A 72,089-nucleotide genomic window follows, 5' to 3' on the forward strand; every position below is an offset into this window, starting at 1 on the left:
TCTTTATCTTCACAATCGACTCTCCCTTTTGTTTCTCTATTTCGATGGTTGTTTCCTTCTTGCCCTAATCACGTCGTCGCCGCGAATCACACACCGCCAGGCAGTGGAAGAAGATGATGAAGTTTGTCGTTGTCGTATGCGACCCTCCCTCGCTGTCTCTAACTATCTCTGCCCTTTCTTTATTCTTTGCTTCTATGATCTCAGCCTCCTATTCACCCCTCTAAAGCCTTACTTGTAAGTCCACACCACGCTTGTTCTTATCTTGTTATGGAAAATCAAGAAACATTCGAAAAACCTTAGGGTTTCGCTGTGAGGCCTCGTTTCTTCTTATCAGTATCGGATTTCTTCTTGGCTGAGGGGCCAGATTGACGAGACCTGTGAGAATTCTGAGATCGATCATTGCTCCCTGTGTGACTGTGTGAGGATATAGAGATTAATGGTTGCGACAGGGTTTAGCAAACCTCCTTATTTCTTCTTTACCAGGTATAATAAATGTTGGGTCAAGTCTCTAGCTCTGCATTCTCTCTCTCTCTCTCTCTCTCTCTCTCTCTCTCTCTCTCTCTCTCTCTCTCTCTCTCTCTCTCTCTCTCTCTCTCTCTCTCTCTCTCTCTCTCTCTCTCTCTCTCTCTCTCTCTCTCTCTCTCTCTCTCTCTCTCTCTCTCTCTGGAAAACCCTAATCACCCTTCTGGTTTTCTGAACCAGGAAAAAGCGTGGTTTGTGTATTTTTAAACCCGATATAGAGATTTTTGGGTCCGATTTTTAGGGATTACGATAAATCCCCCTAAATCCAACCATTACACTTGTTCATTCATTCCCCATAAATCCCTTCATCTTGATTACGATCTACAAACCCCCTAAATCCCCCAGTTAGAGTATCTACCATGGATTCTCTACGCCGGCCTAATCTCGATCTTAGTAATTCTTCACCCCTTTCATCAATTTACACCAAAACCCCTCAAACACCAACCTCTTCAACTTTTCCCTATAAGTACCGATTATCTTCTTCCAATTTCAATGGTTACCATAGCAAGTGTAAAGTACCAACACCACCTCAAGCATTACCCAAGGCATATTCAAACGAATCAGTTGAATCCAATAAGAAATTGATTGATTCAATTGCTAAAGGTTTGATCGGGATCGCTGTTGCAGTCTCTATTTGTTTAGATTCGCCAGCTCTTGCTGAGTCCTTGACAATAGCATTCCTAGCTTCTCATACTCATGAGGTAGGTGTTTAGTTCGATCATCTTTTTTAGTAGTTTGTTTGGGTTGTGCAGATAAGCTGTTCGATCTATTGCTTATATGGGTTTGGTAAACTTTGATTTCGTAACAGGTGAATGCTGTGCAGCGAACTCTTGTAGAGACTTGGGGTTTGATCAGAGAGACTTTTGTTGATCCAACTTTTAATCATCAAGGTACGATTCATTTCTGTTGTTTTATGTCATTTATGTCAATAAGTTTAACGTAAGTTTATGTGTTTTCTATAGACTGGGACTCGAAATTCCAACACACAATGGTGGAGATGCTTCCACTTAGAACAGTTGATGCCGCATACAGGAAAATTAAAGGAATGCTTTCTACTCTTGGAGTTCGCTTCGCTCGCATTATCAGTCCACAGGTGCAACTTTTCCCATTACTTTTACAAAAATTGTCCCTGTGGTTTCTGAAAGAGTTTTCAGTTTTGGACTAAAATTCATAAACAACGGGGACCATTTTTGTAACTTATTCTTACTCGTAGATTCCAAAAGGGGAAACTTACTCTATTTTCTTTTCGGCAATGATTTGTACAGGAATAACAAAGTTTTAGAATTGGAAGTGATGGAAATGTGCAAGGAGTTGGAGTATTTGTGAATACTGAACCAGAAAACGGTCATCTGATTGGTGATGCCGAGACTTGAACCTGAGACCTCAGTTATGGATTCTTATTTATTTTTTATTTTTAAAAATTTAAAATTTTTTGTTTCAGGTTGTATTGTCCTGTGTTGAGGGTAGCCCAGCTGCTAGAGCCGGAATACATGTAGGGGATGAGTTGATTGAAATAAATGGAGAGAGAGTTAAAGGGATTAGTGGTGAAGCTGCTGCACAAAAGCTCAGAGGTCATGTTGGGACAAGTGTTACAGTCAAAGTGCACAATGTAAGTTTCGTAGGAAGGAATGGAATGGTTGATTCCTTTCCAAAGGATTTTATAGAAATTTGTGCATGTTCACATTTCTGATCTACAGGGAAAAAATTTGGCCATTGACTCTAGTTTTAGAGAGGTGAAACTACCCCGGGAATTCATCAGACTTTCTCCTATATTAAGTGTCATCATTCCTCATTGAACACCAAATGGTCATGTATCCAAAACCGGATATGTAAAGCTATTAGCCTTCTCCCAGGTGCTTATTAATTCTCTAAATCTTAGTCTTACTTTATAAATTCATATCTTAAATCCATCTAACAACAAGATTTTGTAAACAGACTGCTGCTACAGATATGAAACACGCTATTCGTGAATTGAAAAATCAGGGTGTTGAATCTTACATTTTGGATCTCCGAAACAATTAAGTTGCCTAAAGTTGACTTTAGTAAACTTTTGTTTCACTATTTACTAGTATTTACATATATATATATATATATATATATATATATATATATATGTTTATTTATATGGTGGTTTGGTGAAGGTTGGACTTGATGTTGCTTAAATATGGCTGGATGGAGATGAGACTCTAGTGAACACAATAGATCGAGATGGGAACATGCTTCCTATTAACATGATCAATGGTCATTCTCTTACTCATGATCCGTAAGATGTTCTTGTAAGTTTTTTTTTTACATGAAAATCTATATATTCACCTTTTGTTACATCTTTTGCTAGTGCTGACATGGCAGCGAGACAACGGCCACGTCAGAAGAAGTATAAGCTGAGAATTGGCCGTGTTAATGTGTCCCATTCTCATAAACCTGGTAACAGGGAGCACACAATGGCTACAACTCAAGAAACATGTGACATTTGGCGAAAAAGGTGTTGTTTTATCCCCCCCCCCCTTTTTTGATATTTTACATTTGTATAAGCCTAATATGCTTTTGATTTCTGAAATAAATTGATTTGTGCAGGGGAAACAAGGTTTATAAGAGTGGAGATTTATCAGAAGCTGAGGTATGCTATTCAAAGGGTATTAGTTCAATACAACATACAGAGACACCTGGCATTTGTATACAGCCTCTTATTTTCTGTTATAGCAATCATGCAACTATACACATGGCTCTTGGAAGAATGAGGGAAAATGTCTAAACGACTGTAGAATGGCTGCTGCGTTAGATCCCAATTTCATGAAGGTCAATAAGCTCTTATTCAGAGAAATTACTTAATATGAAAGGAGAGAGGCTCTTCTCATGGTATGTGAATGTGATTTTCATAATCTTTGTTAGTTTAATAATTGAAATTGACTGATTTGCCCCTACTTAATACATAGCTGAGGAAGCATAAAGAGGTGGTTCAACTATGTGAGCAAACCCTAGATACATCGGGTACTCAAAATTCTACCAAATTTTAACTAATTTCCCTTTACTTTTGAGTTTTAACCTCTTAATATTATATGATATTTATAAATCAGGGAGGGGAACTTCAATGGTGAAGATACTGTTAGGGTTACCACCATGAACAAGCATGGGAAGCATGATTTGGATATTCCAGTCATTGTCAACCCAAGAAATGATCCTCCATTTATTAATGTCCCTGAGTTCATCATGTTGGAGAATGTGACAGAAGATAATATTCACTTTCCAGGTATATCACAGTTTACAAGAAATAACAACGTACTTTTATGTATTTGCTTATCGTGAAAACATTTTAGTTTTATTTCTTTCTATTACAGTTTACAACACTGCACTTTTCATTTATGCTCTTACAAGATTTGTTGTAAGTCCTTTAATCCCAAGCCACTACACATCAGGACAGTTATTAGCTTTTGTACACAATCGTCTAACTAAATGTACCTTTTAAACTGGGATAGTGCAGGCCTATGCATGAGATCACATTTTCAACAATAGACATACCAAAGCTCATAAGTTAGGTATTAAAAATTCCACCTTTTGCCCTTGGCTTGATGCATATTTACTATTTAGCTTATTATTTTGATTTACACTTGCAGGAAATTAGAAGCGAGGAGCTACATAATGATGTTTCATAGGTGCACCCTGGTTATAAACAGGTATGAATAAGATTTACACTTCCAGTTCACATTCTATCCAATTATGGAAAGGGTATTTGGCCCCATAGTAGTAGCTCGTATTGCAGGAGTAAGCAATTTTTCTTTAATTTATTTTTTCTTTTACTATTTTTTTTAATATAATTATTCATTTTTGATGTAATTATTGATTTTGCATGAGAGTAAAAAAGTTTTATATACGAATCTTGAAAAATTGGATGTTTGTTTGATAAGTGAGGTCTTGAATATGTTTTATGTAGGTTGTGTCTATACCACTACTCACGAGTTATCCATTCATAGCCATGTTGACTGGATTTGCTCTCTCGTTGACTTTAAATTGTGCATCCATTATAAAGAATGTTTTATATGTAAGTTTTTCTGGGACTAAATCTGTCTACTTCATTAATTGCATGCTACTATTAGTTTATTACTTAATATAAGATAATATTTGCACATATTTATGTAAAATTCAAGAAATGTTATCATTATTTTTATCTTGATAATTTGGTTTCTTGTCATCAACAGGTATCCATCATAACGGGGACATTCACGCTGCAAAATAAAGTTGTGGTAATCTTCGCCTCCTCAGTTCTATAGCTTTTTTTGGGGTTAGATTCATAAAGTAACAATGCACTTTCATTGATTTATTTATTTATTACAAGTTTATGGCATCGTAATTTCATTTTTTCTTATTAGAACATTGTACTTTGAAAAATCTACCCAATTGTCTTATTGTATAGCTTGAGTGCATTTGTGGCTTAATCTTAATAATAATGCAGTTTTATATTATCTTATTGTCAAGTTTGTTTAGTAAGCTTAAGAAGAGTAAACATGGTATCCTTATCTCAGTTGCAGTCAAACCACAAGCTTCCGGGGCCAATTCAGTTGCTGAGACATTTTCTGAAGTCAAACACCTTCTTCTTGTGTATAAGTTCATTAGCAAATTCAGTACTTTCTTGTGTATAAGTTCTATTAGAAGACAAACATATTTTTGATCCCTTTGATATCTATTTGTCTACTATTGGAATGATTATATTTATGACATTAACTTTTGTGCAATGTATTATATTTTTTGTATATGGTATTTTATTTTCTATTATGAGACATGAAATGGAGATTTAATTTGAAAATTAGTAAATCTATAAATAATTTTTTTTTAAACAGTTAAAATTATGATACACAAAAATGTGTGTCATCTGCATTTATGACATGGCCTTTCTTGACAGGGGCTTTCTTGATACGCATTGCGTGTCATTAACACGCGCGTCGTAAGGTTACGATACACAAATGTGTGTCATCTTCCTTTATGACAGGGCCTTTCTTAATACGCATTGCATGTCGTAAACGTGTGTCCTAATTGTGCGTCGTAAATGAACGTCGTAAATGCGCGTCGTCTATAGACGACGCGCAAATGTGCATCGTCTCTCTTTATGACAGGGCCTTCCTTGACGCGCATTTGCGCGTCGTCTGAGCCCTTTACGACGCGTAATGAGCGTCGTAAAAGGCTGTTTTTCTAGTAGTGCAGTATAACTTAAAGGACCTTAAGTGGTTAACTCTATAATACCTTGGTTTATACATCAGGGTTATATATAATTAATAACCGATAGGTAGTTGGAGGTGTGCTTTCTACCTTACTTCATGTTCCTTGTTTGGTTGTGGGCTTAGGGTAGATTTACATAACTAACTATCTATTCAATATTAGATTATATATATAGCTAGTATAGACCAAGTGGATATAGATAGAACCCTCCTGGTTACCATTTTTAATAAAAGAGATAAGGGTTTTCTTAAAGAATGTTTTCATCAAATATAAAGGAACTATTGCAATTAACTCTGTGAGTACCAAGTGAATACGCCAAGGTTATATACAACGATGATCTAACAAACAATGGGAGGTGTGTCTTCCGCCTCATTCCCTGTTCCTTGATTGGTTGTGGGTTTAGGGCAGATTCACACAAACAATTGTTTGTTTACTCTGGGTTTTATATAATTTGTACTCACTTAGTACTCATACAAAGGATTGTAGAGTTATTTTACTTATCCTTCATCAAAGCAGGAAATATAGGATTTTCTGGAGGAACAGGCGCACTTTTCTAAACAGAACATACAACTTACTACACCTTTCCTACAACTTACTTACATCACTAAAATCTTATGAACTCACCAACTTAAATGCTGATCCTCTCTTTCAAAATAACTTTTATTCTCAGGAAACTAGTAGACAGGTATACACGTATGGAATTCAGAAGATGGAGCATAATAGCTTCAAGTCTTGTTTTGTTACTTACATATGTATTCTATGTTTTGTGAACACATACTCTGTAAACAATTTCCTTCTCATTAAATGGTCATTTATTACTTTGATTACTATGATGCATGTCTTGTGATACTAAACATGACTTCCTCCGCCCCCGAACGTTTCCGCCGTTCCGGTTTTGGAGTGTGACACTCACAGTCAATCCGCTGCATAACCACGAAAGTCGTCATCTCAATACACTCCCCTCGTTTTCCCGTAATAGTTGTTGATATACTACTTAACAAACTCAAACAAGGCATACCCGAGCCTTTGTTGGTCACAATCCCCACTTATGACTCCTTCCTGACATAGGAATGCAATCCAATGCTCTCATACAAAAAAATACTCTTAGTACCAATATCGCAACTACCTGGTGCCCCAAAGGGTCTTCTTCCAATCTCTGACATCATAAACTCACTCACCCATCCTCTCAAAATGGGAAACAGGAACAATATAATCCTCAACATAGAACTTTGACATCACAGGCCATCGCCTAACCACTCAACTTAGACTGCAATTCTCCACTTTGCATCATCTCCTCCCCTTATTTGAGTCTTGAGATTCTAACTGGCATCTCACCAGTCAAAACCCTTGAGATCTAACTCAGATTTTCCCACCCAGGGCATACTCCATTTAAACTCAACCGACATGGCCCTCTGGCCCCACAATCTCCCATATCTACTCCCAGACTGGACAATCACAATCGGATAACTGATAAAGGCGAAAACACACTCTGCTACGAATCATGGTACCCGAACCATGTTATTTCTCCTCATCCTGCTACTCAGAACCTCTACGATTCTCCCTGCTTCAAGTATAGGTTCTCTTCTTTCAATAGTGCGGGCCCATACTACCTGCCACATCTACCCATACTTTCCACAAGGATCCTCTCATATTTTTTTAAGTAGCTGCTCAACCTCCTCGATCATCCTTCGTGTTACACATGCTCGATCTCAAGCGAATACTCTCCTCTAAACAACATACTCCTCAAAATAGAATTACTCCTCAGGTTCTCACACTTCTCTGCCATCTGCTGCTGAATAACTCCATGTGATGTCAGCCATCTACCTCCTGAATATCATCATATTCAATGCTTCATCTCATTTTCTCTTTAAAAATCTTACTCCTTTATAAAAATCATTTTTTTTGAAAATTTTCTAAAATCCTCAGTTTGAGTTCAGAGATACCCGAGAGCACATCTGAATCCCTCAAACCAAGGCTCTGATACCAACTTGTAACACCGTAACTTTTCATACAATTTTTTCATTTTTAAAACCACATAAATATAATCAACACATATCACAAAATCTTAATATATCAATTATCAAAAACACATATGTTCATAATTATTTAAATAAAATCCAGGATCCTCGAACATAACTCCATCTCGTGTGTACAATCAAGCCGACGCCTTTCCATGATCCTGAGAAGTACCTGAAACACATAACGCAAAACACAGTAAGCATGAAGCTTAGTGAGTTCCCTAAAATACCACATACAACACATTAGCCACTCGAGGCTATAACTCGGTAAGACCCTCCGGTATATATGTCTCAGTGGGACCCTCTAGTCCCATAGCTCGTTGGGCCCTCTGGTCCGGTCTTAATGAGGACACTCCGTTCTCACAGCTCGTTGGACCCTCTAGTCTGGTCTTAGTGAGGACCCTCTGGTCTCACCGCTCGTTGGACCCTCCGGTCCCGCCTCAGTATCACATAATATAGCATACATATATCACACAGACAAATGCACAACTCAAGTAAGCACATAAGATCAACATATACATAGATCACTATAATAGCATAAGTCACAAAGACAGTATGCACGATAAAACATAACACATTATAAACAAATAAGACCCTCCGATCGATAATGTACTAAGACCCTCCGGTCTACAATGTACTAAGACCCTCCAGTCAATAATGTAATTAAGACCCTCCAGTGAATAACACGAATAAGACCCTTTGGTCATACATAAATTACCACATGGGTACGTATAGTGAGAAGACTCGCCTCGGATGGCGGACAGATCCTATAAATGCTGCTGTTGTACTCCATCTTCTAACACTAAGCCAAACCCACAATTAACCCCATTAGAATTTAAGACCAAACCTTCACACATTAGGTCCAAATATGGTCCACCAATCCAGTCCAGAAATAACCCAAGCCCAATGGGCCCACCAAGGCCCAATACCAAATGGGTCCATAAGAGTCCACTAATGGCCCAACTATGGCCCAATTTTCCAAATTGGGCCCAAACCTCATATGGGCCTAACCCTGAAGCCGTTTTAAATATTCTAGTCCACATGATTGTTCTTGGATGGCCCATCAGTAGCCCAGTCACCAAAGCCCAATTAAAGGCCTAACACAAGGACCGAGCAAAATTAGGGTTTTCACATAAAATGACAATTATGGTTAAGTGTTTCTCACTTAACCCATTAAGGACTTAACCCACTAGGCCATTCACACAATGAAGTCAGAAATAATTCACAATATCAATTTAACAATCCAATTGTGGGTCCCGGTAAAATCTAAACTGCCAAACCTAAAATTAGGGTTTTCTAAACCCTAATTAGGGTTTCTAGCCCAATCCTGAAGCATCCCTGTCCAAGATTAAGTGTTTAGGCCCGTTAGGGTTCCACTAGATCGGGCACCACCCACCGCCACCTCGGGCGGCGGTGATCGGTGGCGGCTCTTGGTGGTGGTGGGGGTTTTCGGCCATACAAACACCCATTAAACCTCATAATTTCCGAAAACAACAATTTCACTCAAACACCAACCCGTAAACACACCCACAACCACCTCCCACGGTGGCTGGTGACGGTGGGACACGGCAGAAACGACAGCCACCATGGTTGGTTGCCATGCTAGTGTGCTAAACCTCAGGTCAAAACCCTCACGAACTCCAGCCATATAATACAACCTGAAATGGCCGATTTCAGCCACCCACTTCGTGCTTGATGCTACTGAGATCAAGGGAAAGGCTGACGAAACCAACAGTAGAGGAAACGACCACGTCGCGCACCCAAGGAGGAGTCAAGGAGGTTACTAGGTGCTTCCGACGGAGGAACAACATGAAGACGGGAAGCGACGGGGTAGTTACAACGAAGATTAGCGGTTGCGTCATCACCGGTGGAGGTTAGTGGCGGCCCACTGTTGTCTTCGTGTGCTGCTCTTCGTCATTGGTGATAGCTTCACCGGCGGTTGGCTTCGGTCTTGCCACACACAGCTTCGCCAGTAATTAAAGACGTGGGCGACAGAAGGAGGACTCCCAGTGGTGGCGGCTGCAATGGAATCGTTGGAATTAGGGCTTGTCTCCAAAATGACGGGAGGGAATGGTCATCGGGTTCAAGTCCCATGTTCTCTCAAACTCCAAACCACTTTTGTCATGATTAACCCCTCCGTCCCAAACCTTTTCAACTTTAGTCCAACATTTTTACCCTGTAGCCCCTGGAGCCTTCAAATCCTTTCAAATTAAGTCCATTAATTACCAAACACACCCTGACTTCTGAAACCATTTTCGAATTAAATCCAGAACTTACTCTTTTCACCCCTAAAATCCAAATTATATCAATTGGCTCCCCGACACCATCTCCCCGTTAAATATTATTTACTTTAGGACTATTAATCTTTATCTACTTATTTATTCAATAAGCGGGATGTTATAGTCGGAGTCATTATTTTCATTCTCATTCTTCCCATGGAAGTTTTCATGTGACTCTACATTCGAAATTGGATTCTCCCCCTGAAATGGTGTATCGATTGCGGAGGTTGAAATGAAAGCCTCCCCTTGAACTCGAGCATTTATAGTGTATAGATGAGGTGGAATTCCATAATCCTTTGAAATGGGTGGCTCTTTTCTAAGATCTTTGGCAACATCATCAATGATTTTCTTCAGTTCATCCTCCTTATTATCTCTTGCATTTGATTATGAAGAAATAGCTTTCCGGGCTCATCAAACAAATTCATGACTTCCTCCTAAATATTTGAAATATGAATGGCATTGGATTTGTTGAAGGAAAAATGTCCTCAGATGGACAATCAGCTTTCTGATAATTCTTTAGATAATTATTGTCAAATGTGACATAATATGTTTCCTTAATCTTTTTCGACTTTTTGTTCAGAACCCTATATGCCTTCGAAGTAAGAGAGTATCCCAAAAAGATTCCTTCGTCATCTTTCATATCGAATTTGTTTCGTTGCTCTTTGGAATTGAATATGAAACACCTGGACCTAATGGCATGAAAGAACCTAACGTTAGGTTTTTGTTTATTAAGAATCTCATAAGGTGTGATCAAGAATATTTTACTGATCAGAGAGTGGTTCTGAGTGAAACAAGAAATTCTAATAGCATCAGCCCAGAAGTAAAGTGGAAGATTCTAAAAGGATAACATAGTCCTTGCAGCTTCGCAAAGAGCGTGAGTTCTTCTTTCAACAACAGCATTCTGTTGAGGAGTGTAAGGAGTAGAGAAGTTGTGTGAAACTCCTTTTTCAGTTAATAATTCTTCAAACTCTTAGCTTTTGAATTCAGAACTGTTATTGTTGCGAACTTTCTGAATGAGATTTCGCAATTGAAGCTCTATCTGCTTGATGAAATACTTCAGCTTCGAAGTGACGTCTGATTTCTGTCTAAGAAAGAAAACCCAGATAAATATTGAAAAATCATCAACAATTACCAGAATATACTTATTACCACCAATCCTTTCAATGACAGATGGACCACAAAAATCGATATGTAATAGTTCTAGTAGCTCAATGATTTTGGTGTTGATAATAGTTGAGTGACTCTTCCTACTCTACTACCCTGGCTTACATGATGCACACAAATGTTCATTCTCAAACTTCAGAAAAGGGAGTCCTAAAACAAGATCTCCAAGTCCAAGTTTGATGAAGTCTTTGAAATTCAGATGCGAGAGCCTTCAGTGTCATAGCCAACTTTCATCCAAAGATGCTTTCATAAGAAGGCAAATGGAAGGCTTCCTGGTGATTGGTTTTATGTTCAAAGGAAGCATCTCTCCTTTTTTTGGATTTCAGAAGCATTGCTTTTGTTTTCCTTTCTAAAATCTCAGATCCCTCATCATCGAATGACACTTTCAACCCGGTACGTACAACCAATTGACAAACGCTTGTTAGATTATGTTGCAGGCCTTCCAGATAAGTTACCTTCCGAATAGAGAATTCGTTATTCATAATCATGCCATATCCTTTCATTTCTCATGTGGCATTGTTTCCAAACTTAACTCTGTCACCATTTGTCAGCAATCGGAATTCCCTCAGTTCTTCCCTCCTTCAAAGTCATGTGACGCGAATAACCACTACCGATGTACCATTCAGAGTCGTGTTGTTCATCATGCATTACCTACAAAATTCAAAGAGATTTTGGAACCCAAACCTTCTTGGGTCCTTGTGAGGATTTCTTTAGAATAGGAAAAATATTATTCTTATCAACCCAAAAAGATCTTTTTAACAAAATACTATTCTCTCTATTAAATATTTTAAAAACCTTCATTTTATTTTCACCAAGATTAATTTCAACAAAATGTGCCTTTCTTTGTTTAGATTGTTTGTGTTGCTTAGCCACCTTTTTCAAAAGCTCCTTTGCCTCTCTTTTTAAACTTGCTTCGTATTCCTCGAGACTTATCTCAAGTTCCGAAACAGTTTTACCTTTGCCCTTAACATATTTTGATTTGATGTGAACATATTTTGAAAAATGTGTTTTGGGAGGACAATTAGATTTAGGTTTTTCAATAGGTTTTGAAACTTGAGGTTTGGAAACCTTTGATTTTGAAATAGGAGATTTTGAAAAGGATTTTGATTGTAGTTTTGGAATAGAAGAAGATTTCGTATTTTGAAACAAAGATCTTTCTAAATTAACAAAATTTTGATTGGAATTCTTATTTTTCCAAAAACGCATTCTTCCTTGTAAGTTTTTTCTATATCATGCATTCATCTTCCTTTTCTTAGAAACAATTTCTTCAACAAACAAATGAAAATTAGAGCTCGTTTTCTCTATTTGGATTGGCTTACAGGTTTGTTTAGAAGACGTTTCACTCAGGACTTTTTTAGTGCCACTCGGACCAACTTTATTGAAATAAGCGTTAACACAATTCAATGTTTCTGCAACATATCTCACTTCTGTTTTCCATGAGGTCATTTCGGAAATACCTTTGGTTTCATCTGGATTTTCAATAGGACCTGACCAAAAGAATTCGTCGCACCCTTCTCAATTATCATTACCTACTATGGATGTTAGTTCTGAAGTGTCGTTTTTTTTTTCAGTCCGGTTTTTATGAAAACTTGATTTGGAACAGTTTTTAATTTCGGAAAAACTATGGCTTTTTCTTTTAAAACTTCTGAACCCTGATTTTAAACAACACAAACATATTCAATTGAATTTTTAGAAATCAACTTTTTCTTTTGTTCAGCCTCATTTTGTACAAATGATGAACAATCTATCTCATCCTCTGCAAATATTTCATTCATGTTGCTTTCATCAAATTTACAAACGTTTTCAGTATCAAAAGTATTTTCTGAACTTAATTTCATGCAAAACGAGTCAAAATTTTGCACAGTATTAGATTTAATTTGTTATTTATATTCATCATCCAACATTTTTTAACATATTCTTATGTTCTTTGGACTGAATGTATGCTTCTTTTTTGTCAAGACAAACTTTGCTCGAATCGTAAACATCATTAGAGGAAACAATAGATTCACACTTATAACACTTTGCATCAATTTCATCCTCTTTAAATTCAAGAAATGGTAAAATAATTTTGTGTATATTTTTACCTATTTCACAATCAAGATGCAGTTGAGTAATATTGAAATATAAACGCTTCAAAATGAAACAGAAAATATTCCTTTGTTTTAAAAGTGCTAAATTGTCTCTCTTAAGATAAATGACATCATCCTTTAACCTATTAAGCTCTAATTCCAACTTCTCTATCCGCATCCTTCTCTCTTCACTTTTATTTTTTACCCTACTAATTTGATCACTTAGGTTAGAATTACTTAGACGTGTTCTCTTTAAACTGTTGCTAAAATTAGAGAAAGTGTAACTTAAATCATCTAATTCAGATTCGTAACGTGTAACAAGAATATTAAGAGATTGGAGCATAAAGTGTACCTTATTGATGACCTTCTCACATTCTTTCACCTATTTAGAAATAGGATTTGGAACAAAGCAATTTTCATAGGCCTAGCCGCCATTAGTCGCATAGCCCCTCTGCTCTGAAACCACTTTCTGAACCGTTAGACATCTTCCTTTATACTCTTGCACTTCCGACATTGCCACAAAACACCTACCGTGTGTTGGTTTCCGAACCTCCTCATCTTCTGAATCTGTGGACCATAGTTCGACACGTCCACCTGCGTCACTACCTTCCTGCACAATCAAGGCAAGCTTTTCATTCGTAACAGTCTTCTTCCTAAGCTCCTCTATCTTTTGAAGATAGTAAGCTTCATCCTTCTCTGATTCCTTCTTTTCACTCATCCTTCTCAACATACACTCTTTGGAAAAATGATTCTTGACATAGCAGTAGTAGCAGTCATAGCCTGAATCCCCTAACAACTTCTTTTCTTGCTTATCTTCTTCCTTTTGAGATTTCTTGAAGCTCTCTTCGCTTAACTTTTCTGAACTGAAGTTTCCTTGCCTGTTCCTATTCTTGAATCGACCAAAATTCTTTTTGATAAACTTTATGGGATTAGATACCATTAGAGCGTATTCCTTTTTGGAAAATTCACTATCCGAAAAGTCGGATTCGTAATCTTCTTCAGTTACCCTTTTGCCCTTCGCAACCAAGGCCAATGATCACATGCTAGAGACAAGCTTTACATCCTTCATCACTTCATTTTCGTGGGATCTTAGGATTCCCACAAGCTTTGCCAGAGAGTAGCTCTTGAACTGTTCATGAGCTTTCACTGTAGACACAACCGCTTTCCATCTAGACCTTAAACCATTCATGAACGTAACTTTTTGCTCTATCTTTTCACACCTGAGATTGTGTTTAAGCATCCTGCTTACTAGATGACTAAACTGATTGAATGTTTGATCCAGTTTTTCATTAGACTTTTGAACAAAGGCTCCAAATTCTAAAAGAAGCAACCTTTGCACGGAGTGTTCCAACTTTGCATCGCTTGAATGAAGCTATTTTAACATGTCCCATATCTCCTTTGTTGTCTCACATGCACTCACCAGACGAAAAGTGTTTGGTGGAAGAGAAAACCTTATTATTCTCATCGCCTTGATGTCACTTAACAACTTATCTTTTTCATCTTGAGGAGTACCTTTATGTTCAACAAGAATTGTGTTGTAGTCGACTTGAGTCTTGACAACCTTCCTTGTAGTCGTGTTATAGAGTGCCTATTGTGTCATGGCTTCCCATATTGTGGTGCCATGATCTTCAATGTTGAGCACATAGTCTTCGAATGCAGTGCCCATACTTCATAATCCTGTAGAAAAAGAATTGGGATTCTGGTAGTAGATCTGATACTACTTAAGAGACTGAAAGAGAGATTATGAGGATCTTCATGATTCATCTTCTCAAGTGTTCACAGAAGCGAATATAGAATCAGATGTGTAATAACATGAATCAAGATCTAGGGAAAAACAAAGGATCTAGATATGGAGCCTGCAACTGATTGAAGCAGTTAAGACACCAAAAATGGATCTAAGAGAAACAATAAACCCTAGTTTAAAACCTCGACAGAAGATTAGCGTATGAGATACATAATCTCCTGCTCTGATACCAATTATTGAAACAATAAAAACTTAGATTGATAGATTCTATAAATGATGTGAAAAAATAACACGAAAAATGAAGATCAAATAGTGCTGAATGCATACTATGAATAGCTTTAGAATAGTTCAACGTGATATTTTCTGTAAATTTCAAGTAGGGCAAATACAATCGATAACCATAGAACGATATGTGTATGCACATTAAGTAGTCTAACCCTAGCAACATAAATACATGGATGGATAGGCCCAACCCGTTATAAATGAGACTATTCTAGTACAAAACATTTGACACAACACATTAATAACCCATCAGTCTGGCATGCCAACCAGCCGTCAGCTCATATCTGGAATGCTCCTGGGTTTGTTGGCAACAGCACAAAGTAGTACAACCTCAACCCAACACAATATATCGATATATAACAGTTAAAAACGTAAGCAACAGACAGATAATCATGCAGACAGAAATCATAGGTATTCCTTAAGATCTACCAGTCTAAGCCTATCAATAACTAGCATATAATGTATAACATGTGACATCCCCAAATTTCTCGGCTAGAAAAGACCGATTTAATTTATGTTTTTAAAATAAAATCAGAGTAATCTTTTAAAAGATGTTGCGGAATTTCTCACCAAAACAAAACATGATAAAAATTTATCAAAACATTTCTTAAAGAAATATGTATTTTCATTATATATCAAAACCTCAGGATGTCATGTTCCGATACAGACCAAAAGCATAAACAGTACATCATAAGCCTTACAACAGTTATTTACAACTACTGGCCTAGAATCCAAAAATCCCTCTTCATCATCCAAACTATGCTCTGGGTCCAGTACCTATAATTTAAAAAGTTGAGTGGTTCAGGCTTGGGATCCTGGTGAGCAAATAGGGTTTTCAACCCACAAATAATAATAAATTTATTAATTTCATCGACCAACAATAAATTTATTAATTTCATCAACCAACAATAACCCTGATTACATGTTCCCGTTATCCTCACTTTACCTCCCTAAACACCTATCATAAGGGACCTAGCCTAAGGATCATCATTGGGATGGACTTTACTGCTAAGGGGATTCCTTGACCATTTATGTCCGTAAGGGAACCATTAGGGGGATGGAGTACACGAGCGAACATATAGTTCACCAACACCTACAGGTTACAAGCCTACTAGCATTCCACTGGACTGTCTAGAAAGGTTTGTGGTCGTCAGCTATACTCTGCTAGATAACTAGAACAACAACAACAACAACATCGAGGCCTCTCCTCAGTTTAACACACAACAACTATTTCATCTACCCATGTTATACCCAATATATTTGTAGATAAAAATACATATACAGTTTAAATCATTTTAAAACCTGTATAAAACATTTATTCAACACCCATCACAAATAAACAAACAATAATTATACACATAGCACGTATTTTATAGAAAATACTTCATATCTATGTGTAAGATGAAAGTAATTTCACACTCACTTGATTTAATGATAATCGGGCAGCACTTTGTTTCTTAAAACAATATTCTTCGATGAAACCGAGATGTTTTCTCAAAAACCGGGCTTCACATGGGCAGAGTTTCGTCTCGAAAATCTCTTTTCTCGGGATCATTGGGCTCTCCGGGGCTTACTTATGATGCTAGGATGATATATTAGGATTAGGGGTACTTTTTGCAACAAAAGGGAAAGTAGAGGGTGAAAAAAGCAAAATTTTGTAACATAATACGGCTGGCTTCGGATCCTATTTATAGGATACCGAACCACCTTAGTACGCCGGGGGTACAGCTTAGGTATGCGGGGCGTACTGCTTCACACACTTCTTCGTTGGGCGTAAATTTGTATGTTGGGTGTACGAAGTGGATCAACTCGGACGCGTCAAGGCTATGACAGGTGGCTCTCATGTGAAGGAGTAGGGAGGGTGCCCGACTTCGGAACACTTACATCAGTACGCTGGGCGTACTCCTTCTGTACGTTGGGCGTACTCCCCCGGACCAACCATGAAGTTTGTGCCATAAACTTCCAAAATTTTTAACTTTCACATACGAACTCCGTTTTTGACGTTCTTTATATCCACACGTAGGTATGGCCGTGCTCTACAACTTTCGTTTAGACTCCGTCAGCTAATTTTGAATTTATTTTTAAAGTTATATTTTTAACAGGCTGGGACAGCAAAAGTCCGTTAAAAATTCATAACTTCTTCATCCGATGTTTGTTTTCATCTGTATTTTTACCATTAAACTATAATTGACAAGATCTTCAATTCTTGTTTAGGGTGTTTCGGTTAAAAATCACTCGATCTAAAATTCGAGTTTCGGTCTGCATACTATTATGTCAAATCTTAGAAAATTCATAACTTTCTCATAGGAAGTCAGACTTGGACATTCTTTTTATGCACGCTCTCAATTTAACGAATACTACGACTTTCATTTAGATTGCTAAGGCAAAAAAGCACTATATTGTAAATTCACTTTTTACGCCATACATCGTCGTGTCGGTTCTGTCGCGAAACTTCAACAAGTCATAATTTCTTCGTTATAACTCGGATTTCGGTATTCTTTATATATCCGGAATCCTTGTTTCAACCACTACAACTTTCTTCATAGATATCGGGTTTATCTAACGTTTATTTTCGACGCTTTTTTTATCATTAATTCATTAAATCATAATAATTAAGCAATAAACACATAATAATCAAATAATACATTTTTATTATTTCAAAAATAAGTTATAAAGGTTGACACAGACTATTACATCATCATTAATGCCTAGTCTAGAAAAACGGGCATTACAATTCTTGTTGGTGGGGAAGCTTGAGGCGGTGGAAGACAGACGGTGGTGCTTCAGCACCGGTGAACAACTCTAAACACCAAAAAACCCCCAAATTCGGGGTAAAAATCATTACCACACAACAATAAAAAATGAAATATGAGTAGAAAATACCTTACCTGGGGCTAATCGCCGGTTATGGAAGTTAGAAGATGATTTTCGTCGGAGATGGTGAATGATGAGCGTCGCGGTGTGCAAATGAACGAATATTGCGTTCTTTTAAGGGTAAACCCATATGCCGACGACATGTCGTCGGTATCGTCGGTATAGGGTATATATAAGCAATGACGTTTCGTTTTTTGCTGAAATAAAAAAAAATTAATAACCTGTGCCGACGACTTGTCGTCGGGATAGCCGAATCACGCGGATCACCATATGTCATGCCGACGAATCGTCGTAGGTATAGCATACATAAAACTATGTCGTAATGTATTTCTAGCACATGGAATAAAAATAAATGGAAAATAGATTTTTTGATATCTATCCCGACGACATGTCGTCGGTACAGACTTTCAGAATACCGCGAACAATTTTGTCGTTCCCGCCAGACTTGTAGTGACGACTTGTCGTCGGCACATATATCCTAGTCAAAGAAAATCGGTCAAAGTTTACAAAAATATGGCGACGACATGCATCATCGGGATAGGTGTCGTCGACATAACTTCGTATCCTTGTAGTATCTATATAATTATATGGACGAAAATAATATTGGATTTGACCTAAGTTCGGATGATCATCGATGCGATCTTTTTTATTAAACATACAAGAATAGAATTTTTTTTAAAATTAACCCAATATCATTTCTAGTTATTTCAAAGATAAAACCTCCAACTTAATTTCCCATAAAGCTTAGATCTCATGCATGACTTAAGATCCACACCCAAGTTTGGATTTTTATGAACCCACAACTCCTAATACTCTGAAATATAGAAGATCTAGGCATACGGAGACCTTTTGCTCATAAAGTCTCCACCTTGGGACCAAAAACCCTAAATTTGGTCCAAGAAGCACACCACAATAACAACAAGGAATGTTCTGAGCTTTTTACCTCCAAGTGAAGCTTTCCCCTCTGTAGAACTCGGATCCAAGCTTGCACTCCAACTTCTAGCCTTCCCAAGAATCTCCTCTTCTTCTTTACTAACACCCAAAGGCACTTTTAGGTCCAAAAACACTCACACAAGCTTAGAACGAAGGTTGGCTCTCTTTTAGGGTTTCACTCTCTCAAATGGTGGCTGAGGATAACGCCATAGCCTTCCTTATATAGGGCTCAAATCTAAATTAGGTTTTTGAGTTTGGACCCGCTACACCCAGCGTAGCTCAAGGTACGCCCAGCGTACCGGGTGGAGTCCACGTCCAAAACACGCCCTTGAGTACGCACAACGTACTCCTTAGTACGCCCAGCGTACTCAATTTTCTTTGTTCACTTTCTAAGGGCTAAACAAGACAACTTAGAAAGAAGAAGGGTTTAAGAGATGCACCTAAATTTCGGGATGTTACAGATAAATACTTACCTCTTGTCGAATTTTCGTATAATAACAGTTACCACGCTTCAATCAAAATGCCACTATATGAAGCATTATATGGTCGCAAATGCCGTATGCCATTATGTTGGCGTGAAGTATGACAGAAGATCCTTGAAGGTCCTGAAATGATTCAAGACACCACCGACAAGATTTAAATTATACGAGAAAGAATGAAAGTGGCCCAGGATCGACAAAAGTCCTCTACGGAAAAGAGGAGGCGACCAATAGAATTCCAGGTGGGTGATTTCGTGATGCTGAAGGTATCCCCATGGAAAGGTCTTATGCGATTTGGAAAGAAAGGAAAACTAAGCCCTACATTTGTTGGTCCTTTCAAAATCATCTAGAAATTGGTAAACAAGCATACCGCTTGGAATTGACGAAAGATTTGGCAGGTATTCATGATGTGTTTCATGTGAGCTATCTGCGCAAATTCTTGAGCATCTATGATGAGACAGTTCCATTATCCGAGGTTAAATTGGATAATAAGTTAAGATATGTAGAAGAGCCTGAAGAGATTGTGAATGAAAGAACAACTAATCTACATAATAAAGAAGTAGAATTGGGGCTTGTCAAATGCAAACATCATCAAGGCGCAAACTATACTTGGGAGAATAAGAATGAGATAGGAGCGAAATATTCCCATTTATTTTAATTGATGTCATTTCGGGGACGAAATCCTCAAAAGGAGGAGGTATATGTAACATACACGTTCTGTTATCGTGTATTGTAAATTATAAAAGTGAATAATATTATGAAATATTATGTGAATTTGAATGTTGAGTTCTAACAAATAGTTTTTACTAGAATTGAAGTAAAACTATGCTTAGAATCATTCAGAAAGTATTGGAAGTCTTATGAGATTCCAATCAAATGCCAAATAGTGAAATTTAGCGAAAATATAAAATTTGAAAAAAGAAAATTTTATTATTTGAAGTTGTAAAGAATTTCGTTAGAAAAGTTTAGGTGAAAACCTTATCGAAATCCGAGTTATAACGAAGAAGTTATGACTAATCGAAGATCCACGACAAAACCGACACGACACCGAATGACATAAAAAGTGAGTTTTTGATCTAAATGAAAGTCGTAGTATTCATTAAACCGAGAAGTTCGATAAAAAGAACGCCAAAATCTGACTTCGTATGAGGAAGTTATGATATATCTAAGTTTCATCTTAGTAGTAGACAGCTAAAAACTCGAATTTTAGATCGAGTGGTTTTCAAAAAACATAACCTAAACGAGAATTGAAGGTCTCGTCATTAGTAGTACAATGGTAACAAGTCTGACGAAAACGGACGTCGGATAAAGAAGTTATGAATTTTTAACGGATTTTCCTGTCCCGGTCTGTTAAAAATAATAATATTAAAAATAAATTCAAAATTAGCCGACGAAGTCTAAATAAAAGTTGTAGAATAGATTCCTGCCTACGCGTGCATATAAAGAACGGATCTCGTATGCGAAAGTTATGAATTTTAGAAGGTTTGGGTGCAATTTCCAAGAATTTTCGCAATAAGTATGCCACGTATCCGACAACGGTAAGTCACCCGCGCAGCAGCCGACGCGTGTCGTCGATCCTCACGTATCCGAGCTTCGGTCTAATCAGCTGACGACACATATGGCTTCGGTGGCGAGCTCTCGCACAAGCCGTGTGTCCTTCCGAGCCTCGCTGGCCCCTCACATGCGAAGCCACCCGGAGCCCCTCGCTGCTGTCACGCGTCTGATATCGGCCGACCTTCGCACTATAAATAGTGCCTGCGAACCCTCCCGAGAAAATGTTAGAAAATTGGCAAATTTCACCCCTTAACCTATATTTCTTTCATTCCGACTTTCCCCGAAGCCCCGATATCAATTTTAACACTCGAAATACGTCCCGAAGTTCCCGAGAAGCCCGAAAAATTTATCTTTTCGATTTTGAAGCTCTACATTCGCAAAGCCTGGTTTTCAATAAATCTTTCGGTTTTCAACAAAGAAAGTCATATTTAGACCCAAAGTGCTGCCCAAATTAATATTTTAGCCCCCGATTATTTCACGGTGAGTTCAATATATAGGAACAATTGTATGTTATGTGTTATATGTGCTATGCATTTTCTTGTGTTATCATGATTTTTATATCATTGATCATGTAGAACATGTCTCGTATCACTTCTGGTATTGGCTTTGAGCCTTTGGCTATGTAGAGCATGTCTTGTATTATTTTGGTATCGGATTTATGCCTCTGGCCATGTAGAGCGTGTCTCGTATCACTTCTGGTATTGGTTTTGTGCCTTTGACCATGTAGAGCGTGACTCGTATAACTTCTGGTATTGGCATAGGGCTATGTAGGGCTGAAAGCTTGTATATTCTAGGCAAGTGATAATCCGAAATTATATGTCTTCTGTGCCATTTGGGCTGAAGCTTTATTGGTGTATATCAAGTATTGAAATTGTTATGTCTCAATGATTGTATATCATTGAATCGAATCCTCGGTTGATATGGAAAGTTTGTCACATGTTTCACATATGCCTTTGTTGTTCATTGTTCCTCTTTGCTTCTGCCTTATTGATGTGTATGGCATAACGTTATATTGTATTTATTATTCAACTCACTAAGTGTCACCGCTTACCCCTCTCAATGTTTAACAATTGCAGGAGATAATTAAGCAGTATGGTTGTATAATGTTGGGAGATTTAGAATAGTTTGTAATATTACTTTTGTATTAAAGTTTATGTTTGTATAAAATTACAATATCCTGGATAGTTATGTAAAATATTAAAACTTAGTCGGTTTGTATCCAGTCTTTGTAATCAAATTATCAATGTAAAATATTGTTTTATGAATATGCATGTAGCATGTTTTGGAGTAACAATTGTTTTCAATTATGAAAGTTGGGTCTTTCAATATTGGTATCAGAGCAGTAGTTTAAGTGAACTAAATTCCACAGATTGGTATTTAGACTTAAACTATTAGAAGTTCAATATATGAACGGATTCATTATAAGTATATGGATACAAACCATAGGAAATATTTAGTAAAAGTATTAGGTAATAATAAATCCTAATATTCTAAAATACTATGTTACGCCTAAATTTTAGAAAAATGACTGAACACAAAGGTAGCCATACACCAGAAGCGGGTGGAGGTCCTAACCCGAGGAAGTAAATACTCCAGTATCTCCTCGTGAGGAGCGACTCTTGGGTAAATTTACCGGTGTGATTCGATAGACTCTCGAAGAGCACAAAAAGAATGGTGAAAAAGGAAAAGAGAAAGCCACTGGAGAATCTTCGGGGGAGAAGGCGAGACATCTCTCATTCAAGACTTTCAAGAGTAGTGGTGCTATGGAGTTTTCTTGTGTCCTTAATCCCATAGTTTTTCTCACTTGGATTCCGAACACCGAGAAAGTATTTCGTGTTTCTCATGTGGATAATGAAGACAAGGCCATTTATGCTTCTGCAATGCTCATCGGAGAAGCTTTGTCTGGTGGGAAGCAACTTATGAAGCTCTCAACGAGTATGACCAAGAGAATATATCTTGGGAGATGTTCAAAACTCATTTGCTAGGGAAGTATTTCCCTCTGGACATGAAGAGGAGATTGAAGAAAGAATTCCTCGAGCTTAAACAGGGAGGAATGACTGTGAATGAGTATGAAACTCAATTCAACCAAAAAGCATGGTTTGCTGCGAAGTATATTCCAACTGAAGATGAGAAAATTCAATTTCAGTTATTCTTGTAATAAAAAAAATTAAAAACCTGTGCTGACGACTTGTCATCGGGATAGCCGAATCACACGGATCACCACGTGTCATGTCGACGACTCATCGTCAGTATAGCATACATAAAACTATGTCGTACTGTATTTCTGGCACATGGAATAAAAACAAATGGAAAATAGATTTTTTTGATATCTATCCCGACGACATGTCGTCGGTATAGACTTTCAGAATACCACGAACAATTTTTTCGTTCCCGCCAGACTTGTAGCGACGACTTGTCGTTGGCACATATATCCTAGTCAAAGAAAATCGGTCAAAGTTTACAAAAGATATGGCGACGACATGCGTCGTCGGGATAGGTGTCGTCGGCATAACTCTATATCATTGTAGTATCTATATAATTATATGGACGAAAATAATATTGGATTTGACCTAAGTTCGGATCATCATCGATGCGATCTTTTTTATTTAACATGCAAGAATAGAATTTTTTACATTTCTAGTTATTTCCAAGATAAAAGCCTCCAACATAAGTTTCCATCGAAAACGTGTAGAAATTCCAAGGGATTTCTAAGGAATTTTCATTTAAATGCATATATTCTAGGACTCCTAGTAAATGTTCTTTAGAAAAAACAACTTTTTTTTTTTTTTTGAAACGGCAAACTAACTAATCTATTCCTAAATAACCATCTATGTCTTCACCGAGACTTGAACCCCTGACCTCTCAAATGAGATGGTCCCTTCATACCGCTAGGCCATTGACCCTTTTTTTTTCTCTAAAATTGTAATAAATGTTAGTTTTCAAGCAACTACTAATCTGGAATAATAGAACATATTTAATGGCTGATACAATAGGAAAATATTCAAATTCAATTTATTGGGTCGAGTGTACTAATAAGGTGGCATAAATGTAATTGTCTAGGAACCATTTCTGTAATAACTGAAAGTTGACAAATTGAAACAAAAAGTAGACCTATATCGAATGCTTCAAGAGTTAAAAAAGTTACGGTTTTTCATTTTACTTCCTTCACGCATTAACCAACTTACTAGTGGGCTTTATTTTTTTGTTAGTTATTGATGCATGCTGCTAAACATTGGAAAATAGAGACACAAGAGTTAGGCTTCATTTTTATTCTTCAAATTATCCCAACAGTACGTTGAGGGCATGCTCTTTTAATTTGGCTGGTCTCTACAAAGATACTATCTTACTCCAAGAATTAATTATTTTGGAGTAACTTACAAATTTTATCTTTTTTCAAGTCCAAAAACGAGTACTTTTGTAATTTTTTGCAATTTTGATCCTTATTTCATGGTTTCATGAGTTCAACTTGTGAAAAAAAAAAAACATTTTGCTCTCACCTCACCCATGGGTTTAACCTTTTCTTTAACCAAAAGGGAAGTTATCGATTCATCTTGTCAAGTCTCAACCTTAGACCGCATAAACCCGAACAACTTGATCGATCTTGGTGCGACAAACTGGACAACCCCAATTCTTGCCTTCGACTTCGTCCATACATGACATGCATGCAGCCATGTGTCCTTACGGGATACATACCCCCTCAATCGGTGCATCCAAACATACAACACATGTTGAAGAATCATTATTCGTTTTCTCATTCTCAATTGGAGTGGAATCAATGGATAGGTAGTGAACCAGATCATCATCCATAATGTCTGAAATCGGAGGTGCTGATGGGACTGTATGTCGTGGGTAATTGACTGAATTGCTACTTGTTCCTGCATCATTGTTTTGCCATTGGCTCTTTTCCTTGTTTTGAGGACGTCTAATCTGAAATGTGTAAAATATAAGTGTGCTGACGCAAGCATTCTATATGTATGCTTTCAAGAAAGAATCTACAATGACTAGCCATGGATTTAGTAGATGATTTACCGGCAGGGCCGTTCAGACGGTGGGCAACCCGGGCGACCGTTCAGGGCCCACGATTGCAGGGGGCCCAAAATTTATGAGTTATGTAGTTTATATATAAAAAAAATTATTACCTAAATGATTTTTAGGGCCTAAATTTGGTTGAAACTCAATTTAGCTCAAAATATAAACAATTTAGTTTGCTTTTTATTTCTAAGTGAAAACGTCTATATTAAAGAGTAATGATATTTTTCTAAATCTGTATTATATTTGCAATTGAGGAATCCTTTTTTTTCTTTTCACCCCGGGCCCCATTTATGTTTGGACCGGCCCTGTTTATCGGAGAAATTTCTCTGCATGCGTTACAAAATCGCTTCAATTGTTGGTTTTCATTTTCGTTAACAGGTGCAAGTACGATGTATGATTTTTCTGTAAGTAAAAATGAACTAAAGTTTAGGCAACAAATTAAAAGTGATTTTGTTTTTGTTGTTTTGTTTTTGGAAGTCTAATGTAAATTCAACTCAACAAACTTACGCCAAGTGTCTCATGACTATAAATATAAAAGGAAAACAATTAACATAAAATAATACAAATTCTACAAGTAAATAAGTGTAATCCAAAAGTATCAAGAAATTACTGTTGGAAATAGAAATGATAACTGAAGGATCGGGCTGGTTAAAATTTGGTTCATCAATGTACGCCTTCCCCAGTGGAATAATTAAGTGAGGTTTAGCATTCTGATTAAAGCAAACAATTCAAGAACATGAGTGTATGATAAAAAGCTAACGCTTGTTTGTTTTGTATTTCATGAAAATAAATCCGTCATATATATATACAAGTGTATCTTTTGACTTAACTGAAAAGGACAACGTACCTCTAAGCTAGAATATATAACAAGTTCTAACTTGAAAGGCTTTGTAAGCTTACGTGCTCCACATCGAACTATAACTACCCACCTGCAAATAGAAACCATTAATTAAATATTGTAACTATTTATCAATAGTCCTATATTTAATATTTATTGCTATTAAAATGAAATGCTTACACTTTTCTTGGAGGTGGTTGAGCAAACCCTGGCACAATATAAAGCCCTCGCAGCCAACCAGAGAACAAGCATATGTGGTTCTAAAAGAATTGCATTAAACCCAATATAAGATCATTAATTGATTACAATTTCACATAGAAGAACTTTGTAAGATCCAAATGAATGAAAAATGCGTATGTACCTCAATTGCACGAACAACATTGCTATATCCATTGACTCTTGCAACATCAAGTGCAGTTTCACCATCATCATTCATCAACAAGGCACTAGCTGAAAATTGAGATGATAAATATTTCGTAAGCAATTAATTGGTTACATATAATAGACATGACAAGCTTTCTTGGGAAATTTTTGAGTCCAAAATCCAATTTTGTACGTTTGTTCCAATTTTTTATGTTATGTCATTTACTATTATGGGGCCTAATAAAGTAACCAACAATATAGTAGCAATATAATGATGTCATTGATTAAAAAGCACACACCACCATGTAAAAGCAGTAGCTTAACCATTTGTTCTAGGCCTTTTTTTGCAGCATGATGAAGAGCAGTTCCAGAATGACAACCTGAAGAATTTGTTACGATAAGTGAGAAAAATTACCATGCCCAACTGAGAGGCCAAATAACATATAAACCTTTTTTATCATGCATCAGGGAGCAAACCAAGACACCTGAACGATAGTAGTTCACATTCGCACCTAATTCTAACAAGGTTTTTGCTACATTATAATGGATTGGATTCATGGAAGCCAATATCAGAGGAGTGTATCCTTCCTTGTCCTTCCACTATATTAAAAACAACAGATTTGACACATTAAACCGATAATTTCGTCACTAATAATTGTTAAGGTACAATATCTATAGAAAAATAAAATTAGTCTCAATTTGACGCAAAACCCACATCCATGTAAATTAAAGAGAACTAGATCTGATGGTTTTAATAACAGGATTATGCTTCAATCTTCTAAAGGGGTGCAAGCTAAGTAGATAACTTAATGTGCTGATGAGACAAATGGCCTCCAACATTGAACTCTGAACATATCAGTTCATCAATTCTAACTGCAAACCATGCAAGTCTTCATAATGAATACATTTTTACGCATACGTACCTCAAGGCTAGAACCTATCCTGTGAAAGTCTTTAATGCGTTTAATGTTGCCAATTCTGACTTGTTGATACAAAAGCTGGTCCTTTAATTGCTGTAAAACCCATTTCATTAGAAAATTTATCAAAAAAAATGTAAAAAAAAAAAAAAAAAAAAAAAAAAAAAACCGTTTTGTAGGCTTGATCTATGATCAAGGTTTTATAAAAAACTTTGGTGGCAAATTTATATAGAGTAAACCCTAGAATCTACAATCCTACCTGCGTATCCAAAGATTTGATTTGAAATTATCCCAAATTTTAGTTATTCGAATTTTTGTATATCCCATTTTTTTGGATTCCCTTAGTTATAAAAAAGTTTTCCTACATTTCGGATATCTAAAATCCAAAATATACTTCGTTTATTAACTTTTTTAAAGTTTCATTTATTATTTAGAAAAGGAAATTAAATGAACTTATTGATAGGTTTTCTAGTATTTTATCTAGGTTTATTTTGTTCTAGCAACCTACTTTAAAAAAAATAAAGAAATACTAACCTCTTGATCTTTCTTGTTGATTTTTTTGACTGTGATATTATAATACCCACCAAGCATAGATGGGAGTACCCATATTAGAAATCCCTTTAGTGGAATCACACATAAAACTCCAAAAAGAGCAAAACCAAAAATAACTAGGAGAGAGGCTTGATCGAAAATTCTACGAACCCTAAGAGGGTTAAGAAATTCTATCTTCCTCAAGAGAATAGAAAGGAAAACAAATATTCCAAAAAAAGAATCTATATGGAGGGTTTGATCCCTAGAACCATATTTATAGATCTTAGATCATTATCCAACTTGTATCTCCTATCTAATGAGAGATAGATATATATAGGGTCACACGTTATAGCAATTTACTACAATTGATTATTTATTAAAATAATTTTCATTATTAATAAATATAATCAGTATTTGTATTTAACTCGAGAATTATTATTTTATGAAAATAATATATTTAACAACTAATTGAGACATTACTATTTCTAGGAAATGATAATAAAAGAGAACAAAATTATATATATCCATAAGGTCTGAATATATATATATATATATATATATATATATATATATATATATATATATATATATATATATATTATGTGAAAAGTAATGATGGATTTTCTAGGTTACATTAAAACATATTTACATAGTGAAATTTCCATAAACAACTTATAGGTACATTCAACCTAAAGATCTATGACATTTTCTCATTATAACAACATACTATGAAACTTTCAAACTAACCTACTTGTAATAAAAATTAACAAGGATTAATATACATACCTTTTGTTATAATCGAATATAATAAACCGTGTCTTCAAGTATTCTAAAGCTTCATGGAAAGTGAACATCCAATAGTGTGAATGTGTTTAATGGTTCACACCCAAAACCCTAGAACACTAGAAAGACAAGAAGAGAGAAGTGCGAGGAAGAGAAATTTCATTCAACTTATGGGAAGAGAGAACCACAAAATTTGATGCCCAATAGGAGGTATTTATAGATAGGGAATCTCCAGGATAAACTCTGATTTGAATAATAAAATAATCTGATTTTATCTATTCAAGACAGTTATCCTTATCAACTACAGTAGGCCTCTAGAAACCCTAGAAACCCCTCTAAAATTGTCTAATCCTATATAGGGTTCTAGAATTGCTTTCCTTACTCAACTATGAATAATTACAATTCAGCCATTATACCTTTAATTAATTCTAATTAATTTAAAATTAATTATTAACTATTTTTAATTAACATATTAATCATATAATATATTAACAAATCATTTTATTTCTCCCCTAATATCACTTCTAACTATTTCTGGTTATGAGGGCAACCCAAAAAGGGCTTTGTTTTTATTCATTAAGGCTATACCAATTTAGTTAAGAGCTTATAGACCTAATCCAACCTTCTCGCATTTCAATAAGTCGTCGACTACAATTACAGGTATATACTTTGAATATCCAGTAAAGTTTGATTTCCAAAGCCACTTCCGAACTCTAATTAACACAGACATTGACCCTATGATAAGTGATCGACTATTCATTCGTTCTTCAAGATTTCATATGGACATGATACATGGATTAAATAAATTTCATAGTCCAAGATTATGTTTTGATTTTCAATTTATGATGACTAGATTCAGACTACTAATTAAATAGATCAATTTAGTTTGGGCAAGGCCTTACACATAAATGTCAACATCAAATCACTAAGGGGCCCAAAGATATCAATTTTCTAGTTAAGGAAAAAGGAACAAATTGTAACACCGCAAATTTTCAAACAAAATTTTCATTTCAAAATATAGTATTTTCATTCAAAACAAAGCATAAACATCTCAAGTGTCATGTCAAAATACAACTCGTCTAAATCCCAAGATCACAAAACATCCTTCAGTGTGTACAGATCACGCCGGCGCCTTCCCACGGTCCTCGCTAGTACCTGAAACACATACATAACAACTGTAAGCATAAATGCTTAGTGAGTTCCCCAATATACAACTTACGCACATACGCCTTTCCAGGCCCTGACCTTCCGGTCCATGTGTCTCAGGGGACTTCCGTCCCTGCTGGGTAAACCTTCTGGTCCTACCCACGCCGACCTTCCGGTCCATAACACAACGCCTTCCGGCCCATAACATAATCGCCTTCCGGCCCATAACATAATGCCTTCCGGCCCATAATATAATCGCCTTCCGGCCCATAACATACATAGCACGTATAACAAATAACTTACCGCATATAGCACATATATCACATATCATATCTGACCTTCCGGTCACACAGTCAAACCCTTCCGGGTACAGTATAGTGAGAAGACTCACCTCGTGAATATCGAAAGCTAGCAAATCTCGAAATCACTCGTGCTCGATCCGCCGAGCTACAATCTCCCTATAACATCATATATCTCTTATTAACACTTTTATCTTCTAAGTTTGACTATCCCTAAGAAGTCAGACATAGGTCAACTCTGGTCAACGGTCAACGGTCAACGGTCAACTTGACCGGACTCGGCGAGTGCTAGGGCGACTCGGCGAGTCTAGACGTCCACACCAATTCTCTAAGATTCCCTTTCTACTCGTCGAGTATCCTCCTTGACTCGACGAGTTCCTCCTGGAAGAATCGCGGGGCCACCCCGACTCAACTCGCCGAGTCTGAAGAACAACTCGACGAGTCCCAGTTAATCTTCAAGCTACTCGCCGAGTCTGTTCATCGGACTCGGCGAGTCCATGCCATGCAACCGCTCAAACTGCTTTCTAAGGTCAGAACTGTTTCGACCATTCATAGGTCTGGCCTTCCTAGACTGATTCATCACGTAAGGTCCTCATTTTGGTGCTCATAATACACCCCATGACTCATAATTTACATTTTGACCTAAGGCATAAGGATTCCAATCCAAAACCTCCATTGATTCCCGAAATGCTCAGGCATGGGACATTCTGGACTTCCAAAGGTCCCAATACAGGGTTCCAATCGCTTGGGGGACTAAGGTAACACTCAATCTAGCCACAAAAGGGTTTAATAAACCCTAAATCCATATACACATCAACATAGAAGAATGTAACTCGAATTATTACCTGAATAATGTGCTCTCTGTGTCCCCAATCCTCAGAACGTGACTTCTCTTGTTGTTCCCTTAACCAAGCCTTCTCTTCCTTGCATAATAACTCTTCCAAAATCAACAATGGTCTTCAACCTTGCTCCAGATGCTCACAATCGAACTAGGGTTTCTCTCAGAAGGCTAGGGTGAACAATGACGGCCATAAAGTCCCTCATATACGTCCCAAACCTGAACGGTTAGGGTTTGCGCTAAACAGCGCAGACTCGCCGAGTCCATATCCGGACTCGTCGAGTCCAGTCGCGAACCCACGACCAGATCCGCGATCCTACTCGGCGAGTCTAGGCTCCAACTCGCCGAGTCCCCTCTAAAAATACTCAAAATCATAAATATAACAATACCTGAATTTCCGGGCTGTTACAACTCTCCCCCACTAGGACTAGACTTCGCCCTCGAAGTCTCACTCTGAAAATAGCTCCGGATGCTGCTCCCGCATCTCACGCTCCGACTCCCAAGTCATTTCCGATCCCTTCCGGTGTTGCCACTGAACCAACACCAGAGGTACCTCCTTGTTCCTCAAGACCTTGATCTTCCGATCCCTGATGGCCACTGGTCTCTCGGCATAATTCAGGCTCGCATCCACCTGAATATCCTCTAATGGAACCACTGCCGACTCATCGGCTATACACTTCCTCAGTTGTGACACATGAAAAGTGTCGTGGATCTGCCCTAACTCTGCTGGAAACTCCAAACGATAGGCTACCCGGCCTATCCTTGCAATCACACGAAATGGCCCAATATACCGGGGTCCCAACTTGCCCCTCTTCCTGAATCGAATCACTCCTTTCCAAGGAGAGACCTTCAAGAGAACGAAGTCGCCGACTTGAAACTCAAGTTCGGATCGGCGTTTGTCTGCATAACTCTTCTGTCGGCTCTGGGCGGTCAATAACCTCTGTCTAACCTGCTGAATCTGCTCTGTCATCTGAAGCACGATCTCTGTACTGCCCATCACTCTCTGCCCCACCTCTCCCCAGCAAATGGGGGTTCGACACCTTCTACCATACAACAGCTCAAAGGGTGGCATACCAATGCTCGAATGATGGCTGTTGTTGTAGGAAAACTCTGCCAAGGGTAAATACGCATCCCAGCTACCCCCGAAATCTAATACACACGCTCGAAGCATGTCCTCCAGCGTCTGAATCGTTCGCTCACTCTGGCCGTCTGTCTGGGGATGGTATGCGGTACTAAAATGCAATTTAGTACCCAGCTCCTCATGGAATTTCTTCCAGAATCTGGAAGTGAAGCACACATCACGGTCTGAAACAATCGAGATCGGCACCCCATGCCGAGATACCACTTCTCTCACATATATCTCCGCCAACTTCTCTGCTGAAGAACTCTCACTGATGGCAAGGAAGTGTGCACTCTTCGTCAACCTATCCACAATCACCCAAATGGCATCGACTCCTCTGGCAGTCCTCGGCAATTTGGTGATGAAATCCATAGTGATCTGTTCCCACTTCCACTCGGGAACCTCCAATGGCTGCAACTTGCCATGCGGTCTCTGGTGCTCGGCCTTAACCCTACGGCAGGTCAAACACCTCTCAACGAACCATGCGACGTCCCTCTTCATACAGGGCCACCAATACTCTTTCCTCAAATCCAAATACATCTTCGTAGCCCCGGGATGGATCGAGAATTTCGATCGATGAGCCTCTTCCATCAAAGTAATACGCGTACCACCCACGAACGGTACCCAAATCCGACCCTGAAACGTCATAAGCCCTCGTCCATCCGTAACGAACTCTGAAACCAAACCAACGACCCGCTCTCTCTTCTGCATCTTTGGTTGCACAACCTCGGCCTGTGCCCCACGAATAGCATCCAGTACTGGGGCTATCACAGTCAATCTCAAACATACATCTCGAAGTGGAGTGCTCTCCGCCCTGCGGCTCAATGCATCGGCTACCACATTAGCCTTGCCTGGGTGGTACAGGATCTCACAATCATAATCCTTGACCACATCCAACCACCTCCTCTGACGCATATTTAGGTTGGGCTGATCCATCAAATACTTCAGGCTCTTATGGTCCGTGTATATCGTACATCGAACCCCATACAAGTAGTGACGCCAAATCTTGAGAGCGAACACTACTGCCCCCAACTCTAATCATGCATGGGATATCTCGCCTCATGAGGCTTCAGCTGCCTCGACGCATAAGCTATCACATGACCCCTCTGCATCAACACTGCACCCAGCCCCGAAATCGATGCATCGCAATATACTACAAAATCCTCCATCCCTTCCGGGAGAGCTAATACCGGGGCTTCGCACAACCTTTGGCGAAGTGTCTCAAAGGAGGTCTGCTGCTTGGGTCCCCATGAGAATGCAACCCCCTTTCGGGTCAATCTAGTGAGTGGCACTGCAACTTTGGAGAAGTCCTTAATGAATCTCCGATAATACCCTACCAACCCAAGGAAGCTCCTGATCTCAGAGGGTGACTTCGGCACCTCCCAACTCATCACCGCCTCAACCTTGGCCGGATCGACCAATATCCCTTCCTAATTAACAACATGTCCTAGGAATTGGACCTCCCGCAACCAGAAGTCACATTTTGAGAACTTTGCATAAAGCTTCTCCGATCTCAATACCTCAAGAACCTCCCTCAAATGCTCCTCATGCTGCTCTCTAGATCTTGAATACACTAGAATATCGTCGATAAATACAATCACTGACCGATCCAACATCGGCCTGCATACCCTGTTCATGAGATCCATGAACACAGCCGGGGCATTGGTGAGCCCGAAAGGCATCACCACAAACTCATAATGCCCATATCGCGTCCTAAACGCTGTCTTCTGGACGTCCTCATCCCGCACTCTCACCTGATGGTACCCTGACCTCAGATCGATCTTGGAAAACCAAGATGCTCCCTGCAACTGATCGAATAAATCATCGATCCTCGGTAACGGGTAACGGTTCTTGACCGTCAACTTGTTCAACTCCCGGTAATCAATGCACATCCGGTGTGAACCATCCTTCTTCTTGACGAACAGAATAGGCGCTCCCCACGGCGAGCTGCTCGGCCGAATGAATCCCTTCCCCATCAGCTCCTGAAGCTGCAAGGACAACTCTTGCATCTCGGGAGGTGCAAGACGATAAGGCACCTTAGCAATAGGCGCGGCCCCCGGAACCAGATCGATACCAAACTCTACTTGCCTCATAGGAGGTACTCCCGGTAGCTCCTCGGGGAAAACATCTGGAAACTCACGCACCACTGGGACCTCGTCAACTGATCTCGGTCTCTCGGAAACCTCCCGCGTATCCATCACATACGCCACAAAACCCTTACAGCCCTGCTGTAGACACTACCTCGCCCTAGCGGCCGAACAAAAAGTTGATCCCGAACGGGTACCCTCGCCGTACACCGAAAGAACTCCTCCACTAGGGTCTCGTATAGTCACCAACTGACGCTCACAGTCGATGACAGCGCCGAATCGGCTCAACCAGTCCATGCCCACAATGACACAGACATCACCCATCGCAATAGGAATCAGGTCAATCGGAAACTCAACCCCGAAAATCTCTAGCACGCATCCCCGGAGAACCTCCGTGGCACAAATCACTCTCTCGTCAGCTATAGAAACTCTCAGAGGCCGACTCAACGACTCACGACTAACGCTGATATGCTGACTAAAAGCTAAAGATACAAAGGACCTACTCGCACCCGAGTCAAATAACACTAAAGCAGGTACAGAGTTCACAAGGAAAGTACCTACGCATATCATAACATAAGCATAACATCTCGACATCAAAATAAATACATGAAATACAGCATACCTGCCACAACATCGGGCGCAGCGCGGACCTCCTCCGCAGTCAGCTGAAAGGCTCTCCCACGAGCCCTCGGGGCCTCGGCCTTCACCGGTCGAGTCGCAGTAGCTCTGGCAGTAGGTGCAGATCCCTGTAGAAGCTGAGGGCACTCGGCCTTCCGATGGCCTGTCTGGTTGCAATGAAAGCAAACCGTAAACCCCTTGGGGCAATCCCTAGCAATGTGCCCCTCCTTGCCACACTTATAGCAAGCACCAGATCGACATGCCCCATCATGATTCTTGCCGCACTTCCTGCAAGTGCGGCCCTTCGAACCTCCCGTCCTCGAATCGGCGGATTTAGTCCGCTTGGCTGCCGGCTGAGACTGAGCCGGCCGCCGGTCCACCCGCTGAGACTCGGCCTCCTCCCTGGCCTGGGTCTCCAACTCGATCTCGCGCTTCCTGGCATTCGCCTGAAGCTCAGCAAAGGTATGATAGGTGGAGTTTGACACAAACTCCCGGATATCCCTCCTCAAAACACCCAAGTACCGGCTCATCCGAGCCTGCTCTGTGGACACCAGCTCGGGGCAGAACATCGCCCTCTCATGAAACTTCCACGTGATCACCGCAACCAAATCAGTACCCTGCTTAAGGGTCAAGAACTCCTGAACCAATCGTTCCCTCTCCACCGGGGGAATGTACTCGTCTCTGAACATAGAGGTAAACCCCTCCCATGTCACTGCTGAAATCTCTGCCAAAGTGAAGTTCGCCGTCACGAACTTCCACCAATCCTTCGCTCCCAGACGGAGCTGGTTCAAAGCGAACCGTACCCTCAGATGCTCCGGACATGAACAAGTGTAGAAGCACCCCTCAATATCAGCGATCCACCTCATCGCAGCAATCGGATCCTGCGTCCCATCAAACTCAGGTGGCTTCGTGTTGCTGAACTCCCAAAACAGCAACGAGTCACCCCCCTGTGGCCTGGCAGCGGCCACGGCTGCGGTAGCTGCAGCGGCTGCAGCCTCAGTCAATGCGGCGTACCGCTCCTCAAAAGTCTCCATCAAGGTGGTCTTAATAGACCCAAACATCTCCGGAATCTCAGCCCGGATCGCTGCAGCTACCTCCTCATGAATCATCTGACGAATCTCCTCGTCACTCACACCGCTCGAACTCGCTCCGTGGCATGGTCTAACAATGATGTCTCTGAAATACAACATAAAACTATCAGAGACTCCATCGAGTATAATCGCACTCGATAACGCAACCCTACTCAGTCTCCAATATCCAGGGATTCTTACTTGGGTCTCCCACTGACCCGGTGTCTTCGGTAGTACGGGCCCAATACTACCGACCACACCGCATCAGCATTCATCCCAAATCTTCCTCCCCAAACCCCGGATAGTGAGTACTCTACTTTTGATATGCACTATCTACCTGCACGCTATCAAGCATCTCATATCGGCAAACTTCCCTAGACTAAGGCATCACAAATCAGGCCACTCTAGTCCTATCATGAATACCTAGTCTTCTAGCATGCATAACAATTCATATCATAACTTATCTCATAACATAACATTGTAAGGTATTTTGGGGATCTTTACCGTTCGGGCGCTGACTGATCGTACACACTGCTTCTTTCTTGTTTACCACAAAATCATTTATAAAAGTTTATGCCTTTATTTTTAAAAGTTTTCCTCAAATCCTCGGTTTGAGTTCAGTTACGCCCGAAGGTGCACCCGAATCCCTCAAACCAAGGCTCTGATACCAATTGTAACACCGTAAATTTTCAAACAAATTTTTCATTACAAAATATAGTATTTTCATTCAAAACAAAGCATAAACATCTCAAGTGTCATGTCAAAATACAACTCGTCTAAATCCCAAGATCACAAAACATCCTTCAGTGTGTACAGATCACGTCGGCGCCTTCCCACGGTCCTCGCTAGTACCTGAAACACATACATAACAACTGTAAGCATAAATGCTTAGTGAGTTCCCCAATATACAACTTACGCACATACGCCTTTTCAGGCCCTGACCTTCCGGTCCATGTGTCTCAGGGGACTTCCGTCCCTACTGGGTAAACCTTCCGGTCCTACCCACGCCGACCTTCCGGTCCATAACACAACGCCTTCCGGCCCATAACATAATCGCCTTCCGGCCCATAACATAATGCCTTCCGGCCCATAATATAATCGCCTTCCGGCCCATAACATACATAGCATGTATAACAAATAACTTACCACATATAGCAAATATATCACATATCATATCTGACCTTCCGGTCACACAGTCAAACCCTTCCGGGTACAGTATAGTGAGAAGACTCACCTCGTGAATATCGAAAGCTAGCAAATCCCGAAATCACTCGTGCTCGATCCGCCGAGCTACAATCTCCCTATAACATCATATATCTCTTATTAACACTTTTATCTTCTAAGTTTGACTATCCCTAAGAAGTCAGACATAGGTCAACTCTGGTCAACGGTCAACGGTCAACGATCAACTTGACCGGACTCGGCGAGTGCTAGGGCGACTCGGCGAGTCTAGACGTCCACACCAATTCTCTAAGATTCCCTTTCTACTCGTCGAGTATCCTCCTTAACTCGACGAGTTCCTCCTGGAAGAATCGCAGGGCCACCCCGACTCAACTCGTCGAGTCTGAAGAACAACTCGACGAGTCCCAGTTAATCTTCAAGCTACTCGCCGAGTCTGTTCATCGGACTCGGGGAGTCCATGCCATGCAACCGCTCAAACTGCTTTCTAAGGTCAGAACTGTTTCGACCATTCATAGGTCTGGCCTTCCTAGACTGATTCATCACGTAAGGTCCTCATTTTGGTGCTCATAATACACCCCATGACTCATAATTTACATTTTGACCTAAGGCATAAGGATTCCAATCCAAAACCTCCATTGATTCCCGAAATGCTCAGGCATGGGACATTCTGCACTTCCAAAGGTCCCAATACAGGGTTCCAATCGCTTGGGGGACTAAGGTAACATTCAATCTAGCCACAAAAGGGTTTAATAAACCCTAAATCCATATACACATCAACATAGAAGAATGTAACTCAAATTATTACCTGAATAATGTGCTCTCTGTGTCCCCAATCCTCAGAACATGACTTCTCTTGTTGTTCCCTTAACCAAGCCTTCTCTTCCTTGCACAACAACTCTTCCAAAATCAACAATGGTCTTCAACCTTGCTCCAGATGCTCACAATCGAATTAGGGTTTCTCTCAGAAGGCTAGGGTGAACAATGACGGCCATAAAGTCCCTCATATACGTCCCAAACCTGAACGGTTAGGGTTTTCGCTAAACAGCGCAGACTCGCCGAGTCCATATCCGGACTCGTCAAGTCCAGTCGCGAACCCGCGACCAGATCCGCGATCGTACTCGGCGAGTCTAGGCTCCAAATCGCCGAGTCCCCTCTAAAAATACTCAAAATCATAAATATAACAATACCTGAATTTCCGGGCTGTTACACAAATGAACTTTGACTATATAATCTGTAACAACCCAAAAACAGTGATAAAAATTTTCATCTTAAATTCGATAGTTTCAATCATCAAATAGTTCCAAGTCTATCACATTGTACAATATCCAAAACATTAGAATAAAAGTATCCAAAAAGTGGAAATCATGAGGGTAGGATGTTGTGCGATCACGCTGAGCCCTTCCCTTTCGTACCGGAAGTACCTGAACCCATAAACATAAATTGTAAGCACAAGGCTTAGTGAGTTTTCCCAAAGTACCACATACCAAACATACAACTGATCCTATCCCTGGGATAAATATACACTGTAAACACAAGGCTTAGTGAGTTTCCCCAAAGTACCACATATGACATTGGTGCCTTCGACCCACATGTACAGTAAGAAGACTCACCTCTGACAGAAGATAATTGTAGCGTACACTCGAATTTCTGCTAACACGACTACTTACACTAATCATAACCCAATAATAACCCTAATTAATAATCGGGGTTTAACCCAAAAACAATGGTCCAAAACATAATTTATCCTACCAAGGGTAAAATACCATTTTGCCCCCCACACATGGCCTAACCAACCAAATCCCAAATCCCTAGTGACCCAAGCCCAAAATGGCCTAAAAGGCTTCTTGGGCGTACGTCCAGCGTACATCATGTTACACCCAACGTACATCGTGTTACACCCAGCGTACAGCTCGTCCTCGGAAGGCTTATAGGGTCGCAACTAGGTACGCCCAACGAACCCTTCATTACGCCTAGCATACTTGACAAGCTTCAAAAACTCTATTAAGGTCTTAATACCTTAATTCTTTATGTCCAAACTTCATATCCACATCTAATGAATGTCTGGAACATAAAGTTGCAAACTTTATGCCTTTACATGGCTACAAGGAGTCCAAAATCATGTATGATTAGGTGTCTAAGCGCATAACTATATTTGCTATGTACCTGAATTGATAGTAGCACAGTCCTTTTGGGTTGTCTTCATTCTGGTAACTTGACAAGATGACTTTTGGAGAGAAGTTGAATCTACTATTTGGAATAATAAATTGATATAAATAATATATTAATAAGAAATCATGTTGTTTAATTAATATTTAATCAGAAATTAATTTTAGGATTAAAGGAATTAATTAAAAGTATAGGGGCTGTTTTGCAAATCATTGATAGTTGTGAAACTGAGCTCTTGGACTCCTTGGATAGGAGTGGACAAAATTTATAGGGAGGCCCTATAAGATTCTATCCATAGCTCCTAATTAGGAAGTCCATTGGTTGCTTAGGCCTTAAGCAAGAAATTAGCGTTTCCTTATACAAACCCTAGCTTTGGGACTAAGTTACCTCAAGTATATAAGGAGCCCTAGACTTGAGATTTTTGGCCACTTGTTGCTTAACCTAGTATAGACGAAATTTCAAGAGTGTTCCTTCCTCTCTCTCCTCCCATCCTTTGCAAGAGTGTTTGTAATCCATTTGATGTGCAACATTTGAGACACTAACTTTCAAGAGTTCAAGGAATAATTATTATTACTAAATAAGAATTGAAGTATGTGTCTAAATCCTTATTTTTGACTTTTATAGATGCATATTAGGGTTTATTCTTTGTATTCAAGTTTTCCTATTTAACTAGTGAAAACCTAGATCAAATTCTTTAGGGTGCATGAACACATAGGTCGTGTAGATATGCTCAAAACCCATCAGTGGTATTAGAGACTAGGTTGTTTTTTAATTAAGTTTGTTGCAATTGTGAATTCTTCAAAAGAGAAGGGAGTATAATCATCATTCTTCTCATGCAACTCGACGAGTGTATTGCCATGACTCTATGAGTTGGTCTGCCAGATCCCTGTTTTTTTGGATTTGATAATTGTTATCTGGGCATGATTAGGATAATTACCTTAAATCGTTTTTCTTCGTAAACTTGAATTTTTTAAAAAGGTAATCTTGTATCCTTATCATAAATAAATAATTTGGTTGAATTTTTAGATAAAGACAAAATTATTTATTAATTTAATTATTTAAAATTTGACCTAGTATTTTTTTTAAAAGTTTAAAAATACACGCTTTGGTTTTATAATTTAAAATTTAATTAAATAGTCAAATTTTTAAATTTTAAATTTTAGAACCCTAGTATTTTAAAAGTAACTAAATATTTTTATAAAATTTTCAATCTTAGTTACTTTAGAAAAATGTGAATTTGATGCTAGTCCATGAAATTGCACATTGCACTTTGTTAAGGTCGTTAGTAGAGCGTGTGTGGTTAATCGACACACTAACATGGATTAACAAAGGGTGGCAATGGGTAGCTCGTAAATTATCATTGATTGATGGAGCATGTGTGGCTAACCGACACATCAATTAGGTGGTAAATGACATCGAGAGTACCGAGCTAATTTGCATGGTTATTCACACCTTGTTTGTGATCCTTGGTATCGCAGTCACAAATGGAAAGGGCATAATCGAGATTAAACATGCCATTGAATAGTTCAATGAATCTCAAAAGATCTAGCAATTTCATTTTTTAAACCTAATTCATTTAAATTTTGTTTTTCATGGTAGAATTGGTAAATCGTTATTTATCTACCTTCAAATAATTTACAAGTAAATTACGACATCCCTTTTCTGAATTGTGAATTATTATATTGGGTGGTAGCCATAATATTTCATTTGGGTGTTATATGTAACACCTCGACTCCCAGGTATATTTGAAAAATCTTTTATTCATTTTATTGAAGGAACTCAATGAGTTGAAAGCCCTAACTCGTCGTGTCGAACTCAGTCAAAACCGCGTGATTTTATGACTTATACTCGACGAGTCGGAGGACCCCGACTCGACGAGTAGAGGTTGTGCAAGGAAACCCTATAATTTAGGCTTTGCACCCCTATTTAAAGAGCTTATGGGCCGTTTGTAGCCTCCCTTATCGTCATTACAGTCAGAGGAAACCCTAGATCGAGTCCTAAAACCCTCATTGTGTGTGTTGAGAGCTTGAAAGGTGTTATTTGTTGATCTTGGAAGGGAAACTTGAAGAGTGAGGAGCTTTGATCGAAAAGGAGGAAGTGGATCTGTCATCTACTTCGTTTTGGTAACTAACCTGAGGTAAAAAGATAATACCTTGACCCGTTCATACTTAGATCTCTTTTATGGACATATATGGTCATTTTTGGGGTTTAATGGGGCCACCCTTGGGTTTGAGCTTATCACAAGGACATGGTCTCAAATCTAGACTCCTCTAGGTCTCAGATTTATAAAGCTATCAACTTTAACTTGTATTGACCTCTCGCCATGCCCTAAATCTCATTCTAGACTTGGTTTTGGTGTTCTAAGCCTTTAAGACCTTGCATGCATGTAAAGTTTGAAACTTTACATGGAACTTGTGCCTTAGGAAGCTAGATCTACAATTTGGAGCTTTGGGTAGCTTAAAAACGTCTGAATGAGAAATGGACTTAAGGGACTCGATGAGTTGCATGGTCACCTTGATGAGTCCGATGAAGACTGGTTGTTGTTGGTTTCTGCATTGTCTCGACGAGTCAGTGAGACGACTCGACGAGTAAGTTAGGGTTTTCCCGACATTTAGACACATATGGACTTGATGAGTTGTCTGGAAACTCAGCGAGTCAACTAGGGTTTTCATGATTTCTCTAGTGTTGGAAGGACTCGACGAGTCAGTGAGCTGCACTTGACGAGTTGGGTCAACATGGACTGTTGACCTTGACCGTTGACTTTGACTTTGACCAAAGGTTGACCAGTTTGACTTTTGGGGGTACTTTAGTAAATTAGGAATTTATGGAAGTGGTCCTATGGTGTATATAGGTGGTGGAGTTTGTAGCTGTGATTTGAGAGTTTGATCTTATCACTATAGTTTGACGGTTGTGAGGTGAGTTTTCCTCACTATACTCAAGGGTCTAAGGCACCAAGGCCGGCCCTTTTGGATTGTTATCATGATATGTTATGCTAGTATGATCTATTAGATCAGTATCCTAGTAGATAGAATGGTATTATGTTGTTATGATATGTTAGATCAGTATCCTGGTAGATAGGATGATGTTATGCTCGTATGATTTGTTAGATTGATATCATATTAGATAGGATGTTATTATGTTGTTTTATCTGTTAGATCGGTTTGCCTGTCTATAGACTGTTACGTGATTATCTAATATATGTGCACATGTTTGATTGGTGGTTAAGGCTTATCTGCTTTGTGCGAGAGCCAACAAACCTGGGCATTCCAACCTGATGGGTTGTGGGCCATGATTATTCCATCCTGAGGATGATTGGACTCGTAGTGCGTAGGAATTCCAACCCGATGGTTGTGGGCCGAGGGTATTTCATCCTGAGGATGACTAGACCCGTAGTATGTTGGCATTCCAACCCGATGGTTGAGCGCCTGGGATATTCCAACCCGATGGTTGATTGGACCCATAGTATGTTGTTTGTGATTATGTGTATATTATTGTGTGTATGGGTATTTTGGGGGAACTCACTAAGCTTCGGACTTACAGTTACAGTTTTGGTTTCAGTTACTTCAGATGATCGCGAGAAGACGAAGGCATGATCATACCGCTCCTCATATTTTATGTTTTTGATTTTGGGGATACTCTGACATGAAACTATTTTGAAAACACTTTATAAGAATTAATGGTTTTAATTGGTTGAAAAACTTTTAAATTGGCTTGAATTTTATGGATGTTACATTATACTAAGGAAGTCATTATCTAATCAAAACTTGTCTTTCTTCTTTTTCGTATGTTGAACTCCAAGAACGCTTCTGGTTCCTCAATAACAACAATTCCTCCAATTCTTTCTCTCTCTTGGGCATTTATGGCAAGGTCATTTCGATGGGTCAAACTTTAATGATTAGATGTGCAACATAAGAATGTCCTTGCGATAGGAGGACAAGGAGTATGTTCTCGACAAAGAGCTAAACGAGATATATGAATCTAAAGCTACTCCTGAAGAAATATTTGAGTATGGGGTCCACTTCAAAGATGCGACCAAAGTGTCGTGTATTATGGTGGTAACCATGACTCCTGAGCTGCAATAATTTTATGAGGACTATTGGCCTTATGAGATATGCAAGGACTTGATGGAAAAGTACCATCAAAGAGCATGTCAAGAAAGGTATGAGATAGTCAAGTCACTCATAACCACCAAGATGAAGGACATAGAGTCCTTCACGACCCACCTGCAACGCATGCATCGCTATGTGGATCGTTTGTTAAATCTTAACGTGAACTTTGATGAAGAGATGGCCATTGACATAGTCTTGCACTCTTTACCTTCTTGTTATGATCATTTCAAGATGACTTATCATTTGAACAAAGAGGAAGTCACGTTGAGTCCACTTCAAGGCTTGCTAAGAACTGTTGATGGTGGATTCAAAGGAAAAGGTGTTTAATACACTCCTAATGTTGTTGCTTCGGTCCTAGATATTAGGCAAGGAAAGGGGAAGAAAAGGAAAGGTCCTCCCAAACAGAACTGGAAGAGAAAGTCCCAAGTGGGGTCATCTAGTAATGGCTCCAAAGGTAAATCTAGTTATGACATTTCCCCTGTCTCTGATCCTAAAGAGGCTACTTGTTTCTATTTCCATGACAAGCGGCATTGGAAGAGAAGTTTCCTAAAGTACTTGCAAGACATTAGGGATGGCAAGGTGAAGCCAACCTCGGCAGGTATTTACACTATCCTATCTAAAAACTCATCACATTCGAATTCTTGGGTCGTTGATACAGGATGTGGTTTTCACATTTGTTCAGTCTTGCAGGGGCTAAGAAGAAGTGAGGATGTGGAGCATGGGAAGATGAGCCTGATCATGGGCAATAGGAGATCATCACCTGTTACCAAGATTGGGATTTACTCTTTAGTGCTTAGTAGTGGGTTAAGTTTAGATTTGAATAATTGTTTTTATTCGTCAGAAATGACAAGGAATATTATTTCTTTTCATGGTTTATATAGAAAAGGTTTCATATATTCTTTTAATAATGAGAATGGTTCTATTAACTCTTATTATAATGGTGCATTTTATTTTGAAGCATTACCTTGTGATGGTGTTTATGAAACTGTGATGATTGTTGACAATTTAGGAAATAGTGTGTTACAAAATGATGCGTCTAATGGTTTAGACAAAGCATGCTTATGGCATTGTCTTCTTGGACATGTGAGCAAGAAACGCATTGCCCAACTCCAAAAGGATGGAGTGTTGGAATCATTTGAACTTAGGTCAGATGATACATGCGAGTCTTGTTTACTTAGAAAGATGACTAAATCACCTTTCACTGGTTCTTGTGAAAGAGGTGAAGGATTTTTGGATCTCATACCCACATATGTGTGTGGGCCCTTTAGATCCACCACAAGGGATGCAAATTAATTTTATGTGACTTTTACAGATGATTATAATAGATATGGATATATCTACTTAATCAAGCACAAGTCAAAAACTTTTGAAAAGTTCAAAGAGTTTAAACATGAATTCGAAAATCAATTAGTCGGGAAGATAAAGATGCTCAGATTTGATAGAGGTGGTGAGTATCTTAGTATCGAGTTCCATGACTACCTCAAGGAATGTGGAATTGTTTCACAATTGACACCTCCTAGAACACCACAACTCAATGGTGTGGCTGAGAGGCGTAATCAAACCTTATTAGACATGGTTCGATCCATGATGAGTCGAACTTCGTTACCAATCTCATTCTGGGGGTATGCCTTAGAGACTGTCGTCCATATTCTTAATCTAGTCCCAATGAAGAAGGTTTTCAAAACACTTCATGAGATGTGGACAGGGAAGGTTCCCTCGTTGGTGTAACGACCATAAAAGTCATACCAAATTTAAACTTTTAAAACATTTCAAATACTCAAAGTTATTATAAAAAGGTTTCCAAAATAGTTCATATCATAGTATACCAGAAATCCAAATCAAACTATGAGGAAGTGACGGTCACGCCTTTGCCTTCCCACGATCCTTAGAAGTACCTGAAACAAAATCAACAACTGTAAGCATGAAGCTTAGTGAGTTTCCCCCAAAATAACAACGCCATACAATCATAATCATATCATATCAACAAATACATAACAACCATGCATCTCGAGTCTACAGTGTGACTGGTCTGCCCGCACCGGGCCTTCAGTCCACCTGGTCCACTCTCTAAGTCTATAGTATGACTAGACTGCCTGCGTCGGGCCTTCAATCTATCTGGCCCACTCTCCGAGCATTGTCACGTCTGGACTGCACTCTCGGGGCCTTCAGCCTATCCGGACCGCTTGTCAGGCCTTCGGCCTGACTATGTGCCCTCCCGAGTCTGCAGTCTATCCAGTCCGCCCTGGGTATGTTGGCCTACAGAACAAAGCAGGACCCGCCTCAACCCAAACCCCAATCAAACAACCATGTGCACATATAACAAATAATCATATAACAAACCATAGACAACCAAACTGATCTAGTAGATCATATAGCATAGCAACATCCTAACCAGGATACCGACCTAACCGGTCACTAACATAGCATTATCATATATACCAGGACACCGACCTAAACCAGGTCACTAACATAACATAACACCATCCTAACTACCAGGATGTAACCAATAAACATATAATGCCATAATTTAGATACAAATATAAAGAAGGTCGACCTTGGTGCCTTAGACCTAGGTTATATAGTGAGGATAACTCACCTCGCAGTGTCGGTCTGAACTGAAGTATCAACTCCCGAAATGCTATTTCACCAAAAATCCCGAAATATCCAGAATAACGAATGTTGAGTCAACATATAGGCTATCAATTCTGACTACGAGGTCCATATAGTCTGTTTTGTCTTTTCTCTAATTTGGGTCAAGGCCCAATACCGAATCCATGATCCACAAGGCCACATACGTAAGGTCCAATAGTGGCCCAATTTACCAAATTGAGCCTAACTCCCTAATTGGGCCTAATTCCGAGATCCATTATCAAGACTTTGCCCAAAACACCACATCCATAAAGTCCAACAAAGGCCCAAGTCCAAGTAGTCCATAACCAGCCCAAATAACATATGCCCAATCAGAGAAAGCATGCGGGGGTACTCCTCTCGTACGCTGGGCGAACCCTCCTGAGGTTGGCCACCATCGGGGTGGTTGACCTAATACACTGGGTGTACTGGATTTAAGCGGGGTGTAACCTCACATATCTTAAAACTTTATACGTGCTTAATAGGTTAAGCTCTTAAGCATAAAGTTGATATCTACTGCTCAAAAGTGCTCTAGGACCATAAAGTCTCAAACTTTAAGACTTTGGTCGACTGAAAAGGGCTAAATACATGGTCTTGATTCATTAAGACCTCCAACGAAGAATTAGGGACCCAACTAGCCCAACGAACTTCATTTTTATGCCTTGGGACCCTTTCTAGAGTCTAAAAGGACAACTCAAATTGTCCAAAACGAACCATGCATAGAAATGGGACTTCATGGGACAAAAGAGGGCAAATAAACTTCTAAGAATAGATCTAGAAGAAAAAGGCTCAAAGGTAACAACTTTATACCTTCTGGAGTTCCCAAAAAAGATGATGAGCCAAGATCTACAAGCTAACTCTTCCCTCCTTGGCTCCTTGATGCACAAACTTCTTCTTAAAGGCACAATAACACTCTTAAAAACTCAAGAATGACCACTAGAAGGCTAGGGTTCTCGCAAGACGGTGAAGGAGGTGTGGATGTTGAATGAGATGAAAGGGAATGGTCCATAAAGTGTTTAAATACTCCACAAACCCTAAAAGTTAGGGTTCTTTCCTGGCATACGTACGCCCATCGTACACATGCGTATGCCCAGCGTACTAGGGCGCGCCCTAGTACACTTAGCGTACCACATGTATGCCCAACGTACTACTTCAACCCCAAAACTTCCATTTTGCCACTAGGCCCTCCTTTTGCCACTTCCTTCCAAACTAAGGGCCAAAATTGACCTAATTCAAATCCAAGAGGTAAACTTGAAGCTACTTGAAAAAATGGGATGTTACAACTCTCCCCCACTTAAATTCAATTTTGTCCTCGAAATCTTTCCTTACCATCCTTTGTAACCCGACATCCTGAGGGCACCTCCATACCCATGACATCCAATGACTTTCGAAGGAGACTAAACCCACTAGGACTATTTTCACTCCAAAGAAGATGATTCCACAATACCGTGTGGCACATAACCCTTCATCACCTCAATCCCGAAATCTAGAAACTTGGATTCGGTCCGTCTCCCTAACATACCACACATACCAACCCTCACTTGATCCCTTCCCATTATTGCTAACGAACTACTCAGCCCTAGGAACATGAGGCTTCTACCCATAAATAGAACCATGGGTCATATTCTGTTGAATCTCTGCCCCTACGGCTCGTCGTTGGCCCACACCAGTATCTTGGTCTACTGCATAGAGTAGGACCGCCTCAACCCTACCCACATGCAATGTGTCCCTAGACGACCAGGAGAAACATCTAACTCGGTTCCCAAGACCTGACTGATAGGACATTCCAATTCCAAGTCTTCCTAAAGCTGATGAATACCCATCCGGATCTACTCCCAGTCCCTAACTGGAGTTTTACCCAATCCAAGAAGATTAATCCTTCGAGACACTCCGAATTGATAAGATCACTGAGATCCTCTACACTCCCTCCGATCTCTAATAACAACTTCTGATCAAACTAAAATACCCTGGAGTCTTCAGCCTACTCCAGCAACATGTTCAACACTTGGGGACAGACCTACCGAATGTTATAGCATAGCACCATACTCAATACCCACACATAGATCTACAACACATACAGAGTCTGCAGCATGACTGAACCGCGTCACCAGGCCTTCAGCCTATCTGGACCACTCTCAGAATCTTCAGCATGTCTGGACCGCCTCTTTGGGCCTTCAGCCTGTCTGGACCGTTCTCTGAGCCTTCAGCCTGACTGGTACGCCCCACCAGCCTTCAGTCTATCCGGACCACTCTAAACTATTGAGCCTCACCCTGGGCCATCCCCCCCTCCTGGTGCTCTCTCTCCCATGCAGCTTGTTCTCACTCTCTTGGGGCTTCGAACTCCTGATCCATTCTACGGACCATAACCCCGGCCTAACCCTAGGCCTCATGTCGATCGTCCATCCACTCGAAAAGTCGTGGCCTAATCCCTGACCTGCATACCTACCACATGCGCTAAGTAACCCGCATACCTACTGAAAGTACTGTCTAACCCTGGCCGCTAACAGAATCCTCAATGACCGCTGCTTTACTTGAGAATTTCCAATTCTCCCCCATTTGGAACACTAGCTACTACCTGCTGACGGCAAAACCAACACAACTTAACCGTCCCAACTGGGTATTATCATCCTTATCTATGGATCGATTAACCCTGAAGTGAACTTCCTCCGTAGAACAACCATTTTGACATGGTGCAACCGAACTTCAAAAGAAACCCGAATCCCAGCTGAACACTTATGCATCTCCGATTCACAGCTACTAGCCCTGGAACAGAGATCCTATATCCTAACATCTGATCACCAACACCCTGGATATTAACCGTCTACAACCCCACGATACTAAATTCCTCAAAATCTCCTATGTCGCTATGACATATGTCGAAAGGAATGGAAGAAAAATTCACAATATAATCATAAACTATAAGATAAAAGATAGAAACATACTAGCAGCCGCCTCTGGCGTTGTCCTAACCTCCTCTGCTGTAAGCTGGAAGGCACGTCCCAGATCCCTCAGAGGCTCTGCTCCACCCTGACCCCTGCCAGTAATCCTCAATGCAGTCGGCACTAGAGTCTGCACCGATCTTGCAACAAGTTGTGGACAGTTGGCCTTCACATGACCAACCTGATGGCAGTTACAATAAATCCTCATGTCCTGAACTGGGGCCAACTAGCGGCAATCCCTCGCATAATGCCCCTCCTTTCCGCACTTGCGGCACGCACCACCAGACTTACAAACTCCGGTATAACCCTTCCCGCACTTCTCATAAGTGTGGCCGCCCTGACCTCCAACCCTAGAATCAGCGGTCTTGTACCGCTTTTGCATCGGTTGCGACTGCACCAGGCCTGCCTCTGCTCTCACAACTGCAACTCAATCTCCAGCTCACGTTGCCTAGCGGCCTCCTGTAACTCCAACAGCATATCACATCGCTAGGTAGCAATAAACTATCTAATGTCAGTCTTGAGCATGATCAGATAGCACGTCATATGAGCCCGATTGGAAGCAAACTCCAGGCAGAACATCGCCCACTCAGTGAACATACGGGTGATCTCCGTCACCTATTCTGTACCTTGTCTCAACTCCAAGAACTCCTGAGCTAGCCGCTCACGCTCGACTCATGGAATGTAACGGGAGAAGAACATCTCCCTAAACCGATCCCAAGAAACTGCAACTCTCTGCTCATCTGAATAAGACCCTGTCATCAACCTCCACCAGTCCTTCGCCCCGGACCTCAACATGTTCAAGGCAAACCTGACCTTCTGGTCAGTCGAGCAAGAACATGTGAAAAAGCATCCCTCGATGTCCGACCGCCAGCTCATGGCTATGATAGGGTCCTGAATCCTATTGAAAGTCGGGGGCTTCATATTATCGAAGTCCCAGTACTAGAAGCCTCGACTGGCTCCCAACCCTGCCGTTGATACAGTTGTTGTGGCTGCGGCGGCAGCCGCCTCAGTGAGGGTTGCATAGTGATCATCGAAATACTCTACCCTAGTGGTCTTCATAGACCCAAACATCTCCGGCAACTGATCCTGAAACATAGCAGCAACCTCATCATGCAGGATCTCCCGGATCCTGTCATCCATCTCATCTGGCCTCATATGGCCGATAGTCTTGGGCGCTGTAGGCGCCTCCTGTCTGCCCTCTCCTGATCCTGATCTGGATCCAGTCACAAATCATCGTGTAACCACCATGCTGAAAAACATTTCGAAAAAAATATCAGATACTCCTCATAACAATCTGGGAACCAACTCCCAACCAAAAACCATAGGGGTTGTGACTTCCTTGCTACGCGTATGGGTCATGTGCTTTCAGTACTATGGGCCCATACTACCTTCCACACCTACCCATATTTTTCTCAAGTATCATCACAACGCCCTAAAACTATACATAAACATAGCGATCACTCAATCCTCACTCCTAGAGGAATGCTAAATGTATCGTGTCTGGCCTCCTGGCCTCTCACAACCAACCCTACCACCAACTGTCACACGACCCTCCATTGGTGCCAGTTAACTAGTGCATGAATAAAATCACATATCGCATGGCTTGAACAATCTTAGGCTAACATATTTAATCCCACAACAGTTGGACTCAAATAAGAGCTACACGACAGGACCGAATCCTTCACTCTAAGACCATTTAACCCTGTAGCATGTGACTTGAAGTATTTATCCAATAGTTAGTTCACACACGAAAGAGTCACAAACAATAAATAAGTTACTCTACATAAGTTAAGGCATCAAAGATCAGGCAATTCTATCATACGATTCCTGAAGATCCTTATCTTAGTACTAGCATGTTGTTCTAACATATCACATAATATCAGCAACTTGTATGGTATTTTGGGGTCTACATACTAGCTCCGGCTGATCGTACTCTTGCATCCTCTTTTATTATATTGAAAATCATTTGAAAATCTTTTCCTTGATATGAGACTGGACTCACACGAGTGTTCCTCCAATTCACACAAACCAAGGCTCTGATATCAACTTGTAACGACCATAAAATTCATGCCAAATTTAAACCTTTACAACATTTCAAATACTCAAAGTTATTACAAAAAGGTTTCCAAAATAGTTGATATCAGAGTATACCAGAAAGCCAAATCAAACTATGAGGAAGTGTAGGGTCACGCCTTCGCCTTCCTACGATCCTCGGAAGTGCCTGAAACAAAATCAACAACTGTAAGCCCGAATCTTAGTGAGTTTCCCCCAAAATACCAACGCCATACAATCATAATCACATCATATCAACAAATACAGAACAGCCATGCATATCGAGTCTATAGTGTGACTGGTCCGCCAGCATCGGGCCTTCAATCCACCTGGTCCACTCTCTGAGTCTACAGTATGATTGGCCTTTCCTGCATCGGCCCTTCAGTCTATCTGGCCCACTCTCTGAGCCTTGTCACGTCTGGACCACACTCTCAGGGCCTTCAGCCTATCCGGACCGCTCGTCAGGCCTTCGGCATGACTATGTGCCCTACCGGGTCTGCAGTCTATCCAGTCCACCCTGAGTATGTTGGCCTACAACACAAGCAGGACCCGTCTCAACCCAAACCCCAATCAAACAACCATGTGCACATATAACATATAATCACATAATAGTCCATAGACAAATAAACCAATCTAGCAGATCATATAGCATAGCAACATCCTAACCAGGATATTGACCTAATCGGTTACTAACATAGCATTATCCTATATACCAGGACACCTACCTAAACCAGGTCACTAACATAACATAACACCATCCTAACTACCTGGATGTAATCAATAAACATATCATGCCATAATCTAGATACAAATATATAGAGGGTCGGCCTTGGTTCCTTAGACCCCGTTGATATAGTGAGGATAACTCACCTCGTAGTGTCGGTCTGAACTGAAGTATTAACTCCCGAAATGCTATTTCACTGAAAATCCTGAAATATCCAGAATAAAGAATCTTGTGTCAACATATAGGCTATCAATTCTGACTACGGGGTCCATATAGTCCGGTTTGTCTTTTCTCTAATTTGGGTCAAGGCCCACTACCGAATCCATGATCCTCAAGGACACATATGTAAGGCCCATTATTGGCCCAATTTACCAAATTGGGTCCAACTCCCTAATATTGCCTAATTCCGAGATCCATTATCAAGACTTTGCCCAAAAAACCACATCCGTAAAGTCCAACAAAGGCCCAAGTCCAACTAGTCCATAACCAGCCCAAACCCGAAGCCCAAATAACATAAGCCCAATCAGAGAAAGTACGTGGGGGTACTCCTCTAGTACGCTGGGCGGACCCTCCTGAGGTTGACAACCATCGGGGTGGTTGACCCATTACGATGGGCATACTGGATTTACGCGGGGCGTAACCTCACAGATCTTAAAACTTTACACATGCTTAATGGGTTAAGCTCTCAAGCTTAATGTTGAGATCTACTGCTCAAAAGTGCTCTAGGACCATAAAGTCTCAAACTTTAAGAATTTGGTCGACTGAAAAGGGCTAAATACATGGTCTTGATTTATTAAGACCTCCTACCAAGAACTAGGGACACAACTAGCCCAAGGGACTTCATTTTTATGCCTTGGGACCAAGGTTGTAGAACTCGTTACTCGGTACCTGCTCGGCCGACTACCGAGTAGCGAGTACTCAGGAGTACTCGGGGAGTACTCGGATTTGGTAATTCATGTAGAAATACTTTTAGGGAAATTATATATGTCAAAATTATACGTTAAAATCATAAGTTGATTGAAATATATAACAAAATTAGATACATGTGAATACACAAAAATTGAAAAACACATAATGGTCTCACTTTGTGAATAATTACTAAAAATTTAAGATATATATGTAGTAATAATCACATGTGTGTGTGTTAAATAATAACTCATTAAGTATATTATACATATCAATCACCAATTTGATCGAGTTTTACAACACTGCTCAGGTCAGTAAGGGGTCGATCGGGGAGTACTCGGGATTTTGTAACTCGCCTCGGAAAGGGGCCGAGTAGCAAGTACTCGGAGGAGTACTTGGCCAACTCGGTGAGTTTTACAATACTGCTTGGGACCCATTCTAGAGTCTCAAAGGACAACTCAAATTGTCCAAAACAAACCATGCATAGAAATGTGACTTCATGGGACAAAAGAGGGCAAATAAACTTCTAAGAATAGATCTAGAAGAAAAAGGCTCAAAGGTAACAACTTTATACCTTATGGAGTTCCCAAAACAGATGATGAGCCACGATCTACAAGCTAACTTTTCCTTCCTTGGCACCTTGATGCACAAACTTCTTCTTAAAGGCATAAGAACACTCTTAAAAACTCAAGAATGACCACTAGAAGGCTAGGGTTCTCTCAAAACGGCTAAGGGAGGTGTGTTTAAATACTCCACAAACCTTAAAAGTTAGTGTTCTTTCTTAGCATATGTACGCCCAGCATACACATGCGTACGCCCACCATACTAGGGTGCGCCCTAGTACGCTTAGTGTACCACGTGTATGCCCGACGTGCTACTTCAACCCCAAAACTTCCCTTTTTCCACTAGGCCCTCCTTTTGCCACTTCCTTCCAAACTAAGGGCCAAAAGTGACCTATTTCAAATCTGAGGGTTAAACTTGAAGCTACTTGAAAAAACGGGATGTTACAGTTCAGACATATTAAGGTTTGGAGTTGTGCAGCTGTCGTTAGATAAGAGACTCACGACAAGCTTGAACCTCAAAGTGAGCGATGCATTTTCATCGGCTACCCACAAAAGTCTTTTGGATACTTGTTCTATAGACCTAGTGAGAACGTGTTCTTTGTAGCACGAAGCGGAGTTTTCCATGAGATGGAGCTCATATGCAAAGAGGATAGTGGGAGTACAGTTAATCTTGAAGAAATTCAAGAGTCAAGCGATGAATGAACCTCTAACACTAGCACTCAAACCGAGGAAGAAATTCTTGTTAAACCTATTGATGATTCATTGCCTCTTAGGCATTCCAATCGAGTTAGAATGACAGTAGAATTTTATGGCTTCCATATAACTACAGATGGTGATATGTTAATCAGTGATAGTGCACTGGTAAATTTGGATGAGCCTTCTAACTACAAGCAAGGAATGGTGGGCCCTGAGTCTGCTAAATGGAAAGAGGCAATGGACAACGAGATCCAGTCCATGTATGAAAATCAAGTTTGGAACTTGGTTGACAATGTATCAGGTCGTAAGACAGTTGGGTGCAAATGGATCTTCAAGAAGAAGACCGACATGGATGGAAAGGTGCACACATGGTAACGACGTAAATTTTCAAAACAATTTTTCATTTTTAAAACATAATTTCATTCGATACAAAACCATAAAATCCAATGTAACATGGTCATTATACAAAACATATCAAATCCCAAGATCAAACATATCCAAATCCGCCTGTGTGTGTACGAGTCACGCCGGCGCCTTCCCACGGTCCTCACTAGTACCTGAAACACATTACACATAAACACTGTATGCAAGAAGCTTAGTGAGTTCCCCAATATACCACTTACACACATACGCCTTTCCAGGCCATACCCACACAACCTTCCGGTCCATGTGTCTCAAGGGACTTCCGTCCCAACCCGGTAAACCTTCCGGTCCTACCCGTGTCGACCTTCCGGTCCATAACTCCCTGACCTTTTGGTCCACATCATAATGCCTTCCGGCCCATATCATAATGCCTTCCAGCCCATATCAAGCATAGCAAACATATCACATACATAACGCATACAATACATGCAACTCATAGCATACAATGCATATATCTCATAGCATACCAGACCTTCCGGTCACACATAGGTATCCTTCCAGGTACAATATAGTGAGAACACTCACCTCGTATGATGTCTAGCAACTCACGTTTGTCACACCTCCAAACCTGAACGGCGGAAACGTTCGGGGGCGGATGACTTCATGTGGTAACGTAACAAATGAATACATAGTAAAGAAATCAATACAACCATCATATATATATTTTAAAAGTTTACATTTGTCAAAAGTTACATGTTCAAAACTTAATTACAATATGATGTCAAAAATACGAGATTAAACTGGCGCCGCAGCATCCCTTCATCAAAAGCGTTATGAATACCTGAAATTACTGAATTCCTGGGACATACAAGTAATTTTGAAAGAGTAGATCAGCATTTAAGCTGGTGAATTTCATAAGTATTTAAGTGACAATGTTTGAATGAAATGAAATGTTTTATCTTTGTTTGTTTGTGTTTAGAAAATCCTATATTTTCTACTAGTATAAAAGTAGCCTTCACTCAAGACCAATGTTTGTTTCCAAAATGTATGTAAATGTAAAATAACCAATGAGTTTGAAAACTTTGTAAATCAATGCATTTTTAACACCCCTTGTGAGTTTTATAACCATACTATTGACTCGGAATGCCTATACACAACGTTCTTCAGGCGTTGGAATGTTATGACGTTTGTCACCCCAAACGGTGGACTGCAGCTAACAGTCAGGGCGCGGGTTGTCAAGCCCGTATAGATCTATACACAAACACCATGCTCCCCCTTTAAGGGATTCTGGTATATAATACAGGACTTGAAATGTGTACTCGAACGTACATGAAGTTAGTGTCTCACAAAACCGTGGTATAAAAACAGATCTACTTGTTAAAATGTTACGTTTGTTCTTGTATACGAAAGTAAACTTCTTGAAATTCATGTTTCTAGTACATAAGAGTTAGAAATTTGTTCGTAAAACTATACCTATTATAGTTTTCTAAAAGTGTGTCTTGTTTGTTTAGAAATACCTAGAAAAAGAATCACTTGTTTATGAAAGCATAGATTTTTGGTATAGAGTCTAAGATAGACAAGAATAATCTAAGAAAAGTTTAGTTTATACATGCATTACAACAAATTTATATTTCAAAAGATAGAATGCTATTTTAACATATTATATATATATATATATATATATATATATATATATATATATATATATAAAAGTTCCTTAAAGGTTTATAAATCGCATGTGATTTGAATATATAACAGCATATAACAGAGTTTCTTTATGTAACACACGATAATACTCGTGTGTTTTACTTGTAATCCCCCCCTTGAAAGCATATAAAAGCATTTAGAATATTTAAAAAGGTTGATTAAGGGGTATGAAACTCACTTGAAAGTTTGAAGATAGCGAGATGGAAAACCGGGCAGAGTTTCGTCTCGGGAAACGGATTTTCCTCGGGATTCTCGGGAATCTCGGGAGTAAAATCGACCCTCGGGACTTGAGCCAAAAAGACCAGAGCTTCGGGTTTGAACGGACACGGAAAACAAGGCAAGATTGTGAGAGAGAGGAGAGAAATGAGCCCTTTTCTAGGAAGCCCTCGCATCCTATTTATAGTAAGGCTGGACTGCCTCGTTACGCGGGGCGTACGCTCGTACGCAGCGCGTACGCGTACGTCATGCATGACCGAAGCCTCGACTGCCTCGGCTTCGGATGGGACAGGTTGCTGGGTACGCGGGTCGGATGGGACGGGTTGCTGGGGAGACGGGTCGGATGGGACGGCGGGTCGGACGGGACAGCGGGTCGGACGGGTCGGACGGGTCGGATTCTTCGGATAGGGCGACGTGGACGATCAGAGGCCAAGTCCTTCGGGTACGCTGGGCGTACAGGAGTACGCAGCGCGTACCTCGGATGAGGACGCTGACTCCCCTTCGGATAATGTCTGAATTTTGATTTAAATAAATAATTAATTTATTTAATAAACTTCAAAAATTCATATCTTCTTCACACGAACTCCGTTTTCGATGGTCTTTATATCCACGCGTAGGTGAGACTACGCTCTACAACTTTCGTTTAGACTCCGTCGGCAAATTCCGAAATTATTTTTTTATTATTTATTATAAACTCATCGTGTTTAAGGAATTTCTTTGAAAATTCATAACTTCTTTATCTGATGTCGGTTTTTGCCAGACTTTTTACCGCTGGAATACCATTGTCGAGACCTTCGATTCTCGTTTAGGTCATTCCGGCCAAAATTCGCTCGATCTCCGATTCGAGTTTTTTTTAGCTGTCTGTTGCTAAGCCGAACTTGGAAAAATCATAACTTCGCTATATGAAGTCGGATTTGGGCGTTCTTTTCACGTACGATCATGGTTCAAAGATATTTAAACATAGAAGGAAATTAAATAGAAGTATTTGTACATTTTATTATGAAAGTAAATTTTATTACTCAATAGTGGTTACAATACTTGACCCATTTTGGTCATTACAAAGAGTTGAAATATCGGGTTGTCACAACGTTCTCGATACCTATGAATCTCGAAACAACGACCTAGCCTCGCCTAATCACAACAAGTAATCATTTCAAATCATTAACGGCTCTCAAGGCTATACTACATCCCTATCTACAATCCCACATAAGGGTAAAAGACCATTTTACCCCTCCCTGACTCAAAAGTCCACATGTTGACCAAAACCCTAAAAGTCAACAAAAGTCAACAGCAAGCAGTACGCGGGGCATACCGACTCCTATACGCGGGGCATACTCTTGCACTCTAGAATCAGGGAACGCGACCCCCTATGCGGCACGTACTGGGATTACGCCTAGCATAAATCCTAGTTTCCTACTTTCTTCATTTTAGGTCTTAAACAGTTAAGACATAATCTCACATTTTAACACCTCTTAATTCATAAAGTCAAAACAATTAAGCCTTTGCATGGTTGTAAAGGTTCCCACACCCTCTAACACCTTTCCTTTCTCCTCCAAAAGTCTAGATCTCATGCATGGCTCAACATTTACGTCCAAGATTGCATTTTTATGAACATACAACTCATATAGTCCTGAAATATGATAGATCTAGGCCAATCGAGACTATTTTCTCATAAAGTCTCCATCTTGGGACCAAAAACCCTAGAATTTGGTCCAAGAAGCACACAACACAAATAACAAGGCAAGTTTTGCAATTTATACCTCAGGAAGAAGCTCCAACCTCTGTAGATCTCAAATCTACTCTTGTCCACCAACTTCTAGCTCCTACAATGGCCTCCTCTTCTCTTTCACCACCTTGAAATGACACTTTTGAAACTTAGAACACTCACACACAAGCTAGTGACGAAGGGAGTACTCTCTTAGGGTTTCTTTCTATGTGATGGTGGCTAAGGGACAAGGCCATCTCATTCCTTTTATAGCCCTCAAGACATTTTAGGGTTTTGCATCTGGGCCGGTTACGCTCGGCGTAACCTTGGGTACGCCCAACGTACCCGGATGAATCCACGTACAAAATTAAGCGCACGGGTACGCGTAGCGTACTCCTCAGTATGCCCGGCGTACTCACAAGCCTAGCATTTTACATAAAGGGGCCTAACTTGACAACTTGGAAAAGAAGAAGGGTTAGATGGTTGAACCTAAATTTCGGGATGTTACAATTCTCCCCCACTTGAACCAGACTTCGCCCTCGAAGTCTTATACCGAAAACAACTCTGGATGCTGCTCCTGAACCTCTGACTCTGTCTCCCACCCCAGCTTGCCCCTCTTCCTGAATCGAATCACTCCTTTCCAAGGAGACACCTTCAGGAGTACAAAATCCCCAACTTGAAACTCGAGCTCGGATCGTCTCCTATCTGCATAACTTTTCTAGCGACTCTGAGCGGTCCAAAACCTTTGTATGACCTGTTGTATCTGCTCTGCTATCTGAAGCAAAATCTCCGTACTACCCATCATAAGTTGCCCTACCTCACCCCAGCAAATGGGAGTCCGACAACTCCTCCCATACAACAGCTCAAAGGGTGGCATACCAATGCTCGAGTGATGGTTGTTGTTATAGGAAAACTCAGTCAAGGGCAAATACGTGTCCCAACTCCCTCCGAAGTCCAATACACATGCCCGAAGCATGTCCTCGAGCGTCTGAATCGTCTGCTCACTCTGTCCGTCCGTCTGTCGGTGGTATGTGGTACTAAAATGCAGCCTCGTAGCCAACTCCTCGTGAAACTTCCAGAATCTGGAATTAAAACGCACATCTCGGTCTGAAACAATCGAGGTCGGTACTCCATGCCGCGATACCACCTCCCTCGCGTACAACTCTGCCAGCCTCTCGGTAGAAGAACTCTCACTGATAGCAAGAAAGTGAGCACTCTTCGTCAATATGTCCACAATCACCCAAATCACATCGACACCTCTTGCAGTCCTTGGCAATTTGGTGATAAAATCCATGGTAATCTATTCCCACTTCCACTCGGGAATCTCCAATGGCTACAACTTACCATGTGGACACTGGTGCTCTGCCTTAACCTTGCGACAGGTCAAGCACCTCTCCACGAACCATGCAACATCTCTCTTCATACAGGGCCACCAATATTCCCTTTTCAGGTCCAAAAACATCTTAGTGGCCTCGGGATGGATTGAGAACCTCGATCTATGTGCCTCCTCCATCAAGATGGTATGCGTTCCGCCCACAAACGGTACCCAAATCCGACCCTGAAAGGTCATAAGTCCTCGACTATCGGTAACGAACTTCGATACCTGCCCAATCACCTGCTCCATTTTGTGGATCTCCGGTCTCACGGCCTCCGCCTGGGCCCCTCAAATGGTGTCCAACACCGGATTCATCACTGTCAATATCATGCAAACGTCTCGTATCGGGGTGCTCTCCGCCCTACGGCTCAAGGCATCGGCTACAACATTAGCCTTTCCCAGGTGGTACAGGAACTCGCAATCATAATCCTTTACCACATCCAACCATCTCCTCTGGCGCATATTCAGGTTGGGCTGATCCATCAAGTACTTCAAACTCTTGTGGTCCGTGTATACGGTACATCGAACCCCATACAGATAGTGATGCCAGATCTTGAGGGCGAACACCACAGCCCCCAGCTCCAGGTCGTGGGATACCTCGACTCATGAGGCTTCCTCAATGCATATGCTATCACATGCCCCCTCTACATAAGCACTGCTCCCAACCCGGATATCGACGCATCGCAATACACCATAAAATCCTCCATCCCTTCCAGAAGCGCGAGCATCGGGGCTTCGCACAACTTCTGGCAAAGTGTCTCAAATGAGGTCTGCTGCTCCGGACCCCAGGAAAAAGTGACACCCTTCCGGGGCAACTTGGTGAGTGGCACGGCAATCTTGGAGAAATCCCTGATAAATCTCCGATAATAGCCGGCTAATCCTAGAAAGCTCCTGATCTCGGTGGGCGATCTTGGCACCTCCCACCTCATGACCGCCTCAATCTTGGTCGGATCGACCAATATCCCATTTTGGTTGATGAGATGTCCCAAGAACTGGACCTCTCGTAACCAGAACTCACACTTGGAGAATTTGGCATAAAGCCTCTCCGATCTCAGAACTCCAAGGATCTCCCTCAAATGCTCCTCATGCTGTTCTCTAGATCTCGAATACACCAAAATATCATCAATGAATACGATCACCGACTGATCCAACATCGGTCTGCACACCCTGTTCATGAGATCCATGAACACTTCTGGTGCTTTGGTGAGCCCAAAAGGCATCACCACGAACTCGTAATGCCCATAACGAGTTCTGAACGCCGTCTTCTGGATATCTTCATCCCGAACCCTCATCTGATGATAACCCGACCTCAAGTCTATCTTGGAGAACCAAGACGCCCCCTGCAACTGATTGAACAGATCATCGATCCCCGGCAACGGATAACGGTTCTTGACCGTCAAGTTGTTCAACTCCCAGTAATCAATGCACATCCGATGTGAACCATCCTTTTTCTTGACAACAAGGATCGGCGCTCCCCAAGGCGAGCTACTCAGTCGACTAAAACCCTTCCCCAGTAGCTCCTGAAGCTGCGATGATAACTCCTGCATCTCTGGCGGCGCGAGGCGATAAGGCGCCTTGGCGATAGGTGCTGCTCCCGGAACCAAATCGATACAGAACTCCACTTGCCTCTCGGGAGGCACACCTGGCAATTCCTCGGGAAAAACATCCGGGAACTCGTACACTATCGGAACCTCATCAATCGAACTTGGCCTCCCAGCGGCCACTCGCGTGTCCATCACATAGGCTACGAATCCCCTGCAGCCCTGCTGCAAACTCTGCCTTGCCCTGGCAGTCGAACAAAACGCTGACCCATATCGGGTTCCCTCGCCGTACACCGTAAGTACTCCCCCCACTAAGGTCTCATATCGTCACCAACTGACGCTCGCAATCTATGATAGCTCCAAATCGACTCAACCAGTCCATGCCCACTATAACAGACACGTCCCCCATCGCAATCGGGACCAGATCTATCGGGAACTCCACACCGAAGATCTCAAGGATACATCCTCGAATCACATCCGTAGCATACACCGCTCGCTCGTCAGCTATGGAAACTCGCAGAGGTTGACTTAACGCCTCTCGACGGATACTAATGTGCTAACTAAATGCCAAGGAAACAAATGACCGACTCGCACCCGAGTCAAATAACACCAAAGCAGGTACAGAACTCACAAGAAAAGTACCTACGCATATCATCATATAAGCACAATATCTCAACTCAAATAAAAGATAAATACATAATACATACCAGCCACAACATCGGCCGATGTGCGGACCTCCTCCGCAGTCAACTGGAAAGCTCTCCCACGAGCCTTCGGAGCCTCAGCCTTCACTGGTCGAACCTCGGTAACCCTAGTAGCAGGCGCAGATCCTTGTGCTGAACCCTAATGCAACTATGGACACTCGGCTTTCCGATGGCTAGTCTGGTTGCAATGAAAGCAAACCATAAATCCCTTGGGGCAATCCTTGGCGATATGCCCCTCCTTGCCACATTTGTAGCAAGCACCTGATCGACAGGCCCCCTCATGTCCCTTGCTGCACTTCCCGCAAGTGCGGCCTTTCTGGCCTCCAGTCCTTGAATCAGTGGACTTGGTCCGCTTGGCAGTCGGCTGAGACTGAGTCGGCCGCCGATCCATCCTCTGAGAATCGGCCTCCTCCCTGGCCTGAGTCTCCAATTCAATCTCCCTCTTCCGGGCATTTTCCTAGAGCTCAGCAAATGTCCGGTACGTCGAGTTCGACACGAACTCCCGAATGTCTCTCCTCAGAATGCCCAAATATTGGATCATACGTGCCTGCTCAGTAGACACCTTCTTAGGACAGAACATCGCCCTCTCATGAAACTTCCTCGTAATCACAGTGACCGAATCAGTACCCTGCTTGAGGGTCAAGAACTCCTGAACCAACCGTTCCCTCTCCACCGGGGGAACATACTCATCTCTGAACATGGTGGTGAACCTCTCCCAGGTCATCTCTGAGATCTCTGCAACTGTAAAGCTTGTCGTCACGAACTTCCACCAATCCTTCGCTCCCAAGCGAAGCTGGTTCAATGCGAACTGAACCCTCAGATGCTCCAGACATGAACACGTATAGAAGCATCCCTCAATATCAACAATCCATCTCATCGCAACGATCGGATCCTGCGTCCCATCAAACTCAGGTGGCTTCGTGTTGTTGAACTCCCAGAACAACAATGAGTCACCTCCCTGAGGCCTTGCAGCAGCCACAGCTGCTGTAGCTGCAACGGCTGCAGCCTCAGTCACTGCGGCGTACCGCTCATCGAAAGTCTCAATTAGAGTGGTCTTGCTAGAACCAAACATCTCTGGAATCTCGGCCCTAATCGCCGCCGCCACTTCATCGTGGATCATCTGACAAAGCTCCTCGTCACTCACACCGCCCGCCTCAGGTCTGTGGCGTGTCCCAACCATGATGTCTCTGAAATATAACATAATAATATCAAAGACTCGTTCGAGCATGCTCGCACTCGATAACTCAACCCTACTTGTTCCTTAGTGCCCAAAGGATTCTTACTTAGAGTGCGCACTGCTCTGGTGTCTTCGGTAGTACGGGCCCTTATACTACCGCCTACACCGCATCAGTATTCACCTTAAGTCCTCCTCCTTCGATCCCAGATCACAAGTACTCTATATCTCATTGGCATAGGCTACCCTTCGGTAGACCTCTTATCAGCCCCTCACTGCTACCTACTCGCTCTCAAGCATCACATAGCAGCACAATCCTTCTTTGGCTAAGGCATCAAAAAATCAGTCCACTCTAGTCCTAATATGAATACCTAGCAACCTCTAGCATGCATAAATTAACATATCATATCTCATAACACATAACGTAAGGGTATTTTGGGGATTCACCGTTCGGGCGCTGGCTGACCATACACACTGCTCCGCTCTGGTTGTCTCAAAATCTCTTGCTTTTTAGAAAAATTAGTTTTATCGTTTGAAATATTTCACAAATCCTCAGTTTGAGACCAGATATGCCCGAAGGTGCACCCGAAATCCTCAAACCAAGGCTCTGATACCAACTTGTAACGACATAAATTTTCAAAACAATTTTTCATTTTTAAAACATAATTTCATTCGAGACAAAACCATAAAATCCAATGTAACATGGTCATTATACAAAACATATCAAATCCCAAGATCAAACATATCCAAATCCGCCTGTGTGTGTACGAGTCATGTCGGCACCTTCCAACGGTCCTCACTAGTACCTGAAACACATTACATATAAACACTGTAAGCAAGAAGCTTAGTAAGTTCCCCAATATACCAGTTACACACATACGCCTTTCCAGCCATACCCACACGACCTTCCGGTCCATGTGTCTCAGGGGACTTCCGTCCCAACTCGGTAAACCTTCCGGTCCTACCCGTGTCGACCTTCCGGTCCATAACTCTGTAACCTTCTGGTCCACATCATAATGCCTTCCGGCCCATATCAAGCATAGCATACATATCACATACATAACGCATACAATACATGCAACTCATAGCATACAATGCATATATCTCATAGCATACCAGACCTTCTGGTCACACATAGGTACCCTTCCAGGTACAATATAGTGAGAAGACTCACCACGTATGATGTCTAGTAACTCACGTGCTCCATACCTCTGAATCTCGAAACAACGACCTAGCCTCCCCTAATCACAACAAGTAATCATTTCAAATCATTAACGACTCTCAAGGCTATACTACGTCCCTTTCTACAATCCCACATAAGGATAAAAGACCATTTTACCCCTCCCTGACTCAAAAGTCCACATGTTGACCAAAACCCTAAAAGTCAACAAAAGTCAACAGCAAGCAGTACGCGGGGCGTACTCTTGCACTCCATAATAGGGGAACGCGACCCCCTACACAGCGCGTACTGGGATTTCGCCCAGCGTAAATCCTAGTTTCCTACTTTCTTCATTTTAGGTCTTAAACAGTTAAGACATAATCACACATTCCAGATCTGGCCATTTTAACACCTCTTAATTCATAAAGTCGAAACCTTTAAGCCTTTGCATGGCTGTAAAGGTTCCCACACCCTCTAACACCTTTCCTTTCTCCTCCAAAAGTCTAGATCTCATGCATGGCTCAACATTTACGTCCAAGATTGCATTTTTATGAACATACAACTCATATAGTCCTGAAATATGATAGATATAGGCCAATGGAGACTATTTGCTCATAAAGTCTCCATCTTGGGACCAAAAGCCCTAGAATTTGGTCCAAGAATCACACAACAGAAATAACAAGGCAAGTTTTGAACTTTATACCTCAGGAAGAAGCTCCAACCTCTGTAGATCTCAGATCTACTCTTGTCCACCAACTTCTAGCTCCTATAATGGCCTCCTCTTCTCTTTCACCACCTTGAAATGGCACTTTGAAGCTTAGAACACTCACACACAAGATAGGGACGAAGGGAGTACTCTCTTAGGGTTTCTTTCTGTGTGATGGTGGCTGGGGGACAAGGCCATCTCATTACTTTTGTAGCCCTCAAGACATTTTAGGGTTTTGCATCTGGGCCGGTTATGCCCGGCGTAACCTTGGGTACGCCCAACATACCCAAATGAATCCGCGTACAAAATTAAGCGCGCGAGTACGCACAGCGTACTCCTCAGTACGCCCGGCATACTCAAAAGCCTAGCATTTTACATAAAGGAGCCTAACTTGACAACTTGCAAAAGAATAAGGGTTAGATGGTTGAACCTAAATTTTGGTATGTTACACACGTTCAAGGCATGACTAGTTGCAAAGGGCTCTACTCAAACCCTGGGGGTTGACTATGATGAGACCTTCCCCCCATTGGCCAAGATCAAATCTATTAGGTTTATGCTAGCCATAGCTGCGTTTCATGATTATGAAATATTGCAGATGGATGTCAAAACCTCTTTCCTTAATGGAATGTTGGTTGAGGATGTATACATGAATCATCCAAGGGGTTTTGTGGATTCTAAATACCCCCAATAGAGTGTGTAATCTTGATAAATCACTCTATGGATTGAAATAAGCTTCTCGCAAATGGAATCTTTGTTTCAATGAGAAAGTCAAAGAGTTTGATTTCTCTAGGAGTGAGGATGAGTCATGTGTATATGTCAAAGCTAGTGGGAGTGTAGTTAGCTTTATGGTATTGTATGTTGATGACATACTACTCATAGGAAATGACGTTCCAACCTTACAGGAGGTTAAGTCCTACCTTGGAAAGTGTTTCTCTATGAAGGATCTAGGAGAGGTTGCTTATATTCTGGGAATAACGATTTTGAAAAATAGGAGTAGAAGACTAATTGGATTTAGTCAAAGCACGTATTTGAATAAAGTGTTAAAACATTTTAGCATGGAAAATTCAAAGAAGGGAGATTTACCTATCCAGAGTAATACCAAAATGAGTAAGATTTGGAGTCCGAGTATTGATGCTGAGATAGCAAAAATGAGTCGAGTTCCATATGATTCCACCATTGGATTGATCATGTATACTATGACATGTACTCACCCTGATATGGATTTTGCTTTGAGCATGGTTGGTCGATATCAGGGAAATCCAGGTAAAGCTCATTGGATAGTTGTTAAGAGCATTCTTAATTATCTGCGAAGGACGAGGATTGGGTCCTTGTGCTTAGTGGCAGTGACAACTTAAGAGTTACTGGGTATAGTGACACCAGTTTTCAGACAGAGAGAGACAATTGTTGTTCTCAATCTGGTTGGGTGTTTACACTCAATGGAGGAGCAGTAATTTGGAAAAGTTCCAAGCAGAAAACCGTAGCTGATTCTACATGTGAATCCGAGTATATAGCTGCGAGCGAAGCATCAAAGGAAGCTATATGGTTGAAGAACTTCATTAGAGACCTTGGAGTTATGCCAGCCATAAAGGAGTCTATGGAGATTTTCTGTGATAATGAAGGAGCAATTTTCTTAACCAAGGAACCTATAGATCATGGTAAATCAAGGCATATCGACAAAAAATATCATTTCATCAGACATCGGACACCTCATCGTTAAGAGGGTATCATCAGAAGAGAATCTTGCCGATCCCCTCACAAAGGGTCTAAGTAGGGTTAAGCACGTTCAACATGCGAGGAGCATTGGTATGAAGGATGATATTAGTTTTAGTGATTAGATAGATATTTAGTAACTTGTAACAAATAAATGTAATTGACATTTGATGGTTAATTAATGAAGAATTATTTATAAGTATTGTTTACTATCTTCTGTCAATTGTTTATCTTTGTCTTTCAACTTTGCATGTTTTACTTCCCGAATGATTAGATTATTCAGATTATCCACAGTCAATCATACTTTGGAAGTAAGTAGTGAATTAAGACTGTCATGAATTGGCTTGTAGATTGTCTAAGTGCTTATACCTATCAATGGTTTGCTGCAACGTTCATGAGTACTTTTGAAATAGGGATTTAAGTATTGGATTAACCTCACACTCATAGAATTACTTCATGGAATTTATCACGAGTAATTATGAGACGATAATATCGTATAATCTTTAAACCAAGACATATGAATTGTTGTTTACAAGTTGGTTGTGCATTGATAATGCGTAAACGCATCAGTAACTTGATGTTATAAAATCTATTGTTGTGTACGATTTGATGAGTAAATAATACAAGCATATGAGTCAAAGTTTATCTGTTCCTTTTATCCTAAGGGGTAAAAGTGATATCTTGGGCCCCTCGATGATTTGGTGTTGACTTATGTGTTAGGCCCGGTCAGGACTAAATTGACGTGTTCAATTAAATTCTCTGTCATTACAAATCAAAAATCGGGAAACAAACTATTGGACATTGAGAATGATTTTATTCCATGTCATTTATACACACGATATCATGCATAACGTAGGGTTATATGATCACTTATCTTAGGACATGTAACTGACTAGGTCAGAGTTCGACAGCGGCTTTTAAGAGCTAAAATTTGCTAGTCAATTTTGAAGTTATACTTGCAAACATAGTTATTAGACTTATCCAAGTGGGAGATTGTTGGAATAGGTGTTTAAGTCATAACTATATTGGGTATGTACTTGAATTGATAGTACCACAGTCCTTTTAGGTTGCCTTCATTCATGCAACTTGACAGGATTTTTGGCCACTTGTTCCTTAACCTAGCATAGCCGAAATTTTAAAAGTGTTCCCTCCTCCTTCCTCTCATCCTTTGCAAGAGTGTCTGTAAGCCATTAGAGGTGCAACATTTGAGACACTATCTTTCAAGAGTTCAAGGAATAATTGTTATTACTAAATAACAATTAAGGTATGTGTCTAAATCCTTATTTTCAATTTTAATAGATGCATATTAGGGTTTTTTCTTTGTATTCAATTTTGCATGTTTAGCTAGTGAAAACCTAGATCAAATTCTTTAGGGTGCATGAACAAATAGGATGTGTAGATATGCTCAAAGGCCATCAAATCATACTTTAAGTCCTATTCATGACCAAAAGGTTTAATAGGTCTATCATGCATGATTGGCATGGGCCAAGATCCCATTTTTATGAACCACCATGCTTTAAAATGAAGGACTCCTCTCATTAGGTTTGGAGATTCTCAAACTCCCAAGATCTTAAGCTATGGGACAATTAATGAAAAAAATATTACTATATACCTAGATCTAAAGAAATATACATCAAGGTTGGAGCTTTATACCTCCAGAAGATGCACAAGGATGAGTAATTGTTGCATCCAAAGGCTTAACTGAAACACCACAACTCCAAGGGTCCTCCTTCACCACCAAGAACACCAAAATAACCTTCTAAGGCTTCAAAACACACCCAAACAATTAGGGTTTCAAAATGGAGGCTAAGAGACATGGAAGCCAGAGTTAAGAAAGGATATGAGGCCATAATGATCTTTAAATTGGGTCCAAACCCTAAAAATTGGGGTTTGGCCTCTTTAGTAGTACACCAGCATATGCAAAGGATCTTCGATCATCATTTAAACGCCTACTCCCGACGTACCTATCTCGTGCGCCCAACATAGGGAGCAAATTTGCAAACTTTTTAAAGAATTAAGCCACAATAGAAAATACTTGGAACATTGGTGTTTCAAATCTCCACCACTTGAATCGGACTTCGTCGTCGAAGTCCGCCACTACAAACAAGTTTGGGTAGTGATTCCGCATCTCATCCTCAGGCTCCCACATTAATTTTGAGCCATTCCTGTGATGCCATTGCACCTTTACTAGATTCACTTCTTTGTTATGTAGAGCCTTGGTCTTCGTGTCAAGAATCGCAATCGGTCTCTCCATATAGTTCAGGCACTCAACAACTGGAATATTATCCAAAGTGATCACTATTGATTCATCAGCTACACACTCTTGCAACTGAGAGACATGGAAGGTGTTGTGTATTTGACTGAGCTTATCAGGAAAATCTAGCCGGTGTGCAACCTTGCCCAACAAGTCGTAATCCTGAAGGGCCGATAAATCGACGGCCCAGCTTGCCTTTCTTCCGAAATTGGATGACATCTTTCCAAGGTAACATTTTTAAAAGAACCAAGTCCCCCATCTGAAACACGAGGTCCGAACGTCGCCGTTTTCCATAACTCTTCTGCCGACTTTGCGTGACTCGCAACTTGTCACGCACCTACTGAATCAACTTAGTGGTCTTGAGCACCACTTTAGTACTCCCCATGACCAGATGCTCGACCTCACCCCAACAAACCAAGGTCCTCCACCTCCTCCCATACAACATCTCAAAAGGTTATCGGTTAATACTAGCATGTTAACTGTTGTTATAAGATAACTCTTCCAGTGGAAGATAATTATCCCAACTCCCTCCAAAATCTAACACGCACGCACAGAGCATATCTCCGAGTGTCTGAATCGTCCGCTCACTCTATCCATTGGTCTTAGGGTGGTATGTTGTACTGAAGTGCAACTAAGTACCCAACTCCTCATGAAACATCCTCCAAAATCTAGAGGTGAAACGAACATCTCGGTCTGAAACTACTGAAACTAACACCCCATGCCGAATCACCACCTCCTAAGTGTAAATGGCGACCAACTTCTTAGCAGATATACTCTTGCTAATAGGTATAAAGTGTGCACTCTTGGTCAATCTATCAATAATGACCTAGATGGAATCAACTCCATGTTTTGTCCTTGGCAAATTTGTGATAAAATCCATGGTTATCTCTTCCCACTTCCACATGGGAATGGGTAATGGTTGCATCTTGTCATGGGGACTCTGATGTTCGGCCTTGACTTTCCTGAAAGTCAGGTACCGCTCTACAAACCTTGTTGTCTCCATTTTCGTACAGGCCACCAATAACTCAGCTCCAGATCCCGATACATCTTTGTGGCCCCTGGATGGATCGAAAAATTTGACTTATGAGCCTTTTCTAGAACTGTCTGCCTCACCCCACCAGTAGTCGGAACCCAAACTTTTCCACACCGAGTCAACAATCCTTTACTTTCTCTAATAAATAAAGGAATTTGTCCCCTAATTCACTCCACTTTCCAATTCTCCTTTTCCAATCCCTCCACCTAATCCTTCTTGATCAAATCCATCAAAGGAGAAAAGATAACCATCCTCAGACATACATCTCTAATAGGTATACTCACTGCCTTGTAGCTCAAGACAACGGCCACCACATTGGCCTTCCCATGGTTGTACAGGATCCTACAATCATAATCCTTTACCACATCCAACCATCTCTATTTCCGAATATTCAAATTTATTTGATTTATCAGGTACCTCAAACTCTTATGGGTAATTTAGATAGTACACCTAATCCCATAAAGATAGTGCCTCCAAATCTTGAGGGTAAAAACCATAGCCCCCAACTCTAAATCATGTGTAAGGTAATTTGCCTCATGAGGCTTTAGCTACCTTGAAGCATAAGCAATCACAGGACCCCTCTACATAAGAACAACTCCCCAACCTGATATAGAGGTGTCACAATGTAACATTCAGTTCAGGTGAGGAATTGTAAAGTTTAAAGATTCAAAGGTTTGACCATACTCACGATGTGAGATCTGGTGTGTCGAGTCATGAGGAGGTTGGTGCAGTTGCGCATTACCTTTAGGCTCACGACGTGAGCATATATGGCTCACGGCGTGAGGTTATGCAAAGAGAAAACCTTAATTTTGGGGGTCTTATTTTGTATTTAAAGGAATTGTGGGCTATTATTAGCCCATCCTCAGCCCCATCATCTCTTTGTACTCCCTTTTGAAATCCTATAACCCATAATTGATCTTGTGCTCATTTGTGGTGATTTTAACCAAGAAGAAGAAGAAGAGCATCTAGTCCATCATTTTTTCATTCAAGCCTCTCCATCAAGCATCCTCACACCTTCTGTACCTTTTGTGAGTCATTGCTTTATGAGTTTTTAAGCATATATCTTGGTTTTTATGCTTAAGTCCTTCATATCCAATGTGATGTAGTAGTTGGAATCCATAAAGTTGCCAACGTTATCGATCTCTAGTGTCCCTTGACTGTTATAGGTGTTAGATCTGGATTATGGTGCAGTTTTATGACTCTTGCATGAGATTTGGTGTTATCTTCTCATTTTGCACCCTTGTTAGTGTTTAGGACATGCATTAGACATGCATGTCCAAAAAGCCATGATTTTTAATAAGACACTATGAAAGATTTGGTGGCTTGGCCAAAAAGGGATTAAGAGATTCATGAAGAACTTCTGTCCAGGGGCGTTCTCACGACATGAGATCCTACATGTCACGACATGAGGATGGTGATCCTCATCTGTTTTGGACTTATTAGGTCACGACGTGACCATTAGAGATCACGACGTGACTATTGCAGTATGGACCTTCGAGTATGGATTAATTTTGACCTTAACCAAGTTGACCTACGGGTATTATGGGTATTTGAGTTGTATTTGAGTGTGGTCACTATTTGATGAATAGGTGACCGGTAGGGTGGATATTTCAAGCAGCATATTGTCGGCAATATTTTCAGGCTGAGAGGAGAGTTTTCCTCACTATACTCGTTGGTCGAAGGCACCAATGTTGGCCCACTAGATTTTGTATCCTGGTTATAAGATAGTGTTATGCTAGTATATGACTTATTAGTGGATCTGTATGATTATTTGTATTTGTTGGTTTGATGTTTATGTTTACCTGTTAGATATGTCACCATATTGAGGTTAGGTTGAGTCGGTCCTACATTGTGTTGAAGGCCAAGACACCCGGTATGGTCTGGATAGGCTGTAGGCCCTGCGAGGTGGTCCAGTCATGTCGATGGCTCGTAGAGCTGTGCAGATAGGTTGTAGGCCCTGCTAGGAGGTCTAGTCACATTGAAGGCTCATATTTGTATGCTTTGTTTTTCATGTTGTGTGATGGTACTTTGGGGGACTTACTAAGTGTTAGTTTACCGTTTTAGTTTATTGTTTTAAGTACTTCTGAGGATCGTGGGAAAGTGAAGGCCTAATCGTGCATATCCTCCAATTTTCATGATATTGATTTTTCGGACACTCTGATATGACTTTACTTTTCAGATAATGGTTCTTTTTGTAAACAATGATGGTTGATGATTGTTTTTAAAAAAATTTAAATTTTTATGAATCGATGAATGTTACACACAATAAACCACAAAATCATCCATACCATCGGGAAGCGTAAGAAGCGGGGCCTCGCACAATCTCTGTGTCAGCGTCTCAAAAACCAGTTGCTGATTGACCCCCCCCCCAACCAAAAAGTAACATTCTTCTTCGTCAAATGTGTCAATGGCACAACAATCTTTGCAGAAATCCTGGATAAATCTCTAATAAAACCCTACGATACCTAGGAAGCTCTGAATCTCAGATGGGTCCTCAGAACCTCCCATCGCATCACGACCTCGATCTTGGACGGATCGACGAATATACCCTTCTGGTTGACCATGTGCCCCAAGAACTGCACCTCGTGCAACTAGAACTCACATTAGGTGAATTTGGCATACAACCTTTCTCTCCTAAGGGTCTCCAATACTTCTCATAAGTATTCCTCGTGCTGCTCCTTGGTCTTGGAGTAGACCAGGATATCATGT

At 40.7% G+C, this 72,089-nt stretch overlaps 1 protein-coding gene and 1 pseudogene across 1 annotated transcript; one reads left to right on the plus strand and one right to left on the minus strand.

Annotated features, from left to right (window-relative positions):
• The first annotated feature begins 881 nt into the window (after positions 1 to 881).
• LOC145094862 (carboxyl-terminal-processing peptidase 3, chloroplastic-like) lies at positions 882 to 2,789 on the plus strand (annotated as a pseudogene).
• Positions 2,790 to 14,296: 11,507 nt separating this feature from the next.
• Positions 14,297 to 49,947, minus strand: LOC145096154 (putative E3 ubiquitin-protein ligase XBAT34). The gene is made up of 13 exons (XM_079033921.1): positions 49,771 to 49,947; positions 27,811 to 27,894; positions 27,283 to 27,372; positions 26,845 to 26,959; positions 26,659 to 26,739; positions 26,358 to 26,446; positions 26,177 to 26,256; positions 26,006 to 26,087; positions 25,769 to 25,868; positions 25,463 to 25,560; positions 24,820 to 25,053; positions 14,681 to 14,848; positions 14,297 to 14,632 (listed from the first exon to the last, which is right to left on the minus strand). The coding sequence occupies exons 1-13, from the start codon at positions 49,945 to 49,947 to the stop codon at positions 14,297 to 14,299; spliced, it is 1,734 nt and encodes a 577-aa protein (XP_078890047.1).
• Positions 49,948 to 72,089: the final 22,142 nt, after the last annotated feature.

Source organism: Lactuca serriola, chromosome 3, assembly GCF_051521515.1.
Source record: "Lactuca serriola cultivar US96UC23 chromosome 3, Lser_US96UC23_V15, whole genome shotgun sequence".
NCBI lineage: Eukaryota > Viridiplantae > Streptophyta > Magnoliopsida > Asterales > Asteraceae > Lactuca > Lactuca serriola.

Coding starts and splice junctions, on each gene's coding strand:
- LOC145096154 (XM_079033921.1), bottom strand. CDS start 49,947: ATGAGGCCAGATGAGATGGATGACAGGATCCGGGAGATCCTGCATGAT. Junction 26,257..26,357: donor ATGTTGTTCGTGCAATTGAG/GTACATACGCAT, acceptor CAATTCTTTTAG/AACCACATATGCTTGTTCTC. Junction 25,561..25,768: donor TATCATTTCTATTTCCAACA/GTAATTTCTTGA, acceptor TTTTACTTACAG/AAAAATCATACATCGTACTT.